The sequence below is a fragment of the Hordeum vulgare genome, chromosome 1H, assembly GCF_904849725.1.
Source record: "Hordeum vulgare subsp. vulgare chromosome 1H, MorexV3_pseudomolecules_assembly, whole genome shotgun sequence".
Taxonomy (NCBI): Eukaryota; Viridiplantae; Streptophyta; class Magnoliopsida; order Poales; family Poaceae; genus Hordeum; species Hordeum vulgare.
In genome coordinates, this window is record NC_058518.1 from 461,065,379 (window position 1) to 461,137,467 (window position 72,089).

Sequence of the window (72,089 nt, forward strand, 5' to 3'; positions counted from 1 at the left end):
GGTTCGACAACCTCGTCAAGTTCTATCTTCCTCCCACTCAATTCTCTCGAGAGAAACTCCTTCTCGAGAAAAGTTCCGTTCTTAGCAACAAACACTTTGCCCTCGGATTTGAGATAGAAGGTGTACCCAACTGTCTCTTTTGGGTAACCTATGAAGATGCATTTTTCCGCTTTGGGTTCCAGCTTTTCAGGCTGAAGCTTTTTGACATAAGCATCACATCCCCAAACTTTAAGAAACGACAACTTTGGTCTTTTGGCATACCACAGTTCGTATGGTGTCGTCTCAACGGACTTTGATGGTGCCCTATTTAAAGCGAATGCAGCTGTTTCTAATGCATAACCCCAAAATGATAACGGCAAATCAGTAAGAGACATCATAGATCGCACCATCTCTAACAAAGTACGATTACGACGTTCGGACACACCATTACGCTGTGGTGTTCCAGGCGGTGTTAACTGCGAAACAATTCCACATTGTCTTAAGTGAGCACCAAACTCGAAACTCAGATATTCACCCCCACGATCAGACCGTAGGAACTTGATCTTCTTGTTACGATGATTTTCCACTTCACTCTGAAATTGCTTGAACTTTTCAAATGTTTCAGACTTGTGCTTCATCAAGTAGACATAACCATATCTACTTAAATCGTCAGTGAAGGTGAGGAAATAACGATATCCGCCGCGTGCCTCTACGCTCATTGGACCACACACATCGGTATGTATGATTTCCAACAAGTCACTTGCACGCTCCATTGTTCCGGAGAACGGAGTTTTAGTCATCTTGCCCATGAGGCATGGTTCGCACGTGTCAAGTGAATCGAAGTCAAGTGACTCCAAAAGTCCATCAGCATGGAGTTTCTTCATGCGCTTTACACCAATATGACCTAAACGGCAGTGCCACAAAAATATGGCGCTATCATTGTTTACTCTAACTCTTTTGGTCTCAACGTTATGTATATGCGTATCGCTATCAAGATTCAATATGAACAATCCTCTCACATTCGGTGCATGACCATAAAAGATGTTACTCATAGAAATAGAACAACCATTATTCTCAGACTTAAAAGAGTAACCGTCTCGCAATAAACAAGATCCAGATATAATGTTCATGCTCAACGCAGGCACTAAGTAACAATGATTTAAGTTCATCACTAATCCCGATGGTAGCTGAAGTGACACTGTGCCGACGGCGATTGCATCAACCTTGGAACCATTTCCTACGCGCATCGTCACTTTGTCTTTCGCCAGCCTTCGCCTATTCCGCAGTTCCTGTTTCGAGTTGCAAATATGAGCAACAGAACCGGTATCAAATACCCAGGCACTACTACGAGAGCTAGTTAAGTACACATCAATAACATGTATATCAAATATACCTGATTTTTCTTTGCCCGCCTTCTTATCTGCCAGATACTTGGGGCAATTGCGCTTCCAGTGACCCATACCCTTGCAATAGAAGCACTCTGTTTCAGGCTTAGGCCCAGCCTTGGGTTTCTTCGGCGGATTGGCAACAGGCTTGCCGCTCTTCTTCGAATTGCCCTTCTTGCCTTTGCCGTTTCTCTTGAAACTAGTGGTCTTGGTCACCATCAACACTTGATGCTCTTTACGGAGTTCAGACTCTGCGACTTTCAGCATCGCAAACAACTCGCCGGGAGACTTGTTCATCCCTTGCATGTTGTAGTTCAACACAAAGCCTTTATATCTTGGCGGCAGTGATTGAAGGATTCTGTCAGTGATAGCTTCTTGCGGGAGTTCAATCCCCAGTTCAGCTAGACGGTTTGAGTACCCAGACATTTTGAGCACATGTTCACTGACAGACGAGTTTTCCTCCATCTTGCAAGCATAGAATTTATCGGAGGTCTCATACCTCTCGGTCCGGGCGTTCTTCTGAAAGATAAACTTCAACTCCTGGAACATTTCAAATGATCCATGACGCTCAAAGCGACGTTGAAGTCCCGGTTCTAAGCCATACAAGACTGCACATTGAACTATTGAGTAGTCCTCCTTACGCGCTAACCAAGCGTTCTTAACATCCTGATCAGCCGTAGCGGGTGGTTCATCTCCTAGCGCAGCATTAAGGACATAATCCTTTTTCCCAGCTTGTAAGATTAGCTTAAGATTACGAGCCCAGTCTACAAAGTTGCTTCCATCATCTTTCAACTTAGCTTTCTCTAGGAACGTATTAAAATTCAGGATGACACTTGCATGAGCCATGATCTACAACACAAATATATTCAAAGTGGACTTAGACTATGTTCAAGATAATTAGAGTTCAACTTAATCAAATTATATGCTAAACTCCCACTCAAAAAGTACATCTCTCTAGTCATTTGAGTGGTTCATGATCCACTTACACTATCCCAAGTCCGATCATCACGTGAGTTGAGTATAGTTTCAGTGGTAAGCATCCCTATGCTAATCATATCAACTATATGATTCATGATCGACCTTTCGGTCTCATGTGTTCCAAGGCCATGTCTGCACATGCTAGGCTCGTCAAGCTTAACCCGAGTGTTCCGCGTGCGCAACTGTTTTGCACCCGTTGTATGTGAACGTTGAGTCTATCACACCCGATCATCACGTGGTGTCTCGAAACGACGAACTGTAGCAACGGTGCACAGTCGGGGAGAACACAATTTCGTCTTGAAATTTTAGTGAGAGATCACCTCATAATGCTACCGTCGTTCTAAGCAAAATAAGGTGCAAAAAAAGGATTAACATCACATGCAATTCATAAGTGACATGATATGGCCATCATCACGTGCTTCTTGATCTCCATCACCAAAGCACCGGCACGATCTTCTTGTCACCGGCGCCACACCATGATCATCCATCAGCGTGTTGCCATCGGGGTTGTCATGCTACTTATGCTATTACTACCAAAGCTACATCCTAAGAAAATAGTAAACGCATCTGCAAGCACAAACGTTAGTATAAAGACAACCCTATGGCTCCTGCCGGTTGCCGTACCATCGACGTGCAAGTCGATATTTCTATTACAACATGATCATCTCATACATCCAATATATCACATCACATCATTGGCCATATCACATCACAATCATACCCTGCAAAAACAAGTTAGACGTCCTCTAATTTTGTTGTTGCATGTTTTACGTGGTGACCAAGGGTATCTAGTAGGATCGCATCTTACTTACGCAAACACCACAACGGAGATATATGAGTTGCTATTTAACTTCATCCAAGGACCTCCTCGGTCAAATCCGATTCAACTAAAGTTGGAGAAACCGTCACTTGCCAGTCAACTTTGAGCAAAGGGGGTTACTCGTAACGATGAAACCAGTCTCTCGTAAGCGTACGAGTAATGTCGGTCCAAGCCGCTTCAATCCAACAATACCGCGGAATCAAGAAAAGACTAAGGAGGGCAGCAAAACGCACATCACCGCCCACAGAAACTTTTGTGTTCTACTCGAGAAGACATCTACGCATGAACCTAGCTCATGATGCCACTGTTGGGGAACGTCGCATGGGAAACAAAAATTTTCCTACGCGCACGAAGACCTATCATGGTGATGTCCATCTACGAGAGGGGATGAGTGATCTACGTACCCTTGTAGATCGTACAGCAGAAGCATTATAGAACGCGGTTGATGTAGTGGAACGTCCTCACGTCCTTCGATCCGCCCCGCGAACAATCCCGCGATCAGTCCCACGATCTAGTACCGAACGGACGACACCTCCGCGTTCAGCACACGTACAGCTCGACGATGATCTCGGCCTTCTTGATCCAGCAAGAGAGACGGAGAGGTAGAAGAGTTCTCCGGCAGCTTGACGGTGCTCCGGAGGTTGGTGATGATCTTGTCTCAGCAGGGCTCCGCCCGAGCTCCGCAGAAACGCGATCTAGAGGAAAAACTATGGAGGTATGTGGTCGGGCAGCCGTGAGAAAGTCGTCTCAAATCTGCCCTAAAAGCTCCATATATATAGGAGGAGGGAGGGGGACCTTGCCTTGGGGTCCAAGGGACCCTCAAGGGGTCGGCCGAGCCAAGGGGGGGAGGACTCCCCCCCCAAACCGAGTTGGACTTGGTTTGGTGGGAGGAGTCCCCCTCCCTTCCCACTTCCTCCCTCTTTTTTTTTTCTTTTCCTTTGATTTCTTTTTCTTGGCGCATAGGCCCAGTTGGGGCTGTCCCACCAGCCCACTAAGGGATGGTGTGTCTCCCCAAAGCCTATGGGCTTCCCCGGGGTGGGTTGCCCCCCCCCCCCCCCGGTGAACTCCCGGAACCCATTCGTCATTCCCGGTACATTCCCGGTAACTCCGAAAACCTTCCGGTAATCAAATGAGGTCATCCTATATATCAATCTTCGTTTCTGGACCATTCCGGAAACCCTCGTGACGTCCGTGATCTCATCCGGGACTCCGAACAACATTCGGTAACCAACCATATAACTCAAATACGCATAAAACAACGTCGAACCTTAAGTGTGCAGACCCTGCGGGTTCGAGAACTATGTAGACATGAACCCGAGAGACTCCTCGGTCAATATCCAATAGCGGGACCTGGATGCCCATATTGGATCCTACATATTCTACGAAGATCTTATCGTCTGAACCTCAGTGCCAAGGATTCGTATAATCCCGTATGTCATTCCCTTTGTCCTTCGGTATGTTACTTGCCCGAGATTCGATCGTCAGTATCCGCATACCTATTTCAATCTCGTTTACCGGCAAGTCTCTTTACTCGTTCCGTAATACAAGATCCCGCAACTTACACTAAGTTACATTGCTTGCAAGGCTTATGTGTGATGTTGTATTACCGAGTGGGCCCCGAGATACCTCTCCGTCACACGGAGTGACAAATCCCAGTCTTGATCCATACTAACTCAACTAACACCTTCGGAGATACCTGTAGAGCATCTTTATAGTCACCCAGTTACGTTGCGACGTTTGATACACACAAAGCATTCCTCCGGTGTCAGTAAGTTATATGATCTCATGGTCATAGGAATAAATACTTGACACGCAGAAAACAGTAGCAACAAAATGACACGATCAACATGCTACGTCTATTAGTTTGGGTCTAGTCCATCACGTGATTCTCCCAATGACGTGATCCAGTTATCAAGCAACAACACCTTGTTCATAATCAGAAGACACTGACTATCATCGATCAACTGGCTAGCCAACTAGAGGCATGCTAGGGACGGTGTTTCGTCTATGTATCCACACATGTAAATGAGTCTTCATTCAATACAATTATAGCATGGATAATAAACTATTATCTTGATACAGGAATTATAATAATAACTATACATTTATTATTGCCTCTAGGGCATAATTCCAACACTGCTACACTCTGGTTGAAGTGACGGTTCAATAACCTCATCAAGTTCCACCACCCTCCCACTTAATTCTTTCAAGAGAAACCTTTCCTCGAGAAAGGATCCGTTTCTAGAAACAAACATTTTGCTTCCGGATCTGAGATAGGAGATGTATCCAACTGTTTTGGGTATACTATGAACACGCATTTATCAGCTTTGGGTTCGAGCTTATCAGACTCAAACCTTTTCACATAAGCGTCGCAGCCCCAAACTTTCAAGAAACGACAACTTAGGTTTCTCCAAACCGTAGTCTATACTGTATCATCTCAACGGAAATACGCGGTGCCCTATTCAAAGTGAATGCGGTTGTCTCTAATGCATAACCCATAAACGATAGTGGTAATTCGATAAGAGACATCATAGTATGCACCATATCAAATAGGTCGCGGTTATGACACCATCACACCATGGTTTTCTTGGTGGCATGAATTGCGAAACAACTTCCACATTGTCTTAACTGTGTACCAAAAGTCGCAACTCAGATATTCATCTCTATGATCATATCGTAGGCAGTTTATCATCTTGTTACGACGAACTTCACTCTGAATCAGAATTGAACTTTTTCAATATTTCAGACTTGTGATTCATTAAGTAAATACTCCTGTATCTACTCAAATCGTCATTGAAGTAAGAACATAATGATATCCACTGCGTGCCTCAGCACCCATTGGACTGCATACATCAAAATGTATTACTTCCAACAAGTTACTATCTTGTATCATCTCAATAAAAACAAGGCCTTGCTCATGTGGTATGATTTGCATGTCACAAGTGATTCAAAATCAAGTGAGTATAAAGATCCATCAGCATGGAGCCTCTTCATACAATTTATACCAACATGACTGAAGCGGCAGTGCCACAAGTAAGTGGTACTATCATCATTACCTTGTATCTTTTGGCACCAATATCATGAACATGTGCAACACTACGATCAAGATTCAATAAACCATTGAGGGTAATTATTCAAGCAAAAAGAATAACTATTATTCTCTTTAAATGAATAATCGTTTTGCAATAAACACGATCCGATCATGTTCATGCTCAACGCAAACACCAAATAACAATTATTTAGGTTTTACCACCAATCCCGATGATAGAGGGAGCGTGTGATGTTTGATCAAATCAACCTTGGAAACACTTCCAACACGTATCGTCACCTCGCGTTTAGCTAGTCTCCGTTTATACCGTAGCTTTCATTTCGTGTTACTAATCACTTAGCAACCGAACCGGTATCCAATACCCTCGCGCTACTAGGAGTACTAGTAAAGTACACATCAACATCATGTATATCGAATATACTTCTTTCGACTTTGCCAGCTTTCTTATCTACCAAGCATATAGGGTAGCTCCGCCTCAGTGACCATTCCCTTCATATAAGAAGCACTTAGTCTTGGATTTGGGTTCAATCTTGGGTTTCTTTATTAGAGCAGCAACTGGTTTGCCGTTTCATGAAGTATCCCTTCTAGCCCTTACCCTTCTTGAAACTAGTGGTTTTACTAACCATCAACAATTGATGCTCCTTCTTGATTTCTACTTTCGCAGTGTCAAACATTGCGAATCACTCAAGGATCATCATATCTATCCTTGATTTGTTATAGTTCATCACGAAGCTCTCACAGCTTGGTGGTAGTGACTTTGGAGAACCATCACTATCTCATCTGGAAGATTAACTCCCACTTGATTCAAGAGATTGTCGTACTCAGACAATTTGAGCACACGCTCAACGATTGAGCTTTTCTCCTTTACTTTGTGGACAAAGAAGCTTGTCGGAAGTCTCATACCTCTTAACAAGGGCACAAGCATGAAATCACAATTTCATCTCTTTAGAACATCTCTTATGTTCCGTGACGTTTCGAGACGTCTTCGGCGCCTTGCTTCTAAGCCATTAAGTATTTTGCACTAAACTATCGCGTAGTCATCAGAAACGTGTATGTCGGATGTTCACAACATCCACAGACGACGCTCGAGGTGCAGCACACCGAGTGGTGCATTAAGGACATAAGCCTTCTGCGCAGCAACGAGGACAATCCTTAGTTTTACAGACTTAGTCCACAAAGTTTGCTACTATCAACTTTCAACTAATTTTTCTCTAGGAACATATAAAAACAGTAGAGCTATAGCCCAAGCTACATCGTAATTCGCAAAGACCATTAGACTATGTTCATGATAATTAGTTCAATTAATCATATTACTTAAGAACTCCCACTCAAAAAGTACATCTCTCTAGTCATTTGAGTGGTACATGACCCAAATCCAGTATCTCAAGTCCGATCATCACGTGAGTCGAGAATATTTTCAGTGGTAAGCATCTCTATGCTAATCATATCAACTATATGATTCATGCCCGACCTTTCGGTCTCATGTGTTCCGAGGCCATGTGTGCACATGCTAGGCTCGTCAAGCTTAACCCGAGTGTTCCGCATGTGCAACTGTTTTGCACCCGTTGTATGTGAACGTTGAGTCTATCACACCCGATCATCACGTGGTGTCTCGAAATGACGAACTGTCGCAAGGGTGCACAGTCGGGGAGAACACAATTTCGTCTTGAAATTTTAGTGAGAGATCGCCTCATAATGCTACCGTCGTTGTAAGCAAGATAAGTTGCATAAAGGATTAACACCACATGCAATTCATAAGTGACATGATATGGCCATCATCAAGTGCTCCTTGATCTCCATCACCAAAGCACCGGTATGATCTTGTTGTCACCGGCGCCACACCATGATCTCCATCATCGTGCCGCCATCGAGGTTGTCGTGTATGCTATGCTATTACTACTAAAGTTACGTCCTAGCATTATAGTAAACTCATCTGCAAACACAAACGTTAGTTTAAAGACAACCCTATGGCTCCTGCCCGTTGCCGTAGCATCGACGTGCAAGTCGATATTAACTATTACAACATGATTATCTCATACATACAATATATCACATCACGTCGTTGGCCATATCACATCACAAGCATACCCTGCAAAAACAAGTTAGACGTCCTCTAATTGTTGTTGCATGTTTTACGTGGTTGCCATGGGTATCTAGTAGGATCACATCTTACTTACGCAAACACCACAACGGAGATGTATGAATTGCTATTTAACCTCTCTCCAAGGACCTCCTCGATCAAATCCGATTCAACTAAAGTTGGAGAAACCGACACTCGCCAGTCATCTTTGAGCAACGGGGTTGCTCGTAGCGATGAAACCAGTCTCTCGTAAGCGTACGAGTAATGTCGGTCCGAGGCGCTTCGATCCAACAATACCGCGAATCCAGAGAAGACTAAGGAGGGTAGCAAATCGCACATCACCGCCCACAAAAACTTTTGTGTTCTACTCGAGATAACATCTACGCATGAACCTAGCTCATGATGCCACTGTTGGGGAACGTAGCATGCGAAACAAAAAATTTCCTACGCACACGCAATTCCTATCATGGTGATGTTCATCTACCAGAGGAGATTCAGATATACATACCCTTGTAGATCGCACAACGGTAAGCATTAAGAAACGCGAACGATGTAGTGGAACAACTTGCGTGATTCAAATCACCGTAGTCCTACACTCCATCTCACGATCTCATCACGATCCGTCCCGCGATCTCATCATGATCCTTCCCGATCTAGTGCCGAACGGACGGCACCTCCGCGTTCAGCACACGTACAGCTCGATGACGATATCCACCTTCTTGATCCAGCAAGAGGGGGCGGAGAGGTAGAAGAGTTCTCCGGCAGCGTGACGGCGCTCCGGTGGTGGTGAAGAATCTACTCCTGCAGGGCTCTGCCCGAGCTCCGCAGAAATACGATCTAGAGGAAAAACTGTGTGGTATAGGGTCGAGCAGCACATGACAAAGTTGTATCTCAAAAACCCTCAATACCTCTAGCATATATAGGAGGGAGGGAGGGGAGGAGGCAGCCTCAAACCCTCAAGGTTTGGCCGAAATTGGAGGTGGAGGAGTCCTACTCCAATCCTACTTGGAGTAGGATTCCACCTTCCCACTTGGAAACTCTTTCCACCTTGTGTTTTTTCCTTCTCAAACCTTATGGGCCTTAGTGGGAACTTATTCCCACCCACTAGGGGCTGGTTTATCTCTTCCCATAGCCCATGAGACCCCTTGGGGCGTGACACCCCTCCTGATGGTCCCCGGCACCCCTCCCGGCACTCCCGGTACACTACCGATGAGCCCGAAACTTTTCCGATGACCAAAACAGGACTTCCTATATATCAATCTTTACCTCCGGACCATTCCGGAGCTCCTCGTGACGTCCTGGATATCATCCGGGACTCCGAACAACTTTCGGTTACCAACACCTATAACTCAACTATACCGAAACGTCACCGAACCTTAAGTGTGCAGACCCTGCGGGTTCGAGAACTATGCAGACATGACCCGAGACACTCCTCGGCCAATATCCAACAGTGGGACCTGGATGCCCATATTGGATCCTACATATTCTCCGAAGACCTTATCGGTTGAACCTCAGTGCCAAGGATTCATATAATCACGTATGTCATTCCCTTTGTCCTTCGGTATGTTACTTGCCCGAGATTCAATCGTCGGTATCCGCATACCTATTTCAATCTCGTTACCGGAAAGTCTCTTAACTCGTTCCGTAATACAAGATCCCGTGACTTACACTTAGTCACATTGCTTGCAAGGCTTGTGTGTGACGTTGGATTAGCGAGTGGGCCCCGAGATACCTCTCCTTCACATGGAGTGACAAATCCCATTCTTGATCCATACTAACTCAACGGACACCTTCGTAGATACCTGTAGAGCACCTTTATAGTCACCCTGTTACGTTGCAACGTTTGATGCACACAAGGTATTCCTCCGGTACCAGTGAGTTATATGATCTCATGGTCATAGGAACAAATACTTGACACGCGGAAAGCAATAGCAATAAAACGACACGATCAATATGCTGCGTTCATAGTTTGGGTCTTGTCCATCACATGATTATCCTAATGATGTGATCCCGTTATCAAGTGACAACACTTGCCTATGGACAGGAAACCTTGACCATCTTTGATCAACGAACTAGTCAACTAGAGGCTCACTAGGGACAGTGTGTTGTCTATGTATCCACACATGTATTTCAGTTTCCAATCAATACAATTCTAGCATGGATAATAAACGATTATTATGAACAAGGAAATATAATAATAACTAATTTATTATTGCCTCTAGGGCATATTTTCAACAGTTCCTGCTATAAAACCACATCTCCCCATCCTTTGAGAAACCTGTTGTCAAATCATTCAGCTAGTAGCTTATGCAACGAGACTGCTAGAGATCAGATAGATCCTTACTACCTTTGCTCTTGTGAGTTCATCCAGCTTCACGAGAAGGAGCCTTTGGTTCCCCTTAATCCGTGCTTATGATTCCGGTCGTTTTGTGTGGGTTAGTCCCGGTTTGTGGTTCTGCAATTGTTCGTACAACGGGTTGGAGTTCTTGTAGCTCCGATTAGCCATCCCCAATGTATGGGTTGCATACAACCATGGCGGTATAAAGCTGGTTATCCCTCACGATTCGATCCTACGACGTGAAAATCAGGCCACCCTCAGGTGTGAACTCATTCAACGGGTTTATGCCTATAATCTGCCATCACAGCCTTCGTTGACACGGTAGGATCTGTTATCCAAGTTCATCTTACTATCATCACATTAGATCAAGTGTTTTTCATTCTATATTTTTCGTCCAAGAAGTCCAAAGCCTCACCAAAAATAAATTCAAGCTTTGTTGGTGCTGAGATCTTGTTGTTGCATACCTTGCACGTTCTTCATCTTTTAGATCTGCACCATGTTCATTTTCATAGTTGCTTTCCGATTTGGTTGATGTGCTTTGGAAAACGACAAAAAAAGAGTGGCAAAAGAAACAAAGAAAGAAAATAGTGGTAGAAAACAAAAGTTAAGAGAGAAAAATAAATTGTTTTATAAGATGCAAAAGTTTTAGCTTGGTAGAAAAAAATCATAAGCTTGTGTGTTGTGTGCAAAGGTGCAGCAGATCTATCCATATATTTTTTTCTTGGTTTGCATCAACTTGATTTCAGCACAAGCCCCTTTTTTCTTACCCCAAAAACCGAAGCTAGTTCTTGACCCATGTATTTCAATCGCTTTGACACATTCCGAGGAAGCACAATCTAGTATGAACTCATAAGAACTTTGGTAAGTAAGAAGTGAGGTTGTGTGGTTCCACAAAAATTACCACATTCCACTTTTAGCCCCACTAATAAGGCAGGATCCGGAGCGAGTGTTCGAGGAGGAAATCTAGGCGAAGAAGACACCCCGGTCACACGTGCCGAGTTTCGGGAATTTCGAAACATGGTGCAAGAATTTTGAAGGAGGCTTAACGAGCGTCTTTGAGCAACTCGTGATGGGGTTCAACACCGACAATACCCTGTTTCTCATGAAGTTCAGCAAAGAAGACATGCTCGAGGGCATGATGTTGTTGCTCGTGGGCATGTCACCACTACTCAAGAAGTGCAAGAAGGAGGACATGCTCGAGGGCATGGTGTTATTGATGCACGTGGGTGTGTCGTATCTACTCCTAAAACGCGGCAAGGGCGTCATGCCCGACGACAAAATTATGGCACCCATCAGCACACCAACAACCCACAACAAAGCATGACCATGGTTGATGAACCAACTCCGGTGATTTATAGCCCATATTTACATGAGAAGCTCATTCCTAACATTGCCATCTTGACCACCACTATTGTCCCAACATCCAAGAAACATGTGCCACAAATTCCATGTGAAGAAGAGAGTCCAATCCAAAATTCCACAACTTGAGAGTGATAAGAAAAGCAAGCTGAGTGACTCCACCCAAAGTGAGGAGGAGTGTACATTTTCCACAATTCAATATATTGAGAGTGCTAAGAAAAGTGAGGTGAGTGAGTTCACAAAATGTGACGATCATATTGTTCATCGTGAGATTAGATAAATGAAAGATCTCCACCTAGATATACCTCGCATTCACGGAGTTAGGATTGATGAGTTGTGCGAGTCCACAAAACATGAAATTGAGATCATTCCGCACCACGTTATAGAGATAAGTGATCCACTACCCAATATACCACACAATGACAGTGAGAGGATAAGTGAGTTTGAGATTTTTCAAGAAGAGAATATCAAGATGAGTGATCCACCACCATGGAAAATTAGTAGTCCACCAAGTGAAAAGAGAGAGGAACATTCAATAACTAACCTTTCGCAAAAGAGAATTCCCTTTCTTTTCAATATGTGCAAATGCAAAAAATCATACCTTGCTTCCCTCTTTCAAAGATGGCAGGATGAGATCCAAGAACAAATACGAAGGACATGGAGTGGTACTACACAAGGTGCATGTGTGAAGATTGATTTTCACAAAGGCATCCAAGTACTCAATGAGGCAAAAAAAACGATCTTCCATATTGACGTACTCCGAGGTATGCACATATGAACTCGTGGAACATTGGCAAAACGGAATAAGAGAAAAATTCTTGGGTACATATTTTAGCATACCATCTATTCAACAATATAAATTTTTTAACATTGAAGACAAAACAAACGAGTTGTCAAATTTAAGATCCACGCATAATTGTTCAAATTCTATTTTCCCTAGTTATTTTGTATTGTACTCGTGCTATAATTTTGTATATCCAATGAAGTCGAGGATGACTTTTATCCAAGAGAGGGAGGACTATATAGACATGTTCATGGTTAGTTACAAGTTTGTACTTCGTCGACATGTTAGTTGTAAGGAATTACTCAGTCAACCTAAACATTTGAAGTTTACAAAGGTGAAAGCTAAACTTATGCATTTGATAGAATATTTTTGTTGCTTTTTTGTACTGGCTTACTTTGTTTTGTGTGGCGACCAGATAAAGTGAAGAACGACTCCCTTTGAAGATGGAGAGGATGATGAGGACATGAAAACCATTGAACCGTTAGAGTCAAGGACGACTCCTTTTCAAGAGAGGGGAGATGATGAGGACACCACAACCATCGACAATTCTTCAACAACCATAGGTCCAATCACAACAAATCGTGCTAAACTGATACATGACCAGGTATCATCTCGAAGAAATCCAACATCATATGAGCTCTTGAAGCAACCGGTTTGAAAAAACAAGTTTCAAGTGAAGCTGATGCTGACAGTTTTTACCTCTGATGTTTCATTGTTCCACACGCTTTTGGAGGAGAGACAGGCCATAGGGGTACATCACCAGAAGCTACATCAAATTTAATTTCCAATGCAAAAGCCCTCACATCATTTGGAGTTGCGAGTCAAAAGTTCTAGTCATTCTCGTGGAAGGTGTCTAGGCTGTTAAGGCTTCGTAACTCCGAGGAGCTCTCCAACAACTCTCATAGTTGAGTGCTTAGTCTCTCCTAAGGAAGCCATGCAAAGATGATTAATTTTGAAACATTTTCACACCTATCTAAGGGGGATTGTCTATGCTATAAAACCACATCTCCCCCGCTCTTTCAGAAACCTTTTGTCAAACTATTCAGCTACAAGCTTATCCAACAAGACTCGTAGAGATCCGAGAGATCCTTACTACATTTGCTCTTGTGAGTTCATCCGGATTCGCGAGAAGGAGCCTATGGTTCCCACTAAATCATGCTCTACGGTTCCGACCGTTTTGTGTGGGTTAGTCCCGGTTTGTGGTTCTGCGATTGTTCGGATAGCAGGTTTGAGTTCTTGTAGCTCCGGTCAGCCATCCCCAACATACGGGTTGCATCTATTGTTGACAGGTATAAAGCTAGTTATCCCTCCCGATTTGATCCTACGACGTGAAGATCGGGCCACCCTCGGGCGTGAACTCGTTCAACGGGTTTGTGCCTACCACGCACGTCATGTCGCGGATAATTTTTTGTAACAAATATCTTGTTACAAGTTTTTTTGGAGCAAATGTCTTGTTGCAGCTTAATTTCTTTTGGAATAGAAGTCTTGTTAGAATTTATTTGTTTTGCAACATAGGTCTTGTTATAGTTTTTTTTTGCAACAAAGATCTTGTTCCAGAAACTAGTTGTAGCAGACATCGAGCAACCAACAGCGAGCACATGGACCGAAAGAAACGCTGATGCTCCCTCGGGACGGCGACGCTACGGTGCAGGCAATTCCCCGCGGTGGACGCAAACGCTTGTGCTCCCTAGAGAGGCTGAACGTTTATGATGAATGGCGGTGGCTGCGGTAGCGCCCATGTCGGCGTCCAGCTGTCGTAGAGCATCGTTGGCGGCGGCGGAGCAGCGCGGCGATGCATCAACTTGACATAAAGTTCGGGAGAAGCACAAGTGACGAAACAACAAAACTGTAAATAATGATTCCACGATGAGCGCGGTGTCCTAGACAAACGGGAGCGAGAGATTGACTCTTCAATATCGGGTGGAGGGCCGACGAAATCGAAGAAGAACATGAGTATTTTTTTAGGGAAGGAAAGATGGATGGTCGGGGTCGACGTGCTCTTATATTTCTTTACGGAGCGAGTATTTCTTTAGGTGGAAGAACAAGGATTTTCCAAAAAGAAAAAGGTGGAAGAAGAAGAATGGATTTTGGTTGGATCTTAATCCAACGGCCGTCAGTGATCGATTGATACTTCAAAAAAAAAAATCAGCCCCTTCTGTCTCCACGCTACAGGAGCAAATAAATGAAGGAACCAAAATATTTTAGGAGCAACGCTGACGGTGAAATATCACCAGATGCACGATCAGAAGTTTGAAGAGTTTTAAACTCGCAAATAGCATCACACCTTACAGGCATGTCTTGAGCAAAAGAAAAGGGAAGCAAGCAAGACCTCAACCAGACTTGGTCGCTTGACCACACATACACAAACCACAGCGAAGCAGCACGCGCCACGGCCCTCCGGCACCAGCTGCAGCAAAAGCTTTGCCGTGCGCGCGACCCGGGCGAGAGCGCCGCCGAGCAAGCACGCACGTATTACGAACACCGTGCATGTGCGTGCCTCGAGCTGCGCCGGCCGTGCGCACCGGCGCCGCCGCCGCCGCTAATCTAGGCGCCGATCTTGTGGTTGTTGTTGTAGCCGCCGACGTCCTCCTTGATCATCTCGAGGTCCCTGGAGGAGGAGGCGACGGCCATGGATATGGCCCGCCGGTGGCGCCCCGCCGCGGGCCGCTGCTGCTGCTCGGCCGCGCCGCCGCCCGGCGACGACGCCTTCCGGTGCTCGTCGGACGCCGGCACGTCGTCCAGGGCGGCGAAGTTCTCCGGCAGCGCGAACACGCTCTGCGACGCCCGACGCTGGTGGCGCCCGAGCCGCTGCGACGACATGCTCTCCGAGCTTAGGTGCGTGAACGCACGGACGCGAGGCTTCGATCCGGCACTTGGGTCGCTCTGGGTGAATGTGGGTGATGGTGTTTGGGGGTGGGGAGAGAGCAGGGGAGGCGGAGGCTTTATATAAGGAGAGGTATGCTCAGTTTGGACGGTACGTTAAAAACCAGTGGCAAAGAGAAGAGTTAATTTCCCTTTTCTTCAACATAGGAACATCATCAACTAGTAGCATCTTCAACGTAAGGAGTACTTCCTCCGTTTCCAAAATAAATATCGCTGCTTTAGTATAAAATTTATACTAACTTAATACTAAATTTACATCATTTATTTTAAGACAGAGGAAGTACTATTTTGACCTCATCTGACACATGAATATTGAGAAATAATTAGATCACCACATGAGGTTATCTGTATTACCCGCATTTTTCTTTTACTAATTATCTGTCCATCTAACCACTGAAAACATAATTGGAATCGTTTGTTTTAGAAAACTCTCATTTTTTTCAAAAACATCAGATCTATTATAAAAGATTATTTTGAAAGTATAAAGTATCTCAAAGATTATTTTGGAAGAAAAATCTCAAACATAATAAAATTATATCAAGATGTCATGACCGTGGACAATCACTACAACCATTAGAACGAGCCATTGACACGTCATTGTTGTCGCTTCCTCATTGGAGTCAACTTTACCTTGTCGATGATAACTGATAAGTCTTAATGCATATGGCCCTAAAGACCAACGCCCTGTAACGACAGGTATCGATGTTCAATCCTTATATAAATCTGAAGCATATCTGACACCAAATTTCGTAACATGACAAGAAACCCTGTCCTCATTATCCTAAGGCTTTGTTCGGTTGCAACGGATTTGAAGGGGATTGAAGTGGATTGGGGAGTATTAAATCCTCTCTAAGTCAAAATCCACCTCAATCCCCTTCAATCCTCTTCAATCCCTTTATAATAGGGATTAACCGCTAAAGAGGTAGCAGGAAGTTATGTCAGAGCTCCGCCGACTACTTCTAGATGGAGAAATTTAAGAAGAACCGAAAGCCAAAAAACAAACTCAAATAAGAAGGTGCCGTCACCTATCCAGCATCACAACCACGGGGGCTAAAAACTCCTAACGTAAACTATTAAACGAAATGGAGGCACCGAGATTCCAATTTCTACCACCGGCAGCCCAAGCGATTGGCAGAGGAAAGATGAATCCACAAACTCGTGATGAAGCCTAGAATGAACAGTTTGTCCTATCCGTCTAGGAAGAAACATGAGTTCGAGGAGTACTTCTTTTGCTATCATACATTTGTCAGTGCAACAATGAACATTAAAAATAATAAAAAATACATCAAGTTTAATTACCAGGAATCTTAACAAAGATGAACATGAAAAAAGTAAATATAGACTAGCAAATGAGCCCGTGCGTTGCAACGGGTGAAAAAAGAAAACACTTCTAACCTAATAAGCATGACCCGAGATTTCAATAAGTCCATATCTTTGATTTCAACACATGCCATCCCATATGTGTTTTTATTTATCCTCCTTCCTACTCTCGTCGATGGTGGCCTTAGTGTTCATACCATCACAACACGTTTGAATGTTATCAATTTTAATACGTCTTCCTCTTGGTATAGGATGATAAATCTATTTTTTATAATATTTTGATACGGTGTGCATGCGTGGTTATAGATATATTTTTGTTCCTCGTCTTAGTTGTGCCGAAGTGTTCGTTGTTAATTCGGATCGACACCGGTATGAAAGAAAGACTGATCATACGCTGTTGATTAAGATTTCATTATATATATATATATATATATATATATATATATATATATATATATATATATATATATTCAAAGGTTAACGGGTTAAATAAAAAGTTCTCAAATACAGCAGCAGCTACTGTATGCTGCACATCTAAACAAATTTTTCGTCACTGGTGCGAAATCGTGCAGAGAAAAAATAATCGTGCACGAAGAGATATTGCAGCACGGATAGGGTGGCAGAACGGCCGCGTCCGTGCATGCATGCACTGACAGCGCCGTGCAGTGGAGACGAGCCATGTACAATGTTTTAATAAGCATTTTGGATCTCTGCTTCCGAGCAAGTTGATGCACTTGCGACTTGCGAGAGAGGGAGAGAGAGAGAGAGGGAGGGGTCAGTCCTTATCCCCTCGACTCCGGCCCGTCTGGTTCCTCTCGAATAAAACAGCGGAGGTTTCGATGTAAAGCCACGTTCGTCCTCTTTGATTAGTTTGGTTTCGCCCGATTTATTCATGCACTTGAGATGCTCCGTCCATTCCATATGATCTACTCCTACCTGCAGCGCTAACTTGGCAGTAGTTTGCTAAACTCCGATCGGTTGACGAGATTTTCCGCCAGATTCGTGCGAATGGCATGGCATGTTGTTTCCTGTGAAATTTCTGTGTCAGCCCATACCTAGAAGGCATTTTGTCAGTGCACGCCCCGGAACCTTCCATCGAATCGAAATTATCGAACCGAATCGACGAGCAGACAGATGGCCACATGGAAGCCGAGCCCGACCAGCCAGGGCACCGCGCACCGCGCGTCAACCAGCAGCGACGGCATCGACGGCGCCGGCGCGCACGCGGCACAGGGGATCGATGCGCGGGCGCGCACGTCCCGATCGAGCTGGGCGCGCACGGCCGAGGCGCGGTCAGGCGAGAGGAGGAGGGGGAACAGCCGCACGTTGATCGGGGTGGCGGCGTCACATGGGCACACATGGGTCGGCCGTGACGAGGCGGTCGTGCCCCCACCGGCGCCATTCATTTGGGCCTGTGTTGCGTCGCGGTGGTTGCGCGCGCGCGCGTACGTGTGCGGCTCGGTTTGGCCTGGCGGTGTAGAGCCCGCACCGGCGCGCGCCCACCGTACGTTCTTGATTGGCTTTCGTGCTTCTCCGGACACGTGTGTGTGCCATGGATATTTTTCCCGACCTAAGGCTCCCCGTAATGGTAGTTGTTAAGAATATAATAGTTGCTTATTAATTAAGCTAATTAGGATTAAGTTAATTGTTAGATAAATTACTTAGTTCTGAAGTAACTATGTACTTCCTTGGCTCTCAAGGCAACTATGTAATTCCTTGGCTCTCAAGTAACTATTGGTTATTTGAGTGTCAAGCAACAAGTATACTTCCGCCCGGGTATAAATACCTCATTTCTATCATCAATCTCCCCTAATAATAAAGCGCGCATCGCTTCTACAGTACGTCGCTGGCTTTTTTGCAAAAACACCCCTCGCTTTTCTAGTATTCAACCCGTTGTATGTTTTTAAGTTATAAAAAAAACGTTTCGTTTATATTTAATAACCCCCTCCCCGGCTTATCCATTGCCGTCCTGAGGAGGGGGCGCATCTCACCCTCATCTGGATCCTCCGCCGTCCCGCTTCCTCCGCCATGCCATCGTGTGTCGTCCCATCCCCCGTGTACCCCGACCGGCCTCGTCTCCGTGGCGCCCTTCTTCTCGCGCTGCCCGAGACCTTCGCGCGCGGTTCGCCGCCGCCGAGGCCCAGGGCGCGGCCCGATCGGAGGCGTCTAGGGCGTGGCCCGGTGACGCCGGATGTCGCTGTCGGCGATGTTCCTCCGAGAAGGGGCGAGCCAGTGGAGCCGGATGTCGCTGCCGGCGATGTTCCTCTGCGAGGGCACGGCCTGATGTCGCCGGATGTGGCTGCTGGCGTTGTTCCTTGACGAGGGTGCGACCCGGTGGCGCTGTTCCTCGGCGAGGGCGGGGCCCTATGGCACCGGATGTCGCTGCCGGCGATGCTCCTGGGCTAGGGCGTGGCTGTGCTAGGGCGCGGCGCAGCAGTGTTGGCGATTTGGATCGGAGCCGTGGCAATCTGGATCAGAGCTGTGGCGACGGCTGACCAAGGGCACAACTGGCTAATCGCTACATCAGTATGTGCGTGGCTATCTAAGCCATGGCTTCGGTGTGGCTCAGGTCCCCTGTGCTGCCCTTTCCTCTATTTTGGTCCATGGAGACGAGATGCAACAGCGGCCTGATCCTTCATCAGCCCTTGAGTGGCATCTAATTTGTCCTTTGCTTGATCAATGTAAACGTAAACAGAGAGATGGGATGACCCAATGGCTAATCAGCTCAGATATTGATCTGATTGATTGAAAGAAAGCTTGCCGGTCACGACGGGAGGCGCCGGCAGGCCGGCAACAACCTGAAAGTGATCAGGACAAGGCGTAAGTTAGGAACTAAATAAGACTAGCGTTATGTATTTTGCTTCTCCTTACCGATAGAGGCATGATTAGCTATTTCCATTAAGTTTTCTTCATACAATGATAAAACTTTCAATCAATACTTGCGTACAATGTACATACATAATCTTTTAATACTACTCCCTCCATTTCAAAATAAGTGTCTTACCCTTAGTATAACTTTATTTTAAAGCTAATACAAAGTTAAGACAATTATTTTGGGACGAAGAGAGTATTTTATTACATGTTCATATCTAAGAAAACCTGTTCTGACTTGACTAAATCAAGCAAACTAGCACAATACGGATATCAGCAAGAATGCGGAAATATGTTTGACTTGAATGAAACTGATGCATCTTGTATTCTAAAATGTCTACATGTGTTTACATAAAACCGTGGTTGAAGATGAAAGGCGCCAAGGATGCACAATGAAGGGCCCGGGGGAGGCAACAAAAGAGCTCGGGTGAGATAGCCGTGAGTGAGGCGCGTCTCGACTCAAAAGGGCAAGGTGATGGTAGGTGGAGCCGGAATAGTGCAAAGGTCTGCCAACCGAACCCATGGTACAGGAATTGGAGGTGGAGACTATTTCAACTCTGGTCCTACTTAAACTCGATATCGTTTTACATGGTCATTACTGTTTTCTCCCGTTGCAACGCACGGGCCCTTTTCCTAGTAAAGACTAATGAATCATTTTCCATTCATCTCTTTCGTTCTTTACTTTCTACTTCAAACACGTTATCACACACTTTTATTCTCCGTTGAGAAAAAGCCACACGAGATAAGAGAATTATTGTCGTCGCTGCAGATTCGATCAGTCTTGATTCCATTCACAGAAAGAATCCATCGACATGCATACATCCGTAAAAGAGGAAAACTGGATCAGAAGATTGTTAAATTTTTCTTTGTTTTCTTGCGATCAATCCAAGATTTAATAACTACTTGTATTTTGGGAATCTCAAACAAGAAGTATAAGAGGAGGAACTGCATATTTCTTCACCAAGTACACAGAAGAACCGAGAAGAACATGAACCAAGAAGCATAAATCGAATAAGAAATAAGGGAAGCCAAGTCACGAACTAGTAGCATCAAATCAGATTCCGTACTTCACACAAGAAGTACACATATCAAAACTCTTGGACCTTAATTGCACATCATGAGCGCAACCCATGGCCCTCGGCCTTCGTGGAGCGGCGAGCGACCATAGATACCTCCAGGCACGACCACGACGCGGCACGGCGCAGCGCGGAGCCCCCCCAGGCGGAGCACGACCACGGCGCGCAGCCCACCCTTAGGCGGAGCACGACCACGACGCGCAACCCTCTCTCAGGCTGGGGACACAGGCGGTGATCAGTCGTAACACGCGCTGTAGCATGGCCTGTCCCACTGGATATGTCAGCGCAATTCTGCAGGTATCGTTTGTAATTCCGGCCGGCGGCCCGACTAGCTAATCAGCACGGCAAACATTGATGTGGAATTATTTCCAATTGAATCACACGGTAGAAATGAAGGCCATGACCAACCTTGTCTCTTCGTTTGTTATTCAATTTAGCCATTGCACTTCTGTATAATAAATACATGTCCCTGCAGCTTCGTTGTACAGAACGTGGGTTGCTAGCATTTACTAAACCTACGGTTTAGTCCTCCAACATTTTAGAACTATGTTCTATACATAGCACTTGTAAAATATTTCAGAAGACTTACTTTTCTTCTGCAATTTAGCATGCGTACGTATTTTAAATAGTAGACTTGCCGGTTAACTATTTTGCAAGTTTGGATAGAAGACCCACTTTCCATATTGTATTTACATATTGTAAATGACAATTCTATCTAGAGAAATTAAATCAACATGTTCAATGTGCTTGCCTCAAGCATTCTCTATAACATGTAATTTTAGTGCAACAACTATATTATACAACTAAAACCGAATTTGGAATCACAAGGTATTTGATGGCATCTACTGCATATTTTGCAGATTATCCATCACTACCGTGAGATCTATATTTTGTCATTTTGGCAAGATGACTATCTTCAACGTGCTCTTCCGAATATTATGTGCATATAGCCTAAATATTATTTGCGAATCCCAAGCTATTGGTGACATCTACTGCACCATTTGCAGATTATTCACCATTACTTTAAGGTCTACATCTTGTCAATTTTACAAGATGATTACCCTTAAAGTGCTCTTCCAAATATTAATATTAGATGTGACTACCTCAAGATATCATAAGGTAATATTGGCATCTACTGTAAAATTTTGCAGACTATCCACTATTACTTTACAAGTACATGTACTAAAGAGATGAATATATGGAATTGGCTTACACTCGCCACAGGCTACATCAGAGTCACATCAATACAACAATATAAAATCATCATGAAGAAGAGCAGGGTCCGACTAGGGATGAAGACAAACGATAAAAGAACGACGTCCATCCTTGCTATCCCAGGCTGCCGACCTGGAGCCATCCTAGATCGAAGAAGAAGAAGAAGAAGAAGAAGAAGAAACTCCAAATAGCACAATCATCGCGCTCACATCTTAATCACTTTACCTGTACCCTCAACTGGTTTTGAAGTAATCTGTGAGCCACAGGGGACTCGACAATCTCATTTCTAAATGTATCACTACTAGCAAAGCATTTATTTGAGGTGTATAACTTACGAGTACAAGAATAATAGAGGGGGATGATCTACGCATAGCGGACGTGAACTACTAATGATCCTGAACACCTATTTATGTCAGACATAACCCCACCATGTCCTCGATCAGAGAAGTTCACTTCCAGTTATCTCGAACCGGATGTTAAACAAAGTTCCCATGTTGCCACATAACCGCGGGCACGGTTTTCCGAAAGATTTAGCCCTACAGGGGTGCTCCAACTAGTCCATCACGAACTACCACACGCTGCAACGAAATAACCTCGATCAGGGAAAACCCATGATCTCCTCACGTTCCTATTGGAAAACCTCAACCTCGAGATAGCCCGAAGTATCCATGGTATCCCTCGCACAAGAAGTTCGAGAAGAGTAAAACAAGTCCAGCAAGGCCACCCGGTGAGCCAGATCCGCATCTAGAGCCACGCGCTCTCTATCTATGGGCGTCAACTGTCTATGCAAAGTGGACGATAGCCAGACGTCTCGAGTTGACCCAAGGTGTCACCTCCGACTGCTAGGTGGGTGGACCAACACTCATGAGGAGCACTGACCCGAGGGTTGATTAAATTTTCTCGGGTTAATTAGTCCCTATGTGGTTGATTAGTTATTAGGCAAATGTAGTATCAAAGTTGGGCCTTGCCAGACGAGTTTTATCCCAAAACGAAAATCCAGGGGGTCCCCATAACAACCGCAAGTATGTTAGGAGCGCTCATTTATGGAACGTAACACGTAGCCAAAACTAAGGCGGCAAAGGTGGAACAAAACACCAGGCTAGAAGGCCGAGCCTTCCACCTTTTACCAAGTATATAGGTGCATTAAATTAAATAGCAATTAATATGGTGATATAACAAGGAACCCATGTTTTCACATGGAAGAAACTGCACCTGCAACTAGCAACACTAACACATGGTTAAGCAAGCGGTAACATAGCCAATCAGTGGTTTGCTAGGTTGTGAACATGTTGAACGTTTTCATGGCATTGTTAAGAGGTTGACATTTAAGTGGTAGGCAGCGAGACATATCGAAAAAAACGAGACAACTAGCATGATAATAATGGTACCTAGGGAAATGATCATCTTGCCTGAGATCCTGTTTGGAAGAAGAACGACTCCGTGAAGCAGACGAACCGACGTAGTCGAACGGGTCCTCACATTCCGACATGCTTGCGGAACTCTATCGGGACGAAGCAAACTGGAAACAAGAATAAACACACAATATTCACCACCACAGTGCACGATATCATGCACAACACATATGATGCATGATCGGTTTAATTATGCAAGGCATGGCATGGTAATTCATGACAATCAAACACTACACATTAAGTGAAGCTCAATATGCAACGAGTTGCATATTGACGAAACTCCACATACGAATTTATTTAGTTCACTCCCGTTTAGGTACTCGGCAATATTAAATGTTGTTAGACATGGCACGAGGTGAAGCTCAACTAAACTACCTATCTAGGCATTTTAAATGAGGTCGGAAACAACCTATAGCATCTCCGATATGACCCAACTTGTTAACTTTGCAATATTTCCAGTTCTGTCCTAAACACATTTTATGTTTGTTAAACGTCAAAATAAAGTGGTTCACCTGATTCTACTCGTCGTTCTAGTCCATTTACATATATGGCTCATCTCCAACGGAGCTATGGATCACTAGCTACAAATTAAACCGTTGTCACGCAAACCAATGCAAACATCACGACTAAGAGTTTTAAATATGCATCAGAGTTCGAAAATATTATTTTAAGCGAAATTCTACATGTTTTACATATATAATTTGTTGCGATCCGACGCACGGTTTAAAAACTACGCGCGTTTTAAAATATGCACATAATCTGTAATTTAAAACCCTCGATAATAGAAAACTCGTAGCCATAAAAAAACAGAGTTGGGCCGAATCTGGCTACACGCCAAAACAAGACATGGCCACGGAATAGCAATAACGCATCGGGTGCGGGGAATAGCACACCTCGCGGCCTCGGGCGGGTGGGGAGCCGAGATGGGCCCGTTTGGCCTCGGGCAACCGGGCCTCGTCTTGGGGCGGACATAGCGGGCGGGATGCGCCAGCTGGGTGGTGAGGTCGCGCTGGCGGCAGCCCACCTACGCGAGCGGTCAACAGCAGGGAGCGTCGAACTCCCGATCTGGATTTGGCTCCCGATCCAGATCGCGGGAGGAGGGAGGCATTGCGAAATCGGCGGGAGCTGGGGGCGTCGATCCGGGTCGTTGGCGGTGGTCGACGGTGCATGGCGGCAGGGCAGGGTGGCGCCGGCAAGCGGCGCACACTCGGCGTGTTGCTCGGGGCTGGTGTGGGGCAGAGAGCCGCGGGAGGAGGGAGCAAGCCGCTCGGGAGCTTCTCCCCTCGGGCACTCGGGGCAGGAGCTCGGGAGCTCGGGGTGAGCGGGGCGGTGACTGATTCGGGCTAGGAGGGCCTTCTGCGGGCTCGGGCGGGCCCTTGCCGGCTGGAGGTGGGAAGAGGAGCTTCGTGGGCTGGATCGGTGGTGGCTAGGGTTTGGGGTGGCACGGTAACCAAGACAGGGATTGGGTGTCTATTTATAGAAAATGGTTAGGGTTAGTAGTTTTGGGCTTCGATTTCGACCGTAGGATCGCAATCGGATGGTCTTGGTTGCGCCCTAGAGTTAGGTGGCTGTGTTAGAAAGGCTAGGTGGGGAAGAGAGGGAAAACGGGCACCCGACGACGGAGTTTTAAAACATCAAATGTCCGACAATTAAACCGGCTATAGTGCCGCTATATAATTAATGGTACACATATCAAACGAGCTCCGAGTGCGAAGAAAATTGGCACGCGGCCTACCTACATTAAAATGATACCACACGTCAAGTTTCAACCCAATCCGAGAATATTTTTTGAACACACTTAAAAACAAGATTTTAACGATGTCGCGGGCGCGTGCAAGTGTGGTCGGGCTCAAAATGGTCAACGACGAAACCAGAGAGAACCGACAACTAACAAAGGATGTAGTTTTGAAAACTAGCGGCAATGCGGGTGATGCGCATGATGCGATGATGAATGCGACAAACAATCTAATCGCACGGCGGCAACAGAAGAAAAGGGAAATCTTGTGCAGCGTCGGTATCGGGCTATCACATCTGTCCTTCATATTGTTTCTGTATGTATCCATATATGTTGGATTCATGCGGTTGTTTTCTTTATATCCTCTGTGTATATGTATTTATACACCTGATGTGGTTTCCTCGTCAATAAATGCATATGTGTTTACCCTTCAAAAAAATAGAAGAGCAAAGGCAGCGAAAAGAATTATCATAATCAGAACTCAACCTAGCACATGCTAAATCATATGTTTACCATATTTACAACAATAAATTCACGATTGTAAAAAAATATGGTAAAATCCGGTACCGTCGGCCATTTTTGGTAACCCAAATCATATTGTGAGCGTTTAAGTTACCCTGGTTCAAACTAATAATTAGTTGTTATTCCCATATGGATGCCCCTCCATTTTATTTCCCCATGGAGCCCCAATAGATTTTTCCCACCAAAAATTTCATTCTTGAAGCTCGATTTAGTTGGAAGTCAAAATATGATAAACTTCTCAATGATGGATATGCAACTTCTTGGTGAAACTTAACGAGGTAGATTTCGAGAGGTGGAACTGATTTTGGTGGACTCGAGTAGTCTCAAACATGCCCTCAATATCCCGAGGTGAGAGATGTGTGGCGGTGCAGAGATTGTGAAGACCGATGCCTCCCCTAAGCTATGTTCACAAAATATGTAAGTGATAGATGCTCGATCAACTTGGGAGTAGCGATTAATCGATGAATCAGCCTATTAATTGGATTAATCGATCGATCATTAATCATAGAGTAAATAGGAACTTGCCAACTTGTATCTAGATTTTTTTATGTATTACACCATACTTCCATGCACCAAGCTAGCAATATACCAAAAAATTCTATTGTAGTATGTTTAAGAAATCGGTAACCGGTGCTGCTCGGTCGGATTGGAAGTAGCAATTAATGCGTGAATTGGCCTATTAACTCGATTAACCGGTTGACCACTAATCGGCAGATTGAATAGAAACTTGCCAACTTATATCTAGATTTTTTTATGTATTATACCTTAATTCCACGTACCTAGCTATGTAATATACCAAAGTATTCTATTGTAGGCATACAAAATATAGACAAGAGGTAAACTTTATAATCATTATACATCCAAATATTTAAAATCTCAAAATTTAAATTATCAATTAAACATTGAAACGTATCCATATACTTGCTGTTGGGGAACGTCGCATGGGAAACAAAAAATTTCCTACGCACACGCAATACCTATCATGGTGATGTTCATCTACGAGAGGAGATTTCCGATCTACGTACCCTTGTAGATCGCACAGCAGAAGCGTTAAGAAACGCGGTTGATGTAGTGGAACGTCCTCACGTCCTTCGATCCGCCCCGTGAACCGTCCCACGAACCGTCCCACGAACCATCTCGCGATCCGTTGCACGAACTGTCTTGCGATCCATCTCACGATCCGTTCCGATCTAGTGCCGAACATACGGCGCCTCCGCGTTCAGCACACGTACAACTCAACGATGATCTGAGCCTTCTTGATCCAGCAAGAGAGACGGAGAGGTAGATGAGTTTTCCAGCAGTGTGACGGTGCTCCGGAGGTTGGTGGTGATCTATCTCAGCAGGGCTCCGCCCGAGCTCCGCAGAAATACGATCTAGAGGAAAAACCGTGGAGGTATGTGGTCGGGCTGCCGTGGCAAAGTTGTGTCTCAAAAACCCCCAATACCTCTAGTATATATAGGAGGGAGGGAGGGGAGGAGGCAGCCTCAAACCCTCAAGGTTTGGCCGAAATTGGATGTGCAGGAGTCCTACTCCAATCCTACTTGGAGTAGGATCCCACCTTCCCACTTGGAAACTCTTTCCACCTTGTGTTTTTCCTTCTCAAACCTTATGGGACTTAGTGGGAACTTATTCCAGCCCACTAGGGGCTGGTTTATCTCTTCCCATAGCCCATGAGACCCCTTGGGGCGTTACACCTCTCCCGATGGTCCCCGGCACCCCTCCCGGCACTCCCGTACATTACCGATAAGCCCTAAACTTTTCCGGTGACCAAAACAGGACTTCCTATATATCAATCTTTACCTCCGGACCATTCCAGAGCTCCTCGTGATGTCCTGGATCTCATACGGGACTCCGATCAACTTTCGGTAACCAACCATATAACTCAAATACGCATAAAACAACGCTGAACCTTAAGTGTGCAGACCCTGCGGGTTCGAGAACTATGTAGACATGCCCCGAGGGACTCCTCGGTCAATATCCAATAGCGGGACCTAGATGCCCATATTGGATCCTACATATTCTCCAAAGATCTTATCGGTTGATCCTCAGTGTCAAGGATTCATATAATCCCGTATGTCATTCCCTTTGTCCTTCGGTATGTTACTTGCCCGAGATTCGATCGTCAGTATCTGCATACCTATTTCAATCTCGTTTACCGGCAAGTCTCTTTACTTGTTCCGTAATACAAGATCCCATGACTTACATTAAGTCACACTGCTTGCAAGGCTTGTGTGTGATGTTGTATTACCGAGTGGGCCCCGAGATACCTCTCCGTCACATGGAGTGACAAATCCCAGTCTTGATCCATACTAACTCAACAGGCACCTTCGGAGATACCTGTAGAGCATCTTTATAGTCACCCAGTTACGTTGTGACGTTTGATACACACAAAGAATTCCTTCGGTGCTTGTGAGTTATATGATCTCATGGTCATAGGAATAAATACTTGACACACAGAAAAACAGTAGCAACAAAATGACACGGTCAACATGCTACGTTCATTAGTTTGGGTCTAGTCCATCACATGATTCTCCTAATGATGTGATCCCGTTATCAAGTAACAACACTTGCCTATGGCCAGGAAACCTTGACCATCTTTGATCAACGAGCTAGTCAACTAGAGGCTTACTAGGGAGAGTGTTTTGTCTATATATCCACACAAGTATTGTGTTTCCAATCAATACAATTATAGCATGGATAATAAACGATTATCACGAAAAAAGAAATATAATAATAAATAATTTATTATTGCCTGTAGGGCATATTTGCAACAGTCTCCCACTTGCACTAGGGTCAATAATCTAGTTCACATCACCATGTGATTCTAACGAATCTAACACCCATATAGTTATGGGGTCTGATCACGTTTTGCTCATGAGAGAGGTTTTAGTCAACGGTTCTGAAACTTTCAGATCCGTGTGTTCTTTATAAATCTTTATGTCATCTTATAAATGCTGCTACTACGTGCTATTCGGAAATACTCCAAATATCTACTCTACTATACGAATCCGTTTCACTACTCATAGTTATTCGGATTAGTGTCAAAGCTTGCATCGACATAACCCTTTACGACAAACTCTTTAACCACCTCCATGATCGAGAAAAATTCCTTAGTCCATTTAGTTACTAAGGATAACTTTGACCTGCTGATCAATGATTCAGTCCTGGATCACTCTCTGTACCTCTTAACAGACTTGCTGCAAGGCACACATCACGTGCGGTATTCATCATGGCATACTTTAGAGTCTACTGCCAAGGCATAGAAGACGACCTTCGTCTATTCTCTTTATTCTTCCGTGCTGAGTTTTGAGTCTTACTCAAATTCACACCTTACAACACAATCAAGAACTCCTTCTTTGCTGATCTATTTTGAACTCCTTCAAAAACTTGTCAAGGCATGCATCTTGTTGAAACTTCTACTAAGTGTTTCGATCTATCTCCATAGATCTTGATGCTCAACGTTCAAGTAGCTCAATCCAGGTATTCCTTTGAAAAACTCCGTTCAAACAACCTTTTATGCTTCACATAAATTCTACATTACTTCTGATCAACAATATGTCAACCACATATACTTATCAGAAATTCTATAGTGCCCCCACTCACTTCTTTGGAAATGCAAGTTTCTCATAAACCTTGTACAAACCCAAAATCTTTGATCATCTCATCAAAGTGTATATTCCAACTCCGAGATGCTTGAACCAGTCCATTGAAGGATCTCTGGAGCTTGCATACTTGTTAGTATCCTTAGGATCGACAAAACATTCTGATTGTATCACATACAATCTTTCCTCAAGGAAACCGTCGAGGAAACAATGTTTTGACTTCCTATGTGCAATATTTCACAAATAATGCAGCAACTACTAACATAATTCCAACAGACTTTTAGCATCGCTACGAGTGAGAAAGTCACATCATAGTCAACTCTTTGATCTTGTCGAAAACATCTTTGCGACAAGTCGAGCTTTTATTAATAGTGACTTATCACCATTATCGTCTGTCTTCCTTTTAAAGATCCATCTTTTCTTAATAGTCTTACTACCATCAAGTAGTTCTTCCAAAGTCAACACTTTGTTTTATACATGGATCCTCCCTCGGATTTCATGGCCTCCAGCCATTTGTCGAAATCCAGGCCCACCATTGCTTCTCCATAACTCGTAGGTTTATTGTTGTTCAACAACATGACCTCCAAGACAGGGTTACCGTACCACTCTGTAGTAGTACGCGACCTTGTCGACCTACGAGGTCTGTAGTAACTTGATCTAAAGCTCTAATGATCACCATCATCAGCTTCCACTTCGATTGGTGTAGGCGCCACATGAACATCTTCCTGCGCCCTGCTACACACTGGTTGAAGTGATGGTTCACTAACCTCATCAAGTTCCACCACCCTCCCACTCAATTCTTTCGAGAGAAACCTTTCCTCGAGAAAGGACCCGTTTCTATAAACAAACACTTTGCTTTCGGATCAGAGATAGTAGATGTATCCAACTGTTTTGGATATCCTATGAAGATGCATTTATCCGCTTTGGGTTCGAGCTTTATCAGCCTGAAACTTTTTCACATAAGCATCGCAGCCCCAAACTTTCAAGAAACGACAACTTAGACTTCTCCAAACCATAGTATATACTGTGTCATCTCAACGGAAATACGCGGTGCCCTATTTAAAGTGAATGCGGCTGTCTCTAATGTATAACCCATAAACGATAGTGGTAATTCGATAAGAGACATCATAGCATACACTATATCAAATAGGTCGCGGCTATGACACCATCACACCATGGTGTTCTTGGTGGCATGAATTGCGAAACAACTTCCACATTGTCTTAACTGTGTACCAAAACTCGCAATTCAGATATTCATCTCTATGATCATATGGTAGACAATTTATCCTCTTGTTACGACGAACTTCACTCTGAAACAGAATTGAACTTTTTCAATATTTCAGACTTTGTGATTCATTAAGTAAATACTCCTGTATATACTCAAATCGTCATTGAAGTAAGAACATAATGATATCCACTGCGTGCCTCAGCACCCATTGGACTGCATACATCAAAATGTATTACTTCCAACAAGTTACTATCTTGCCTCATCTCAATGAAAACAAGGCCTTGCTCATGTGGTATGATTTGCATGTCACAAGTGATTCAAAATCAAGTGAGTATAAAGATCCATCAGTATAGAGCCTCTTCATGCAATTTATACCACCACGACTCAAGCGGCAGTGCCACAAGTAAGTGGTACTATCATCATTACCTTGGATCTTTTGGCACCAATATCATGAACATGTGTAACACTACGGTCGAGATTCAATAAACCATTGAAGGTGATTATTCAAGCAAATAAAGTAACCATTATTCCTTTTAAATGAATAATCGTATTGCAATAAACACGATCCAATCATGTTCATGCTTAAAGCAAGCACCAAATAAAAATTATTTAGGTTTAACACCAATCCCGATGGTAGAGGGAGCGTGCGACGTTTGATCATATCAACCTTGGAAACACTTCCAACACGTATCGTCACCTCGCCTTTAGCTAGTCTCATGTTTATTCTGTAGCTTTCATTTCGTGTTACTAATCACTTAGCAACCGAACTGGTATCCAATACCCTCGCGCTACTAGTAGTACTAGTAAAGTACACATCAACATCATGTATATCAAATATACTTCTTTCGACTTTGCCAGCCTTCTTATGTACCAAGCATCTAGGGTAGCTGCGCCTCAGTGACCGTTCCCCTCATAACAGAAGCACTTAGTCTCGGGTTTGGGTTTAATCTTGGGTCTCTTCATTAGTGCAACAACTGTTTTGCCGTTTCACGAAGTATCCCTTCTAGCCCTTGCCTTTCTTGAAACTTAGTGGTTTTACTAACCATCAACTATTGATGCTCCTTCTTGATTTCTACTTCGCAGTGTCAAACATCGCGAATCGCTCAAGGATCATTGTATCTATCCTTGATATGTTTATAGTTCATCACGAAGCTCTCACAGCTTGGTGGCAGTGACTTTGATCAACGATCTAGTCAACTAGAGGCTTACCAGGGACAGTGTTTTGTCTATATATCCACACAAGTATTGTGTTTCCAATCAATACAATTATAGCATGGATAATAAACGATTATCACGAACAAAGAAATATAATAATAACTAATTTATTATTGCCTCTAGGGCATATTTCCAACACTTGCTAACATACATCACGCAATATACTAGAGATAACAACCAAAACCATGAGTTCCATCCACCCGTCTACAAAATTATAATTCATAATCTACTAATATATGAATGCTGGATTCTCCACTAAGGTAGAGGGGAAAGATGTTAGTAACTTGCCTGTTGTTGATGCCATTGAGGAAGAGATAGGGGAGCATCCCATGGGAGAGGATGTGGAGTGGCCAAGGGCGGTGGGGTCCAGGCAAGCGACCAGAATGGCGGAGCAACTAGATCTTGCACGTGTAGTGTGGTGACTGGCACCGGTGAGGACACGGCTAGCCACTAGCCAGGTTAGGAATGGATGAAAAGAGCACGAGGAAGCGGGAGGAGGGCCAAACCTTAGGTATTTATTAGCAAGAGGGGTGGGAGGGGTTATGTGCCAAAAATTTGGGATTCGTTTGCCCACCAGTTAATGAGTCAGTAGTGATTAATCGGTCTGGCAACTGATTAATCGGTATGACAACTGATTAGTCAGTCTAACTGGTCAATTAATCGGCATGGCAAGTTAACATGATAAATAGGTCTTATTCGATTCGGTCATCCAAAGAGTAATGATTAAATCGCAAGTTAACTGGTTAATGAGACGAATTCTTGAACAATAATTGTAGGCATTTAAAAAATAGACAAGAGGTAAAATCAGTATTTATGCATCCAAACCTACAAAATCTCAAAATTGAAATTATCAATTAAACAATTAAACTCGTCCATATACTTGCTAACATCCACCACACATTATACTACAAATAACAACCAAAACCAATAGTTTCTTCCACTAATCTACAAAATTGTAATCTATAATCTTCTAAAATATGAATTGTGGATTCTCCACTAAGATAAGGGAAGAAGATGATAGTACCTTGCCTACTGGTGACGCCATGGAGGATGAGACTAGGAGCATCCCACGGGTTAGGCAATAGGGAGCAACCCATGGGATAGGATGGGGAGTAGCCAATGGGAGGGGGATGGGGTATAGGCAGGCGACCAGAGTGGCGGAACAACTGGATCTTGGAGGTGTAGTGACGTGGCTCACGCCGGTGAGGACCTGGCTAGCCAACAACTAGGCCAGGAGGCGATGAAAGGAGAACAAGGAGGACCAAAACCTATCTATTTAGTAGCAATAGGGGGTGTGAGGGGTTATTGGCCAAAAGTTTGGGATTTGTTTCCCCACCAATTAGCGAGCGAGTAGGGATTAATTGGTCTTTTAACTGATTAATCGATATGATAATTGATTAATCAGTCTAACATGCTGTAACACCTCTGGTTGTCAGCTACAGTAACCTAGGTGATCAAGCTATAATGATCATAATATTAAGCTAACCCATTGTTGCTAAACATTTCTTGATCACTTTTGAAATCATACCTCTTTTCAAATTCCACCACCAAAAGGGATTTAAAATTAAGGCGATAAAGCAATTCTTAAACATAATGGGAAAATTGTTGAACACTTAGCAAAAATTTGAAAGAAAATAATGTTAAGGAAAACAACATCACGATCATGGTGGTGTGGACTCTAGCATTTGAAAAGAGAGCGATAAACATTCTTAAATGCCCTTTAAATTTATGGAAATTACAAACTTCTTCAAATAAGTCCCAAACTTTTTGGGGCAGTGCTGGATATTGCAATATGAATAATGGACTAGGTCACATATTTTACAAAAGCTAAATAGCGCTGCAATTAAGATAGAGCAGAAAGAAGAAATGCTAGAAAAAGGAAAAGAAAAGGGGGGGAGCTAACCTACTGTGCCTTCAGGCCTTAAGTGCCAATAGGGAGGCCCAGCCCACCATGACTGGCCTTTCCTTAACCTCTCGCGGGAGGCAAGGAGACCGAGCATGCCGCACCATGTGCGCGTGGATGAGCTCGCTGTCGAGCATCCTGCCGCCCCATCATGGATAAGGGCATCCTCACGACACTCTCTCACGCCCCCGGAACCCTAGCCCCCTCTCACCCTCCCTATCCCACGTTGTTCCCCATCTTACCCGAGTGCCATCGACGCCATGGATCCGGTGTAACCTCGGCCACCGGCCTCCGTACGTCGTCCCACTACGCCCACGAGCTCCACCAGCCTCGACTACGTCTTCTGCATTGAACCATTGGAGACGACAGGCTGCGCAGCGACTCCTGTGTCGTATTCTTTCTCCTCGGCCACCGCATCTTCATCACAAACTTCTCCACCGACACTGCATCGTCGCCTCCCTCAGGCCTTCTCTGCAACGTTGTGAGCATCACCTCGGGCTCCCCTCTCTCTTTGTGCCCCTGCGAGCTCGCTAGCTAGCCGCCATCGTTGCCATAGTCCCACAATCGCGGTTGAGCTCGTCGATGTGGTCCATGTGGCCGCATCCCGTTCTTCAGCTCACCGTCGAGCTCCTAGGGTTTCCAGGAGCCCAATGCCACAGTTGCTCGTCCTCCTGTGCCCCACAGCCCTGGATCCGTCCATGCCCGAACTCCGGTGCTACCCGTGGTGGTCCCCGTCGACGTTGAAGCCCTCCCCGACGTCTCCGAGTGCCACCAATGGACGCGTCTCCTACCCAGCATCCCGTAGATCCCAAGCACGCGCCGATCCGCGCCTTATAGACGTTTTACGACGAACTCCGGCGAGGCCTGAGGCCCTCCGCCGCGGAGGTTGGTCACCGAGGATACCCGTGTCGCTCCTAGTGGGCCAGGACCCAAGTTGACCAAGTTGACCACGGTCAGCTGGCTGACTGGACAGCCCCGCACACTGTTAGTGGGCCACACCCCCTCGGACTATGACAACTATAATTGACTTGTGTTACACCCTCTGCCTCCCACTGCCCACCTACACACAAGGCCACGCCCTCAGCAGCCACCAACGGTGATGGGCCGGAGCGGCCCTGATGCCAGATCAAGCCCAGCGGCAGATACTCGGCCCAAGATTGGGACACGCGACGCTAGGTTAAAATGTCTCGTCCCCCTCATGCACGAGGTGTGGAAGAAGTTATCAGTGACGGCGGCTGCTTTCTCTCTCGAATCCCCCTTCCATCTCTCTCGCCGAACCCCAATCCAGCTGAACCTTGTATGAACATGTGCTCGAGAGTGTTTTATCTACTGGGATCCTAACAATTGGTATTCAGAGCCCTCAGATCCACCCAACCACCACCGCATCCGCTGTGAGATCTTTTGACCCACCAATTTTTTTCTTCCACCACAATTCTGGCAGGCCATTTCCCCTTCATCATCCAAACCCGAAAAGGGAAAGCTATCGTCATGGAGGAGACCAACAAGGCGTTAGCTGATCTGAGGACGGCGATAAGTGCCATGTCCGCCCAGATCAGTGAGATTCACCCCATCGTCCTCGAGCTCCAAGTGTGGAGGTCGGCGATCGAGCGCTTGGTGGACGATTTTTGCACTGAAGTCAAGGAGCTGCGCCAAAGCATCCATGCACACATCTACCGCCCGTGCTCCCTAGGGTAGCCGACGCACCAGTGCGTCGACCAGGCGAGCAGTTTCTAGCTCGTGGTGACGGCGGTCACGGGCCCATCGGCCACGGTATTGCAACTCAACTTCGGGGGAAATCGATGGGGGAGATCCACACCCCACAGTTGCCTCCGACCACTGGTGTGGCCGATTTTCCTTGCCACGCATATTCGTTGTTTGGGGGTCAGGGTTACCACTGATTCCCACCACCACCACGGTTTGATTTTCCTATGTTTGATGGGACAAACCCGAAGGCTTGGCGTCTCAAATGCAAAGCCTATTTTTGTGTCTGCACCCTTAGTCCAGATACTTGGGTTAGTTGCGCCGCTATGTACTTCATGGATGGAAACCAAGCATGGCTTCAGTCCTCCCAAGCCCATTTACATTACCAAGATTGGGGTGATTTTTCTACTGCTATTTGTTCCCAGTTCGGGCGAGAGGAGTTTCAAAATTTACTTAGGAAATTCAACCGACTGAGTCAAACATGCACCATAGCTGAATATGCTGAGCAGTTTACACAAACCATGCACCACTTGCTTGCACATCACCCCTCTTTGGACCCTGCCTTCTTTGCCACACAATTTATGGAGGGTTTACAACGAGATATTCGTGTTGCTGTAGTTTTACACCGACCCCAAACTCTGGATACTCTTGTGGATCTTGTATGTTGGCAGGAAGAAGTGGTGGACACATTCCGATAGGATGACACGCGACACTCCTTTCCGCCTGTTGGAAATATGCGCTAGAAGCAATACTAAAATAGTTATTATTATATTTCCTATTTCAAGATAATCGTTTACTATCCATGCTAGAATTGTATTGAATGGAAATGCAAATACGTGTGTGGATATATAGACAAACAATGTCCCTAGTGAGCCTCTAGTTGACTAGCTCGCTGATCAAAGTGTGGGAAATATGCCCTAGAGGCAATAATAAATTGGTTATTATTATATTTCCTTGTTCATGATAATCGTTTATTATCCATGCTAGAATTGTATTGATTGGAAACTCAAATACATGTGTGGATACATAGACAATAGACTGTCCCTAATGAGCCTCTAGTTGACTAGCTTGTTGATCAAAGATGGTCAAGGTTTCCTAGCCATAGACAAGTGTTGTCACTTGATAACGAGATCACATCATTAGGAGAATGATGTGATGGACAAGACCCAAACTATAAACGTAGCATATGATCGTGTCATTTTGTTGCTATTATTTTCTGCATGTCAAGTATACATTCAAATGACCATGAGATCATGTAACTCACTGACACCAGAGGAATGCCTTGTGTGTATCAAACGTCGCAACGTTATTGGGTGACTATAAAGGTACTCTACAGGCATCTCTGAAGGTGTTCGTTGAGTAAGCATGGATCAAAATGGGATTTGTCACTCCGTGTGACGGAGAGGTATCTCGGGGCCTACTCGGTAATACAACATCACAAACATGCCTTGCAAGCAATGTGAGTAAAGAGTTAGTCGCAGGATCTTGTATTACGGAACAAGTAAAGAGACCTGTCAGTAACGGGATTGAAATAGGTATGGAGATACCAACGATCGAAACTCGGGTAAGTAACATACCGAAGGATAAATGGAATGATATACGGGATTGTGTGAATCCTTGACATAGAGGTTAAATCGATAAGATCTTCGTAGAATATGTAGGATCCAATGGGAATGTCCAGGTCCCGCTATTGGATATTGACCGGAGATTGTCTCGGTCATGTCTACATAGTTCTCGAACCCGCAGGGTGTGCACACTTAAGGTTCAGTGACGTTTTCGGTATAGTTGAATTATTGATGTTGGTAACCGAATGTTGTTCGTAGTCCCAGATGAGATCCAGGACGTCACGGAGTTTCGGAATGGTTCGGAAACAAAGATTGATATATAGGAAGTTGGTATTTGGATTCCGGAAAAGTTTCGGGCATTCCCGACAGTGTGCCGGGAGTGACGAATGGGTTCTCGGGGTCCACCTAGCGGGCCCACCACTCGCTAAGGGGGGCACATGGACTTTTGGGTGACGCAATAGCCCCTGGTGGGCTGGCCAATCAACCAAAGAAGGCCCATGAGGAAAAAGGTGGAAAATCCAAACGAGGTGGACAAGTGGGAGAGGAGACCTCCTCCAAGTGGAATTGGCGGAGGACTCTTCCGTCCTTGCTTCGGCCAAGCCAAGGGAGGCTTCCCTTGGTGGGAAAGCCTCCTCCCTCCTTCCTCCTATATATACTAGAGTTCTTGAGGGTTTTTGCACATAATTTTCAGCCACGTGCTACCCTCTTCTCTAGATCATAGTTCTTCCTCTAGATCAGTTTTCAGCAGCGCTTAGGCAAATCCCTAATGGAATAGATCCACCACCATCGCCGTGATGCCGTCACGCTGCCAGAGAATTCAATTACTTCCCCATATCTCTTGCTGGATCAAGAAGGCGGGGATCGTCATCGAGCTGTGCGTGTGTTGAATGCGGAGGTGCCGCCCATTCGACACTAGATCGGGATGGATCGTGATGGGATCGCGGGATGGATCATAATGAGATCGCGGGACGGGCTGCTATTTGGATCGCGAAGATGTTCCACTACATAACCGCGTTATATAAACTTCTTCTTAGCGATCTACAAGGGTATGTAGATTCACTATCCCTCTCGTAGATGATCATCACCATGGATAGGTATTACGTGTGTGTAGGAAAAACATTTCCCATGGAACATTCCCCAACACTGGTATCAGAGCTAGGTTCATGCGTAGATGATATCTCGAGTATGAAACAAAAGAGTTTGTGGGTGTTGATATTCAATTTGCTGCCCTCCTTAGTCTTTTCTTTATTCTATGGTATTGTTGGATTGAAGCGGCCCAGACCAACTTTACTCGTACCCTTACGAGAGACCAGTTTCATAAACTGACATGCAACTTGTTGCATAAAAATGACCGGCGGGTGTGTGTTTCTTTAACTTTAGTTGAATCGGATTTGACCATGGCGGTCTTGGACAAGGTTAAATTGCAAATTGCATATCACCGTCGTGGCTTAGCGTAAGTAAGATGCGATCATACTAGATACCCATAGCAGCCACGTAAAACATGCATAAAAAAATTAGAGGACGTCTAACTTGTTTTTGCAGGGTATGCATGTGATGTGATATGGCCAAAGAAATGATATGATATATTGGATGTATGAGATGATCATGTTGTAATAGTTAAATATCGACTTGCACGTCGATGGTATGGCAACCGGCAGGAGCCATAAGGTTGTCTTTAAACTAAAGTTTGTGCTTGCAGATGCTTTTACTATATCGCTAGGTTGTAGCTTTAGTAGTAATAGCATAGATAGCGCGACAACCTCGATGGCGACACGATGATGGAGATCATGGTGTGGCGCTAGTGACGATGGAAATCATGCCGGTGCTTTGGTGATGGAGATCAAGAAGCACAAGTTCATGGCCATATCATGTCATTTATGATTTGCATGTGATGTTAATCCTTTTATGCACCTTATTTTGCTTAGAACGACGGTAGCATTATAAGGTGACCCCTCACTAAAATTTCAATATAAAATTGTGTTCTTCCCGACTGTCACTGTTGCGACAGTTCGTCGTTTTGACACACCACATGATGATCGGGTGTGATAGACTCAACGTTCACATACAACGGGTGCAAAACTGTTGCACACGCGAAACACTCGGGTTAAACTTGACGAACCTAGCATGTACAGACATGGCCTCGGAACACAACAGACCGAAAGGTCGAGCATGAATCATATAGTTGATATGATGAACATGGATATGTTCACCATTGAAACTAAACTCAACTCACGTGATGATCGGACTTGAGTTAGTGAATTTGGATGATGCGACACTCGAATGACTAGAGGGATGTCAATTGGAGTGGGAGTTATTAAGTAATATGATTAATTGAACTCATTATTATGAACATAGTCAAAAGGTATTTGCAAATTATGTTGTAGCTTGCATAGTAGCTCTGTTGTTTCTGATATGTTCCTAGAGAAAATTTAGTTGAAAGATGATAGTAGCAATCATGTGGACTGGGTACGGAAACCGCGGATTGTCCTCATTGCTGCGCAAAAAAGCTTATGTCCTTAATGCACTGCTCGGTGTGCTGAACCTTGAGAGTCGTCTGTGGATGTTGCGAACATCTAACATACATGTTTTTTATGACTACATGATAGTTCAGTGTGTAATGCTTAACGACTTAGAATTGAGGCGCCGAAGATGTCACAAAACATATGAGATGTTCCAAGATATGAAATTGGGATTTCATGCACGTGCCCTTATTGAGAGGTATGAGACCTCTGACAATATTCTTTTTGTCTACAAAGTAAGGGAGAAAAGCTCAATTGTTGAGCATGTGCTCAGATTGTCTGAGTGCTAGAATCGCTTGAATCGAGTGGGAGTTGATCTTCCAGATGATATAGTGATGGTTCTCCAAAGTCATTGCCACCAAGCTACTAGAGCTTCGTGATGAACTATAACATATAAAGGATAGATATGATGATCCTTGAACTATTCGTGATGTTTGACACCTCGAAAATAGAAATCAAGTAGGAGCATCAATTGTTGATGGTTAGTAAAACCACTAGTTTCAAGAAGGGCAAGGGCAAGAAGGGATACTTCATGAAATGGCAAACCAGTTGCTGCTCTAGTGAAGAAACCCAAGGTTGAACCCAAACCCGAGACTAAGTGATTTTGTTATGAGGGGAACGGTCACCGAGGCGGAACTACACTAGATACTTGGTAGATGAGAAGGCTGGCAAAGTCGACAAAAGTATATTGGATATACGTGATATTGATGTGTACCTTACTAGTACTCCTAGTAGCACCAAGGTATTTGATACCGGTTGAGTTGCTAAGTATTACTAACTCGAAATTATAGCTACGGATTAAACGGATACTAGCAAGGGTGAGGTGACGATGTGTGTTGGAAGTAATTCCAAGGTTGATGTGATCAACATTGCACGCTCCCTCTACCATCGGGATTAGTGTCAAACCTAAATAATAATTATTTGGTGTTTGCGTTGAGCATAGACATGATTAGATTGTGTTGATCGCAATACGGTTATTCATTTAAAGAGAATAATGGTTACTCTATTTATTTGAATAATACCTTCAATGGTCTTGCACCTAAAATGAATGGTTTATTGAATTTCGATCATAGTGATACACATGTTCATAATATTGATGCCAAAAGATACAAAGTAGTTATGATAGTACCACTTACTTGTGGCACTGCCGCTTGAGTCATATTGGTATAAAATGCATGAAGAAGCTCCATGCTGATGGATCTTTGTACTCACTCATTTTTGAAACGTTTGGGACATGCAAATAATGCCTATTGGTATAAACGCATGAAGAAACTCCATGCAGATGGATCGTTGGGACTCACTTGATTATGAATCACTTGAGACATGCAAATCATACCACATGGGCAAGATGACTGAAGGTCTCGTTTTCCAGTGAGATGGAACAAGAAAGCAACTTATTGGAAGTAATACATTTTGATGTGTGTAGTCGAATGAGCACCGAGGCACGCAGTGGATATCGTTGTGTTCTTACTTCACAGATGATTTGAGTAGATACTGGTATATTTACTTGATCAAACACAAGTCTGAATTATTGAAAGGTTCAAGTAATTTTAGAGTGAAGTTTAAAATCATCGTGACAAGAAGATAAAATGTCTACGATATGATCGTAGAGATGAATATCTGAGTTGCGAGTTTGGTACACAATTAAGACATTGTGGAAATTGTTTCACAACTAATGCCACATGGAACACCATAGCGATGGTGTGTCCGAATGTCGTAACCACGCCCTATTTGATATGGTGGATGCTGTGATGTTTCTTATCAAATTACCACTATCATTTTTGGGTTAGGCATTAGAGACAACCGCATTCATTTTAATTAGGGAGCCACGTATTTCCGTTGAGATGACACTTTGTGAACTATGGTTTGGAGAAACCTAAGCTGTCGTTTCTTGAAAGTTTGGGTCTGCGACGCTTATGTGAAAAAGTTTCAGCATGATAAGCTCGAACCCAAAGCGGATAAATGCATCTTCATAGGACACCCAAAATAGTTGGGTATACCTCCTATCTCAGATCCAAAAGAAAAATGTTTGTTTCTAGAAACACGTCCTTTCTCGAGAAAAAGTTTCTCTCGAAATAATTGAGCAGGAGGATGGTGGAAACTTGATGAGGTTATTGAACCGTCATTTCAACCAGTGTGTAGCAGGGCGCAGGAAGTTGTTCCTTTGGCGCCTACACCAATTGAAGTGGAAGCTAATGATAGTGATCATGAAACTTCAGATCAAGTTACTACGAACCTCATAGGTCGACAAGGTCACATACTGCTACAGAGTGGTACGGTAACCCTGTCTTGGAGTTCATGTTTTTGGACAACAATGAACCTACGAGCTATGGAGAAGCGATGGTGGGCCCGGATTCCGGCAAATGCCTGGAAGCCATGAAATCCGAGAGAGGATCCATGTATGAAAACAAAGTGTAGACTTTGGAAGAACTACTTGATAGTCGTAAGACTGTTTAGTACACATGGATCTTTAAAAGGAATACAAACGATGATCGTGAAAAGTCACCATTAAGAAAGCTCGGCTTGTCGCAAAGATGTTTTCGATAAGTTCAAGGAATTGACTACGATGAGAATTTGTCACTCATGGCGATGTTAAGAGTCTCCTGGAATTATGTTAGCAGTTGCTGTATTATTTATAAAATCTTGCAGATAGGATGTAAAAACATTGTTTCCTCGACGGTTTCCTTGAGGAAAGGTTGTATGTGACACAACCAAAGGTTTTGTCAATCCTAAGGATGCTAACAAGTGTGCAAACTCCAACGATCCTTCTATGGACTGGAGCAAGCATCTCAGAGTTGGAATATATGCTTTCATGAGATGATCAAAGTTTTTGGTTTTATACATAGTTTATGAGAAACTTGTATTTCCAAGGAAGGAGTGGGAGCACTACAGAATTTCTAATAAGTCTATGTGGTTGACATGTTGTTGATCAGAAATAATGTAGAATTTTTGGAAGCATAAAGGGTTGTTTTAAAGGAGTCTTTCAAAGGAAAACATGGATTGAGCTACTTGAATATTGAGCATCAAGATCTATAGAGATAGATTAATACGGTTAATACAACTTTCAATGAAATGCATGCCTTGACAAGGTTTTGAAGGAGTTCAAAATAGATCGACAAAGAAGGAGTTCTTGGTTGTGTTGTAAGGTGTGAATTTGAGTAAGACTCAAAAGCTCGACCACAGCAGAAGAAAGAGAAAGGACAAAGGTCGACCCCTATGCTTTAGCCATAGGCTCTAAAGTATGCTATGTTGTGTACCGCACCTGATGTGTGCCTTACCATGAATCTGTCAAGGGGTACACAAGTGATCGAGCAATGGATTACTGGACAGCGGTCAAAAGTTATCCTTAGTAACTAGTGTACTAAGGAATTTTTCTCGATTATGGAGGTGATAAAAGAGTTCGTCTTAAAGGGTTACGTTGATGCAAGCTTTGAAACTAATCCGCATGACTCTGAGTAGTAAATTGGATCCGTATAGTGTAGCAGTCATTTCGAATAGTTCCAAATGGCGTGTCGTAGCAGCATCTATGGGATAACATAGAGATTTGTAAAGCACATCCGAATCTGAAAGCTTCAGACCCATTGACTAAAAACCTCTCTCACGAGCAAGACATAATCAAACCCCGGAACTGTATGGGTCTTAGATTCATTACAATCACATAGTGATGTGAACTAGATTAATGACTCTAGTGCAAGTGGGCTACTGTTGGAAATATACCCTAGAGATAATAATAAATTGATTATTATTACATTTCCTTGTTCATGATAATCGTTTATTATCATTGCTAGAATTGTATTCATTGGAAACTCAAATACATGTGTGGATACATAGACAACACACTGTCCCTAGCGAGCCTCTAGTTGACTAGCTTGTTGATCAAAGATAGTCAAGGTTTCCTGGCCATAGACAAGTGTTGTCACTTGATAAAGGGATCACATCATTAGGAGAATGATTTGATGGAAAAGACACAAACTATGAACGTAGCATATGATCGTGTCAGTTTATTGCTACCGTTTTTTGCATGTCAATGTATCTGTTCCTATGACCATGAGATCAAGCAACTCCCGGACACCGGAGGAATACCTTCTGTGTTATCAAATGTCGCAACGTAACTGGGTGACTATAAAGGTGCTCTACAGGTATCTCCAAAGGTGTCTGTTGGGTTCGCATGGATCAAGACTCGGATTTGTCACTCCGTGTAACGGAGAGGTATCTCGGGGCCCACTCGGTAATACAACATCATGTACAAGCCTTGCAAGCAATGTGACTTAAGAGATAGGCACGAGATCTTGTGTTACGGAACGAGTAAAGATACTTGCCGGTAACGAGATTGAAATAGGTATGGAGATACCGACGATCGAATCTCGGGCAAGTAACATACCGAAGGACAAAGGGAATGGTATACGAGATTATATGAATCCTTGGCATAGAGGTTCAGCCGCTAAGATCTTCATATAATATGTAGGATCCAATATGGACATCCAGGTCCCGCTATTGGATATTGACCGGGGAGTGTCTCAGGTCATGTCTGCATAGTTCTCGAACCCGCAGGGTCTGCACACTTAAGGTTCGGTGACGTTTCGGTATAGTTGAGTTATAGGTGCTAGTGACCAATGTTTTGTTCGGAGTCCCGGATGAGATGTCGGACGCCACGAGGGTTTCTGGAATGGACTAGAAATGAAGATTGATATATAGGAAGTTGTTATTTGGATTCCAGAAAAGTTTCGGGAATTGCTGGTAGTGTGCGAGGAGTGACAAGTGGTTCCGGGGGTCCACCTAGTGGGCCCACCACTCCCTGAGAGGGCCACATGGAATTTGGGGTGGTGCAATAGCCCTTGGTGGTCTGTCCAATCAACCAAATAAGACCGATGAGGAAAAATGTGGAAAATCCAAAAGAGGTGGACAAGTGGGAGAGGAGTCCTCCTCCAAGTGGAATTGGAGGAGGAATCTTCCATCCTTGCTTCGGCTGAGCCAAGGGAGGCTTCCCTTGGTAGGAAATCCTCCTCCCTCCTTCCTCCTATATATATTAGAGTTTTCGAGGGTTTTTGCGCAGAATTTTCAGCCACGTGCTACCCTCTCCTCTAGATCGTAGTTCTTCCTCTAGATCAGTTTTCAGCAGCGCTTAGGCGAAGCCGTGCTGGAATAGATCCACCACCATCGCTGGCACGCCATCATGCTACCGGAGAATTCATCCAGTTCCTCGTCTCTCTTGCTGGATCAAGAAGGCGGAGATCGTCGTCGAGTTGTACGTGTGCTGAACGCGGAGGTGCCGTCCGTTCGACACTAGATCGGGATGGAACATGATGGGATCGCGGGATGGATCGTGATGAGATCACGGGACGGGCTGTGATTTAGACCGCAAAGATGTTCCACTACATCAACCGTGTTATATATGCTTCCGCTTAGCAATCTACAAGGGTATGTAGATTCACTCTCCCTCTTGTAGATGATCTTCACCATGGATAGGTATGGCATTTGCGTACGAAAATTTGTGTTTCCCATGCAATTTTCCTCAACACAAAGATGGTTAAGGTTTCCTAGCCATAGACAAGTGTTGTCACTTGATAACATGATCACATCATTAGGAGAATGATGTGATGGACAAGTCCCAAACTAAAAATGTAGCATGTGATCGTGTTATTCATTACAATCACATAGTGATGTGAACTAGATTATTGACTCTAGTGCAAGTGGGCGAGTGTTGGAAATATGCCATAGAGGCAATAATAAATTGGTTATTATTATATTTCCTTGTTCATGATAACCATTTATTATCCATGCTAGAATTGTATTGATTGGAAACTCAAATACATCTGTGGATACATAGACAACACACTGTCCCTAGTGAGCCTCTAGTTGACTAGCTCGTTGATCAAAGATGGTCAATGTTTCCTGGCCATAGACAAGTGTTATCACTTTATAACGGGATCACATCATTACGAGAATGATTTGATGGACAAGACACAAACTATGAACGTAGTATATGATCGTGTCAGTTTATTGCTACTATTTTTTGCATGTCAATGTATCTGTTCCTATGACCATGAGATCAAGCAACTCCCGGACACCGGAGGAATACCTTGTGTGTTATCAAACATCACAATGTAGCTGGGTGACTATAAAGGTGCTCTACAGGTATCTCCAAAGGTGTCTGTTGGGTTGGCGTGGATCAAGACTCGGATTTGTCACTCCGTGTGACGGAGAGGTATCTTGGGGCCCACTCGGTAATACAGCATCACGTACAAGCCTTGCAAGCAATGTGACTTAAGAGATAGTCACGGGATCTTGTGTTTCAGAATGAGTAAAGATACTTGTCGGTAACGAGATTGAAATAGCTATGGAGATACCGACGATCGAATCTCAGGCAAGTAACTTACCGAAGGACAAATGGAGTGGTATACGAGATTATATGAATCCTTGGCATAGAGGTTCAACCGATAAGATCTTCATAGAATATGTAGGATCCAATATGGACATCCACGTCCCGCTATTGGATGTTGACCGGTGAGTGTCTCAGGTCATGTATGCATAGTTCTCGACCCGCAGGGTCTGCACACTTAAGGTTCGTTGACGTTTCAATATAGTTGAGTTATAGGTGCTGGTGACCAAAGTTTTGTTTGGAGTCCCGGATGAGATCCCGGACGTCAAGAGGGTTTCCGGAATGGTTTGGAAACGAAGATTGATATATAGGAAGTTGGTATTTGGATTCTGGAAAAGTTTCGCGCATTGCCGGGAGTGTGCGAGGAGTGACAAATGGTTCAGGGGGTCCACCTAGTGGCCCATCACTCCCTGAGAGGGCCACATGGACTTTGGGGTGGCACAATAGCCCCTGGTGGGCTGGCTAATCAACCAAATAAGGCCCATGAGGAAAAAGGTGGAAAATCCAAAACAGGTGGACAAGTGGGAGGAGTCCTCCTCCAAGTGGAATTGGCGGAGGACTCTTCCATCCTTGCTTCGGCTGAGCCAAGGGAGGCTTCCCTTGGTGGTAAAGCCTCCTCCCTCCTTCCTCCTATATATTATAGAGTTTTTGAGGGTTTTTGCACAGAATTTTCAGCCACGTGTTACCCTCTCCTCTAGATCGTAGTTCTTCCTCTAGATCAGTTTTCAGCAGCGCTTGGGCGAAGCCCTGCTGGAATAGATCCACCACCATCACCGGCACGCTGTCACACTATCAGAGAATTCATCTAGTTCCTCGTATGTCTTGCTGGATCAAGAAGGCGGAGATCGTCATCGAGCTGTACGTGTGCTGAACGCGGAGGTGCCGTCCGTTTGGCACTAGATAGGGATGGATCTTGATGGGATCGCGGGACGGATCATGATGAGATCATGGGACGGGCTGTGATTTGGACTGCGAAGATGTTCCACTACATCAACCGTGTTTTATACGCCTACGCTTAGCGATCTACAAGGGTATGTAGATTCACTCTCCCTCTCGTAGATGATCTTCACCATGGATAGGTATTGCGTGTGCGTAGGAAAATTTGTGTTTCCCATGCAACTTTCCTCAACACAAAGATGGTTAAGGTATCCTAACCATAGACAAGTGTTGTCACTTGATAACGGTATCACACCATTAGGAGAATGATGTGATGGACAAGTCCCAAACTAAAAACATAGCATGTGATCTTGTTATTTTATTGCTATTGTTTTCTGCATGTCAACTATACATTCCTACGACCATGATATCATGTAACTCACTCACAACGGAGGAATGCCTTGTGTGTATCAAACGTCGCAATGTAACTGGGTGACTATAAAGGTGCTCTACAGGTATCTCCGACGGTGTACATTGATTTAGCATGGATCAAGACTGGGATTTGTCACTCCGTATGACGGAGAGGTATCTCGGGGCCCACTCCATAATACAACATAACAAACAAGCGTTGCAAGCAAAGTGACTAAAGAGTTAGCCACGGGATCTTGTATTACGGGACGAGTAAATAGACTTGCCGGTAACGAGATTGAAATAGGTATGGATATACCGACGATCGAATCTTGGGCAAGTAACATACCGAAGGACAAAGGGAATGTTATACGAGATTGACTGAATCCTTGACATAGAGGTTCAACAGGTAAGATCTTCGTGAATATGTAGGATCCAATATGGGTATCCAGGTCCTGTTATTGGATATTGACCGGAGAGTGTCTCGGTCATGTCCACATAGTTCTCGAACCCGCAGGGTCTGCACACTTAAAGTTCGGTGACGTTTCTGTAGTATTGAGTTATGTATGTTGGTGACCGAAAGTTGTTCAGAGTCCCGGATGAGATCCGGACGTCACGAGGAGCTCCAGAATAGTCCAGAGGTACAGACTGATATATAGGAATGTTGCATTTCGCTTCCGGAAGGATTTCAGGCATTACCGGTAAAGTACGGGGAGTGACGAATGGGTTCGGAGGTTTTACCGGGAGGGGCCACTCACCCGGGAGAGGACCTAATAGGCCTAGAGGTGGCGCACCAGCCCTTAGTGGGCTAGTGCGGCCAGCCCAATAACCTATTTTCGGCCAAGAGTGCAAAAGTAAAAAAGAAAAGGAAAAAAAGGAAGGAGGTGGCCAAGTAGGAAGAGAGTCCTCCACCAAACCGAATTGGAGGAGGACTCTCCTCCTCTTGGCTCAGCCGAACCCCTCTCCTTGGAGTAGGAGGCAAGTCAGCTCTCCATCTTGTTCCACCTATATATAGTAGAGATTGTGAGGGCAAAGCACATTTGAAAAAGCCACGAGCTGCCCTCTTCTCCACAAATCGTCTTCCTCGTTTAGATTAGTCCGACATAGCTTGGCGAAGTCCTGTTGGATTAGTTCATCACGACCACCATGCCGTTGTGCTACCGGGGAACTCATCTACCTCTCCGCCCTTCTTGCTGGATCAAGAAGGTGGAGATCGTCATCAAGTTGTATGTGTGATCAACGCGGAGGTGTCGTCCATTCGGTGCTAGATCAAGATGGAGTTCGTGGGACTCCTGCGATTCGGATCGCAAAGACGTTCAACTACAGCAACCGTGTTACTTGACGCTTCCCGCTTAGCGATCTACAATGGTATGTGGATCCGATCTCCCCTCTCGTAGATGATCATCACAATGGATAGGTCTTGCGTGTGCGTAGGAACTTTTTTTCCCATGCAATATTCCCCAACATAGGTATCAGAGCCAGGTTCATGCGTAGGTGATATCTCGAGTAGAACACAAAGGAGTTTGTGTGCGTTCATGTTCAATTTGCTGCCCTCCTTAGTCATTTCTTGATTCATTGGTATTGTTGGATTGAAGCGGCTGATATGTCCCAAATGTATCTATAATTTCTGCTTGTTCCATGATCTTTTTGGGTAACATTGTTATATGTTTTGCTACACTTTTATATCTTTTTACACATATTTGGACTAACCTACTAACTCAGTGCACCCAGTGCCAGTTCCTGTCTATTGATGTTTTTTTCAAGGGACTTTTACCCAAATTTACAAAGTCCCAAAAATCCCGAGAAAAATATATAAAATTAGCATGACGGAAGCTTCCAGATCACCAAAGATGGGGCTGAGGGGAGCCTGAGTGGGCCCCACCTCCTCTGGTGCCGTACCTTGGCTCCTATTTTTACCCAAGTGGAGGTAACGCTGATTCTGAAACCCTTTTCTCCAAAAGCAATTCCGATCTCCCCCGCCATCGCCAACAAGTTTCGGGGACCAGAATTCCTGTGCCGGCACCGTGCCGGGACAGCGAAGTGCCCCCGGATTCATCTCCATCGATGTTGCTTCCTCCCTCCATGAAGCGGGAGTAGTTCCTCCTCGGGGCTGAGGTCTTCTACAGTAGCTATGTGGTTAATTCTCTCTCTCATGATGTGATCTTGATTGTGATCATGGGCTATGTTAATCTAGGGTGATCCCATGATGTTTCCCCTTCTTCTATGTATTGGATTGATGTACTCACTTGATCTTATGTGGTATAATCCTCGAGACCATGGTGACAACGGTCTATTGGACATGGATTAGAAGAATATTTTCATGAGTGATTTCCTCTTTTGTGAATTGATTGAAGATTGAGAGTCTCTTGGTGCTTGTCTTTGACTATCCTTGAGATACGTTGTGGTGATTGTGGTACTCTCTTTGGATGGCCGCAGTGACATTGGGAAATCCATAGAGAGAACTACGAACTCTGAGGTGTGCTTTTGTAGCCCTACGTAATCCTCGTCCTCTCTTGATCACAAAGGAATGATCTCCGAGTACGTCTCCATTGCATGTTTTAGTGGAAATATCATGTGATTGGATTATTTTATTGTTGTTGGGAGTTGCCACTAGTGAAAGTATGAATCCTAGTCCCTATTTCTCACCATTGTTACGCCGTTTATGCTCACTTTTGTCACTTTCTACCTTGCTGCCATTTTTATTTCAGATTTATATTACCTTGATTTGCCACACCTATCACCCATATTTTACCATCTCTTCACCGAACTAGTGCACTTATAGAATTTACCATTGTATTAGGTGTGTTGGGGACACAAGAGACTTCTTGTTTCTTAATTGCAGGGTTGCTTGAGAGAGACCATCTTCAACCTCTACTTTCCTGAGTTCGATAAACCTTAAGTCATCTACTTGAGGGAAATTGTTGCTGTCCTACAAACCTCTGCGCTTGGAGGCCCAACATAGTCTACAAGAATAGAAGCGTGCGTAGTGATCAAGCTATTTCTGGCGCCGTTGCCCGGGAGGTGAGTGCTTAAAGGTATATCTTTAGATCTTGCAATTAAATCTTTTAGTTTCTTGTTTTTATTTTCACTAGTCAGGGTTAATGGAAAACAACAAAAATATGAGAGAGCTTTATAAAATTAACTTGAACTAGGACATGAAGTGTTTGAGGAGAAAATTTAAAAACCTATGAAACTTTATTATTTGCATAACAATTATGGTGGTGTCAATGTTATTAGTATGCTTCCTTTGAATACCAATATTGCTAATGACATGGAAAGCTCTAATCTTGGGGATGAAGGGTTTAATGAACATGATATTTTTAGTCCCCCAACTTTTGAGGAGAAAATTTGCTATGATGATTACCATGATGATAATGATAGTCCTACTCCCACTATTACCAATGAGAAAGAATATGCTTATGTGGAGAGTAACAGTACTGATAACCCACAAGTATACGGGATCACAACAGGTTTCGAGGATAGAGTATTCAACCCAAATTTGTTGATTCGACACAAGGGGAAGCCAAAGAATATTCTCGAGTATTAGCAGTTGAGTTCTCAATTCAACCACACCTGAAAGACTTAGTATCTGCAGCAAAGTTTCAGTAGCAAAGTAGTGTGATAGTAACGTTAGCAGCGGTAACAGTAGCATTAGTGACTTGTATAGCAATTGTGACAGCAGTAGCGTTAAAGTAACTTAGCAAGGACCAGTAGGAAAAACTCATAGGCATTGGATCGGTGATGGATAATTATGTCGGATGACATTCATCATGTAATAGTTATAACATGGGGAGATATGTAACTAGCTCTAGTTCGTCATTGTAATGCATGCATGTATTCCGTATTTAGTCATACGTGCTGATGGAAAAAAACTTGCATGACATCTATTGTACATCCCTCCCGTGGAAGCGGGGTCCTAATGGAAACTAAGGGATATTAAGGTCTCCATTTAATAGAGAACCGGAACAAAGCATTAGCACATAGTGAATACATGAACTCCTCATACTATGATCATCTCCGGGAGTGGTTCCGGTTATTGTCACTCCGGGGTTGCCGGGCCATAACACATAGTAGGTGACTACAACTTGCAAGATAGGATCAAGAACACACATATATTGATGAAAACATAATAGGTTCAGATCTGAAATTATGGCACTCAGGCCCTAGTGACAAGCATTAAGAAGAGCAAAGTAGTAGCAACATAAATCTTAGAACATAGTGGGTACAAGGGATCAAACCCATCAAAACTAACTAGATTACATGATAGATCTCATCCAACCCATCACCGTCCAGCAAGCCTACGATGAGATTACTCACAAACGATGAAGAGCATCATGGAATTGGCGATGAAGGATGGTTGATGATGACGACAACATCGATTTCCCCTCTCCATAGCCCAGAACGGACTCCAGATCTGCCCTCCAGAGGAAGAACAGGTGGTGGCGGCGGCTCCGTGTCGTGAAACGCGATGAACTCTTCTCTCCTAATTTTTTCCAAGCGAGAGAGAATATATAGAGCTGGATTTGGAGGCTGCGGAGCCACGAGGGCCTCACAAGCCTGCCAGGCCCGACCAGGAGGGGGGGGGGCGGGCCTCCTGGGCTTGTGGGCTCGTGTCTCCGTGTCTCCAGGTGATTCTTGCGCCAGTATTTTATATATATTTCACAAAAAATCCTCGTAAATTTCCAGGTCATTCCGAGAACTTTTATTTCTAGGCAAAAACAACACCATGGCAATTCTGCTGAAAACAGAGTTAGTCCGGGTTAGTTCCATTCAAATCATGCAAATTATAGTCCAAAACAAGGGCAAAAGATTTTGGAAAAGTAGATACGATGAAGACGTATCAACTCCCCCAAGCTTAAGGCCTTGCTTGTCCTCAAGCAATTTAGTTGACAAACTGAAAGATACAAAATAAAAACTTTTACGAACTCTCTTTGACCTTGCTGTTGTAATTATGTCTAACTCATATTCAGATTTTCAGCAAGATCATAAACTAACCACATAAGCAATGACATTTAGGTCTCAAGATGTACTCATATCAATGACATAATCAACTAGCAAGCAATAATAATAAGTTTCAAACGTCAACACTTCAATCAAAACAATCATGAAGCAATATGAATAGATGATATCTCGCTAGCCCTTTCTGAGACCGCAAAACATAAATGCAGAGCACCTTCAAAGACCAAGGGCTGACTGAACATTGTAATTCATGTTCCCCCGGATTCATCTCGCTAGCCCCCGCGAAGTGCCCCCGGATTCATCTCCATCGATGTTGCTTCCTCCCTCCATGAAGCGGGAGTAGTTCCTCCTCGGGGCTGAGGTCTTCTAGAGTAGCTATATGGTTAATTCTCTCTCTCATGATGTGATCTTGATTGTGATCATGGGCTATATTAATCTAGGGTGATCCCATGATGTTTCCCCTTCTTCTATGTATTGGATTGATGTACTCACTTGATCTTATCTAGTATAATCCCGGAGGCCATGGTGACAACGGTCTATTGGACATGGATTAGAAGAATATTTTAATGAGTGATTTCCTCTTTTGTCAATTGATTGAAGCTTGAGAGTCTCTTGGTGCTTGTCTTTGACTATAGTTGAGATACATTGTGGTAATTGTGGTACTCTCTTTGGATGGCCGCGGTGACACTGGGAAATCCATAAAGAGAACTACGAACTCTCATGTGTGCTTTTGTAGCCCTACATAATTCTCATCCTCTCTTGATCACAAAGGAATGACCTACGAGTACGTCTCCATTGCATGTTTTTGTGGAAATATCATGTGATTAGATTATTTTAATGTTGTTGGGAGTTCCCACTAGTGAAAGTATGAAGCCTAGGCGCAATTTCTCACCATTGTTATACCGTTTATGCTCACTTTTTTCACTTGCTACCTTGCTGCCATTTTTATTTCAGATTTATATTACCTTGCTTTGCCACACCTATCACCCATATTTTACCATCTCTTCGCCAAACTAGTGCACCTATACAATTTACCATTGTATTAGGTGTGTTGGGGACACAAGAGACTTCTCATTTCTTAATTGCAGGGTTGCTTGAGAGAGACCATCTTCAACCTCTACTTCACTGAGTTCGATAAACCTTAGGTCATCCACTTGAGGGAAATTGTTGCTGTCCTACAAACCTCTGTGCTTGGACGCCCAAGATAGTCTACAAGAATAGAAGCGTGCTTAGACATCAGTGGCCTGGACCAACATTACTCGTACGCTTACGAGAGACCGATTTCATCGACTAACATGCAGCTTGTTGCATAAAGATGACTCGCGGGTGCCTGCTTTTTCAACATTAGTTGAATTGGATTTGACTGAGTTGGTCCTTGCATATCACCGTTGTGGCTTTGCGTAAGTAAGATGCGATCATACTAGATACCCATAGCAGTCACGTAAAATTTGCAACAAAAAATTAGAGGACGTCTAACTTGTTTTTTATCGGTATGCATGTGATGTGATATGGCCAAAGACATGATATGATATATTGGATGTATGAGATGATAATTTTGTAATATTTAAATATCAACTTGCACGTCGATGCTACGGCAACCGGCAGGAGCCATAGGGTTGTCTTTAATCATTTTGCGCTTGGTGATGCTTTGCTGTTTCGCTAGTAGTAGCTTTAGTAGTAACAACATAGTTAGCACGACAACCTCGATGGAAACACAATCATGGAGATCATGATGATGGAGATCATGGTGTGGTGCCGGTGACGATAGAGATCATGCCGGTGCTTTCGTGATGGATATCAAGAAGCACAAGTTCATGGCCATATCATATCACTTAGGATTTGCATGTGATGTTAATCCTTTTATGCACCTTATTTTGCTTAGGACGACGATAGCATTATAAGGTGATCCCTCACTAAAATTTCACGACAAAATTGTGTTCTCGCCGACTGTGCACCATTCCAACAGTTCGTCGTTTGGAGACACCACATGATGATCGGGTGTGATAGACTCTACATTCACATACAACGGGCGCAAACAGTTGCACACGCGGAACACTCGAGGTAAACTTGACGAGCCTAGCATGTACACACATGGCCTCGGAACACAGGAGACCAAAAGGTCAAGCATGAGTCATATAGTGGATATGATCAACATGGATATGTTCACCATTGAAGTTAATCGCAACTCACGTGATGATCGGACTTGAGTTAGTGAATTTGGATCATGTGACATTCAAATGACTAGAGGGATGTCAATTTTAGAGGGAGTTTATTAGTAATATGATTAGCTAAACTCAATTATCTTGAACATAGTCTAAGTAATCTTTGCAAAAATTTATGTTGTAGATCAATGGCTCACGTAGTAGCAACCCTGAATTTTAATGCGTTCCTAGAGAAAGCTAAGCTGAAAGATGATGGAAGCAACTTTGTTGACTGGGCCCATAGTCTGAGGCTTATCCTCACGGCTGCCCAAAAGCAATATGTCCTTGATGCAGCGCTAGGTGATGCACCGCCCGGAACGACGTTGGTAGAAGTTATGAACGTCTGGCAGACGCGCAAGGATGACTACTCATTAGTTCAATGTGCAGTTTTGTATGGCTTAGAACCGAGACTTCAAATATGTTTTGAACGTCATGGACCATATGAGATGTTCTAGGGGTTGAATTTTATCTTTGAGAAGAATGCCCGGATCAAGAGGTATGAGACCTCCGATAAGTTCTATGCTTGCAAAATGGAGGAGAACGGGTCTGTCAGTGAACATGTGCTTGGAATGTGTGGGTACTCTAACCGTTCGACTGAGCTGGGAGTTGCTCTCCATCCAGAGGCTATCACTGACAGAGTTCTTCAATCACTGCCACCTAGCAACAAAGGCTTTGTGTTGAACTATAACATGTAAGGGATGAATAAGTCACTCGTCGACTTGTTTGCGATGCTGAAAGTCGCAGAGTCAGAAATATAGAAAGAACATTGTTGTGGTTTTGTCACGGGAGATGTCCTCGTGAAAGGACTTAGTGATGTAGCCATCGCACCTTGGCGGCGACTCAAAGGGGTTGAGCGGAAGCGAGACTCAGGTTTACCCATGTTCAGCACCAGATGTAATCCTTGCCATTTTGGGATCCTTTCTTTTGTGGAACCATAATTTGAATATTATTAGTCATCATTTCATGTGGATCATTGCTTGTCCTCATCTTTGCATCATGCCATCATCCATCTCATTTGTTTTGCTTTCACTCTGGTTTTGCTAGTTGTTCCATCTTGTTTGATGGCTTGCTGGTAGACATGTGATGCTGTGATGTTTTCAAACCATTGGTTTGAAACAATGCTTCTCAACTATACTTTTCAAACAAGGCAAAGCCCCTTTTGATATTTCTAAACTTGTGTGTCAAACCTTGAGTGGATCTGTTTTAAAAATGTTATATTTGCAGAGAATCAACTTGTGGTTGAGGGGGTATTGTCTTGTGGTTTTTAAGCTCTAAATCAATGGGAGTTTTAAATAAAATAGCATATCAAATCCCTGTTTTGGAATATAATTTAGTTGTCTTAAAAATCAGATTTGTATTTTATTTAAATAGGGCATAATTCCCTCATGCCCCAGGTGTTCTTCTTTCAAAACCATGTGATGCCATGAGTATTTTGCTTTTGTTTGGTTTATTGAAAAATAGGAAAACCTTTTTTCTATTTCTTCTCTGTTTTATCACGCGCCCAGGTGGGCTGGCTCCCTCCTCTCCCACCTGGGCCTCGTCCCCTTCTTTCCTGATTCGCTAGCACTTGGCCCGCTCGGCGTCCCTTTCTTCTTCTCTGACGCTGTTCCCTTCCTCCTCCCTGCTTTCCATCAGGTTCAGAGAGAGACCGCGCGCGTTCGTCGTCTCACGGACGTCGAGGCCGTCCCATCCGCCTCTATTTAGTGCCTCCCCCCTCGGCAGTGTGTCTAGGGTTCCTCTCCCCGCCGCCACCTCGGTCCCATCAATCTCCCTCTCCCTATGAAGGTAAGCTCCAGAGAGATTCAGAGAGCCGCCGTCGTCGATCCCGCGTCCTCTTCGTCACCGGCAGCCTCCCCTGCGGCGTTCGAGGCGTCCGCGAGGATGGGGGTCCTCCCCCCGTTCCATTCCCGCCGCTAGCGAGGCTGCTCCCCCTCCCTGGCGCCTCCTCCACGACGACTTTGCCGGAGCGGAGCTTCGGGTCGTCGCCGGCTTCTTCCCCTTCTTCCTCTTCTCGGTTGCGTGCGCTTCTCCGAGCACACTAGGGTGAGCTCCTCCTCCCCCTCCTTCCTCTTTCCCTCGCTGTAGAACCCCCGGTCACGCGTAGCCGTCGCTGTAGCCCTCTCTTGTCGCCACGGTCGCCGTAGTTAGGTGTGTCATGGCGACGCCGTCGTGGGCCTCCTCCGGTTGCGTTTGGCACGGGAATGGAGTCCCCAAGTCTCCCGCGTCCCGCGCCGTAGCTTGCCGTCCCTATTAGATCGCCGGGTAGTCGCCGTCGTCCTCCCCTGTTTCGGCCGCCGGCGTGGTAGAATAGGGCTGAGGGGCTGCTCAAAAGAGTATGCTCCCCCTATTTGTTGAGTATCTCCCCCGTAGCGCAGTGGTAACAGAGCCTGGGCACGCGCAACACGTCGTGGGTTCGATTCCCCGCAGACCCCTTTTTCTTATTTGCGTTTTTCGCTAATAGCAGAGCAGCGCAGAGAAGTTAGCCTTCTTTCTGTTGGAATTATGCCCTAGAGGCAATAATAAATATAGTTATTATTATAATTCCTGTATCAAGATAATCATTTATTATCCATGCTATAATTGTATTGAATGAAGACTTATATACATGTGGGGATACATAGACAAAACACTGTCCCTAGCAAGCCTCTAGTTGGCCAGCCAGTTGATCAAAGATAGTCAGGGTCTTCTGACTATGTACAAGGTGTTGTTCCTTGATAACTGGATCACGTCATTAGGAGAATCACGTGATGGACTAGACCCAAACTAATAGACGTAGCATGTAGATCGTGTCATTTTGTTGCTACTGTTTTCTGCGTGTCAAGTATTTATTCCTATGACCATGAGATCATATAACTCACTGACACCGGAGGAATGCTTTGTGTGTATCAAACATCGCAACATAACTGGATGACGATAAAGATGCTCCACAGGTATCTCTGAAGGTGTTCGTTGAGTTAGTATGGATCGAGACTGGGATTTGTCACTCCATATGACGGAGAGGTATCTCGGGGCCCATTCGGTAATACAACATCACACACAAGCCTTGCAAGCAATGTAACTTAGTGTAAGTTGCGGGATCTTGTATTACGGAACGAGTAAAGAGACTTGCCGGTAAACGAGATTGAAATAGGTATGCGGATACTAACGATCGAATCTCGGGCAAGTAACATACCGAAGGACAAAGGGAATGACATACATGATTATATGAATCCGTGGCACTGAGGTTCAAACGATAAGATCTTCGTAGAATATGTGGGATCCAATATGGGCATCCAGGTCCCGCTATTGGATATTGACCGAGGAGTCACTCGGGTCATGTCTACATAGTTCTCGAGCCCGCAGGGTCTGCACACTTAAGGTTCGACGTTATTTTATGCGTATTTGAGTTATATGGTTGGTTACCGAATGTTGTTCGGAGTCCCGGATGAGATCACAGACGTCACAAGGGTTTCCGAAATGGTCCGGAAACAAAGATTTATATATAGGATGACCTCATTTGATTACGGGAAGGTTTTCCGAGTTACCGGGAATGTACCGGGAATGACGAATGGGTTCCGTGTGTTCACCGGGGGGGGGGGGGGCGCCCACCCCGGGGAAGCCCATAGGCCTTGGGGGTGGCGCAGCAGGCCTTGGTGGGCTGGTGGGACAGACCAAGAAGGCCCTATGCGCCATAGATAGAAAATCAAAGAGAAAAAAGGAGGTGGGAAAGAAGAGAAGGACTCCACCTTCCAATCCTAGTTGGACTAGGATTGGAGGAGGACTCCTCCTCCCTTGGTGGCGCAGCCCTTGGGGATCCTTGAGCCTCAAGGCAAGACTCCCCTCCCCTACTCCTATATATATGGAGCTATTAGGGCTGATTTGAGACGACTTTTGCCACGGCAGCCCAACCACATACCTCCACGGTTTTACCTCTAGATCGCGTTTCTGCGGAGCTCGTGCGGAGCCGTGCTGAGATTAGATCACCACCAACCTCCGGAGCGCTGTCACGCTGCCGGAGAACTCATCTACCTCTCCGTATCTCTTTCTGGATCAAGAAGGCCGAGATCATCGTCGAGCTGTACGTGTGCTGAACGCGGAGGTGCCGTCCGTTCGGCACTAGATCGCGGGATGGATCGCGGGACGGTTCGCGGGGCGGATCGAGGGACGTGACGACGTTCCACTACATCAACCGCATTTCTTAACGCTTCTGATGTGCGATCTACAAGGGTACGTAGATCGGAAATCCCCTCTCGTAGATGGACATCACCATGATAGGTCTTCGTGCACGTAGGAATTTTTTTGTTTCCCATGCGACGTTCCCCAACAGTGGCATCATGAGCTAGGTTCATGCGTAGATGTCTTCTCGAGTAGAACACAAAAGTTTTTGTGGGCGGTGATGTGCGTTTTGCTGCCCTCCTTAGTCTTTTCTTCATCCCGCGGTATTGTTGGATCGAAGCGGCTCGGACCGACATTACTCGTACGCTTACGAGAGACTGGTTTCATCGCTACGAGTAACTCCGTTGCTCAAAGATAACCCGCGAGTGTCGGTTTCTCCAACTTTAGTTGAATCGGGTTTGACCGAGAGGTCCTTGGATAAGGTTAAATAGCAATTCATATATCTCCGTTGTGGTGTTTGAGTAAGTAAGATGCGATCCTACTAGATACCCATGGTCACCACGTAAAACATGCAACAACAAATTAGAGGACGTCTAACTTGTTTTTGCAGGGTATGCTTATGATGTGAGATGGCCAACGATGTGATGTGATATATTGGATGTATGAGATGATCATGTTGTAATAGATAATATCGACTTGCACGTCGATGGTACGACAACCGGCAAGAGCCATAGGGTTGTCTTTAAACTAACGTTTGTGCTTGCAGATGCGTTTACTGTTTTGCTAGGATGTAGCTTTAGTAGTAATAGCATGAGTAGCACGACAACCCCGATGGTGACACGTTGATGGAGATCATGGTGTGGCGCCGGTGACAAGAAGATCGTGCCGGTGCTTTGGTGATGGAGATCAAGGAGCACATGATGATGGCCTTATCATGTCACTTATGAATTGCATGTGATGTTAATCCTTTTATGCACCTTATTTTGCTTAGAACGACGGTAGCATTATGAGGTGATCTCTCACTAAAATTTCAAGACGAAATTGTGTTCTCCCCGACCGTGCACCGTTGCTACAGTTCGTCGTTTTGAGACACCACGTGATGATCGGGTGTGATAGACTCAACGTTCACATACAACCGGTGCAAAACAGTTGCACACGCGGAACACTCGGGTTAAGCTTGACGAGCCTAGCATGTGCAGACATGGCCTCGGAACACATGAGACCGAAAGGTCGATCATGAATCATATAGTTGATATGATTAGCATAGGGAATATATTTGTGTTGTAGATCATGGCTCACGCGACAGTCACCCTGAATTTTAATACGTTCCTAGAGAAAGCTAAGTTGAAAGATGATGGAAGCAACTTTGTAGACTTGGCTCGTAATCTTAAGTTGATCCTACAAATTGGGAAGAAGGATTATGTCCTTAATGCTGCGCTAGGAGATGAACCACCCGCTACGGCTGACCAAGATGTTAAGAACGCTTGGTTAACACGTAAGGAGGACTACTCAGTAGTTCAATGTGCAGTCTTGTATGGCTTAGAGACGGGACTTCAACGTCGCCTTGAGCGTCATGGAGCATATGAGATGTTCCAGGAGTTGAAGTTTATCTTTCAGAAGAACGCCTGGATCGAGAGGTATGAGACCTCCGATAAATTCTATGCTTGCAAGATGGAGGAGAATTCGTCTGTCAGTGAACATGTGCTCAAAATGTTTGGGTACTCAAACCGTCTAGCTGAGCTGGGGATTGAACTCCCGCAAGAGGCTATCACTGACAGAATTCTTCAATCACTGCCGCCAAGCTATAAGGGCTTTGTGTTGAACTACAACATGCAAGGGATGAACAAGTCACCCGGCGAGTTGTTTGTGATGCTGAAAGTCGCAGAGTCTGAACTCCGTAAAGAGCATCAAGTGTTGATGGTGAATAAGACCACTAGTTTCAAGAGAAACGACAAAGGGAAGAAGGGTAATTCAAAGAAGAGCGGCAAGCTTGTTGCCAATCCGACGAAGAAACCCAAAGCTGGACCTAAGCCTGAAACAGGGTGCTACTATTGCAAGGGTATGGGTCACTGGAAGTGCAACTGCCCCAAGTATCTGGCTGATAAGAAGGCGGCCAAAGAAAAATCAGGTATATTTGATATACATGTTATTGATGTGTACTTAACCGGCTCTCGTAGTAGAGCCTGGGTATTCGATATTGGTTCTGTTGCTCATATTTGCAACTCGAAGCAGGAACTGCGGAATAGGCGAAGGCTGGCGAAAGATGAAGTGACGATGCGCGTAGGAAATGGTTCCAAGGTTGATGCAATCGCCGTCGGCACAGTTTCACTTCAGTTGCCATCAGGATTAGTTATGAACTTGAATAATTGTTATTTAGTGCATGCGTTGAGCATGAACATTATATCTGGATCTTGTTTATTGCGAGACGGTTACTCTTTTAAGTCAGAGAATAATGGTTGTTCTATTTCTATGAGTAACATCTTTTAGGGTCATGCACCCAATGTGAGAGGATTGTTCATATTGAATCTTGATAGTACTAATACACATATACATAACATTGAGACCAAAAGAGTTAGAGTTAACAATGATATCACCATGTTTTTGTGGCACTGCCGCTTAGGTCATATTGGTGTAAAGCGCTTGAAGAAACTCCATACCGATGGACTTTTGGAGTCACTTGACTTTGATTCACTTGACACGTGCGAACCATGCCTCATGGGCAAGATGACTAAAACTCCGTTCTCCGGAACAATGGAGCATGCCAGTGACTTGTTGGAAATCATACATACCGATGTGTGCGGTCCGATGAGCGTGGAAGCACGCGGCGGATATCGTTATTTTCTCACCTTCACTGATGATTTGAGTAGATATGGTTATGTCTACTTAATGAAGCACAAGTCTGAAACATTTGAAAAGTTCAAGCAATTTCAGAGTGAAGTTGAAAATCATCATAACAAGAAGATCAAGTTCCTACGGTCTGATCATGGGGGTGAATATCTGAGTTTCGAGTTTGGTGCTCACTTAAGACAATGTGGAATTGTTTCATAGTTGACACCGCCTGGAACACCACAGTGTAATGGTGTGTCCGAATGTCGTAATCGTACTTTATTAGAGATGGTGCGATCTATGATGTCTCTTACCGATTTGCCGTTATCGTTTTCGGGTTATGCATTAGACACAGCTGCATTCACTTTAAATAGGGCACCATCAAAATCCGTTGAGATGACACCATACGAACTGTGGTATGGCAAAATGCCAAAGTTGTCGTTTCTTAAAGTTTGGGGATGTGATGCTTATGTCAAAAAGCTTCAGCCTGAAAAGCTGGAACCCAAAGCGGAAAAGTGCATCTTCATAGGTTACCCAAAAGAGACAGTTGGGTACACCTTCTATCTCAAATCCGAGGGCAAAGTGTTTGTTGCTAAAAACAGAGCTTTTCTCGAGAAGGAGTTTCTCTCGAGAGAATTGAGTGGGAGGAAGATAGAACTTGATGAGGTTGTCGAACCTCTCATCCCTCTGGATGGTGGCGCAGGGCAAGGGGAAACCCCTGTCGTTGCGACGCCGGTTGAGGAGGAAGTTAATGATGATGATCATGAAACTCCGGTTCAAGTTCCTATCGAACCGCGCAGGTCGACGAGACCACGTGCTGCTCCAGAGTGGTACGGTAATCCCGTTTTATAAATCATGTTGTTAGACAACAATGAACCTGCAAATTATGAAGAAGCAATGGTGGGCCCAGATTCCAACAAATGGCTGGAGGCCATGAAGTCCGAGATAGGATCCATGTACGAAAACAAGGTGTGGACTTTGGAAGTACTATCTGAGGGCCGCAAGGCTATTCAGAACAAATGGATCTTTAAGAAGACGGACGCTGACGGCAATGTGACCGTTTATAAAGCTCGACTTGTGGAAAAGGGTTTTTCACAAGTTCAAGGAGTTGACTACGATGAGACATTCTCACTCGTAGCGATGCTTAAGTCCGTCAGAACCATGTTAGCAATAGCTGCATTTTTCGATTATGAAATGTGGCAGATGGATGTCAAAACGGCGTTCCTTAACGGTTTCCTTAAGGAAGAGTTGTATATGATGCAACCCGAAGGTTTTGTCGATCCTAAAAATGCTAACAAGGTATGCAAGCTCCAGCGATCCATTTATGGACTGGTGCAAGCATCTCAGAGTTGGAATAAACGCTTTGATGAGGTTATCAAAGCATTTGGGTTTATACAAGTGGTTGGAGAATCTTGTATTTACAAGAAAGTGAGTGGGAGCTCTGTGGCGTTTCTAATATTATATGTGGATGACATATTACTGATTGGAAACAACGTAGAGTTTTTGGAGAGCATAAAGGATTACTTGAATAAAAGTTTCTCTATGAAGGACCTAGGAGAAGCTGCTTACATTCTAGGTATTAAGATCTACAGGGATAGATCGAAATGCCTGATAGGACTTTCACAAAGCACATACCTTGATAAAGTTTTGAAGAGGTTCAAAATGGCACAGTCCAAGAAAGGGTTCTTGCCAGTTTTACAAGGTACGAGATTGAGTAAGACTCAGTGCCCAGCAACTGATAAAGATAGAGAGCATATGAGCACCGTCCCCTATGCTTCAGCCAAAGGATCTATCATGTATGCAATGCTGTGCACTAGACCGGACGTTAGCCTGGCCATAATTATGGCAGGCAGGTTCCAGAGTAATCCAGGAGTGGATCACTGGACGGCGGTCAAGAATATCCTGAAGTACCTGAAAAGGACTAAGGAGATGTTTCTCGTGTATGGAGGTGACGAAGAGCTCGCCGTAAAGGGTTACGTCGATGCAAGCTTTGACACAGATCCGAACGACTCTAAGTCGCAGACCGGATACGCATTTATTCTTAATGGGGGTGCGGTAAGCTGGTGCAGTTCCAAGCAAAGCATCATAGCTGATTCTACATGTGAAGCGGAGTACATGGCTTCCTCGGAGGCGGCTAAGGAGGGTGTCTGGATGAAGCAGTTCATGACGGATCTTGGAGTGGTGCCAATCGCACTGAATCCAATAACCTTGTTCTGTGACAACACGGGTGGCTTTGCCTTAGCAAAGGAACCACGGTTTCATAAGAAGACCATACACATCAAACGACGCTTCAACCTCATCCGCGACTACGTCGAAGGGGAGGACGTAAATATATGCAAAGTGCACACGGATCTGAGTGTAGCAGACCCGCTGACTAAACCTCTTTCACGAGCAAAGCATGGTCAACACTAGAACTAAATGGGTTTTAGATTTATTACAATGTAATTCGCATGGTGATGTGAGGGCTAGATTATTGACTCTAGTGCAAGTGGGAGACTGTTGGAATTATGCCCTAGAGGCAATAATAAATATAGTTATTATTATAATTCCTGTATCAAGATAATCGTTTATTATCCATGCTATAATTGTATTGAATGAAGACTTATATACATGTGTGGATACATAGACAAACCACTGTCCCTAGCAAGCCTCTAGTTGGCTAGCCAGTTGATCAAAGATAGTCAGGGTCTTCTGACTATGTACAAGGTGTTGTTGCTTGATAACTGGATCACGTCATTAGGAGAATCACGTGATGGACTAGACCCAAACTAATAGACGTAGCATGTAGATCGTGTCATTTTGTTGCTACTGTTTTCTGCGTGTCAAGTATTTGTTCCTATGACCATGAGATCATATAACTCCCTGACACCGGAGGAATGCTTTGTGTGTATCAAACATTGCAACGTAACTGGATGACTATAATGATGCTCTACAGGTATCTCCGAAGGTGTTCGTTGAGTTAGTATGGATCGAGACTGGGATTTGTCACTGCGTATGAGAGAGAGGTATCTTGGGGCCCACTCGGTAATACAACATCACACACAAGCCTTGCAAGCAACGTAACTTAGTGTTAGTTGCGGGATCTTGTATTACAGAACGAGTAAAGAGACTTGCCGGTAAATGAGATTGAAATAGGTATGCGGATACTAACTATCGATTCTCGGGCAAGTAACATACCGAAGGACAAAGGGAATGACATACGGGATTATATGAATCCCTGGCACTAAGGTTCAAATGATAAGATCTTCGTAGAATATGTGGAATCCAATATGGGCATCCAGGTCCCGCTATTGGATATTGACCGAGGAGTCACTCGGGTCATGTCTACATAGTTCTCGAACCCGCAGGGTCTGCACACTTAAGGTTCGACGCTGTTTTATGCGTATTTGAGTTATATGGTTGGTTACCGAATGTTGTTCGGAGTCCCGGATGAGATCAAGGACGTCACGAGGGCTTCTGGAATGGTCCGGAAATGAAGATTGATATATAGGATGACCTCATTTGATTACCGGAAGGTTTTCGGAGTTACCGGGAATGTACCGGGAATGACGAATGGGTTCCGGGTGTTCACCGGGGGGGGGGCAGCCCACCCCAGGGAAGCCCATAGGCATTGGGGGTGGTGCACCAGCCCTTGATGGGCTGGTGGGACATCCCAAGAAGGCCCTATGCGCCATAGATAGAAAATCAAAGAGAAAAGAAAAAAAAGGAGGTGGGAAAGAAGAGAAGGACTCCACCTTCCAATCCTAGTTGGACTAGGATTGGAGGAGGACTCCTCCTCCCTTGGTGGCGCAGCCCTTGGGGCTCCTTGAGCCTCAAGGCAAGCCTCCCCTCCCCTCCTCCTATATATATGGAGCTATTATGGCTAATTTGAGACGACTTTTGCCACGGCAGCCCGACCACATACCTCCACGGTTTTACCTCTAGATCGTGTTTCTGCGGAGCTCGGGCGAAGCCCTGCTGAGATTAGATCACCACCAACCTCCGGAGCGCTGTCACGCTGCCGGAGAACTCATCTACCTCTCCGTCTCTCTTGCTGGATCAAGAAGGCCGAGATCATCGTCGAGCTGTACGTGTGCTGAACATGGAGGTGCCGTCCGTTCGGCACTAGATCGTGGGACGGATCGCGGGACGGTTCGCGGGGCGGATCGAGGGACGTGAGGACGTTCCACTGCATCAACCGCGTTTCTTAATGCTTCTGCTGTGCGATCTACAAGGGTACGTAGATCGGAAATCCCCTCTCGTAGATGGACATCACCATGATAGGTCTTCGTGCGCGTAGGATTTTTTTTTGTTTCCCATGCGACGTTCCCCAACACTTTCCCCTTCTATGTCAAGCTTTGAAACAGTAGCAGAGTGGTGTGGGTGCATGTGTTGTAACCAGGGGGTGTGGATTCGATTCCCACAGCCTCCTCTTTTGTGTTTCTTGCTTGTTTTCTTTTTTCCCTTTTCCTTTTGTTGCCTAGTATTTTTTTGAGTTGTTTTCCTTTTAAAAACCAGGGTGTTGTGTTGATGGTTTTATTTCTTTTGAGGCCTAGTGTGTATGTGTATCTGTGTGCACATGAGTGCATATGCGTGTGTATGTGTGTGTGCATATGAGTGTATGTGTGTGCCCATGTGAGTGTGTGTGTGTGCATGAGTGCGCACATGCACATGTGCAAGAGGATCTAGCCCTCATGTTGCAGCTAGCCATGTAGTGTATGTTTGAGTGTATGCACTTGTGTGTGTGTGTGCTCATGTATGTGAGTGTGTGTGCATGGGTGCATATGCACTTGTGCATGAGGGCCTAACCCCTCATGCTTGCCACTATGCAAGTGGTGTTGTTGTGAATAGTGCTTTTGTGTGTGCATGTGTAGATGTAGATGATGCAATATGTGCTAAGTTTACATGTGATGATAGTCATTTGTAGTTATAGGATTCTATGGGTTATTTTCGAACTAGCTTTGTGCCTTGATGTTACATGCAAGTACCCATGTATTATATATGATTTTGGGGTAGAATCATCCCAGGAATCCATTGGTGCAATAAGATGCCATGTTTAGAGCAACTTCATAAAACTGCTATTTTCTGTCATGATGCCATGTTTAGTGCTTTGTATTAGACCCTTTGAGGATGATTCTTTGATGGAGTGGTAGTGCGTGAACCCCTCTACAACATGGGGTGTTTGTTTTGTTCTTAGGAATTTGGTTGCACCTATTGTGACCTGTCAAAGTTGACACTTGTCTGAAACTGACAGATTTGTGAAACCTTGTGATTTTCACTAAGTCTGGGAATCTCATGTTATTTTCTTCCCCCGTTGTCTTGGATGAATTAGCTCACGTGTTCGGAATCAGCCCATGCAACAAACTAAAGTTTGTGAGATTTTATGTTTGTTTAGCTCCCTGTTAAATTTCATGCTTATAAACTTCCTGTAGATATCATTTTGGAGGCTGCCAAAATGCTTCAGAGCATAAGCAGGTGGTGAAAATCTGTGATTTTCACTACGTCCCAGAATTTGTGATATTTTGTCCAAGTTAGTGCGTGTAGATCTGCTCATGGGTGATTCCTTTGCATTAGCTTCTTGTTCAAGATTGTAGAGATTTTGGATGGCTTCTGTCTCATATCTTGTTTGAATAATTTAGATGGCTGTAGCTACTTTAAATATTGTAGACAAACTGCTATGTGGCTGTTACAAACAGATTGCATGTTTGTGTTGGTTTGAAGCTTGTGTGGGCATTGTTGATGGTGTGGTGTGTTCCCATGTACCACCCACTTATATTTTGTTGCTTGATCATGTGGCAACCTGGTAACACCAGGGGAGTGCTATTGGAGTGTGTTTGTGGCTGATTTGAACCGTAGGTCTCCATAACTTGCTTCGTAGTTTTCCGTTGATCCGTGACTCCGTTCTCTACGTTCTTTATATGTTTTTGCATCTTTTTCTCATGATGCAAATGTTCATGCCATCTTCATGCATGCCAAGATAACTTAAAATGAGGTTCTGTCCAAAATTCAATTAACTCAACTAATGCATATGAAAGTGACTAGAATATTGATGCATGCTTCCTTCTTCACACATGCATCATATTGCTTGTTCCATTTTGTTGTGTTGGTGTTCATTGGCTGTTATCTTATATTGGGTAGCATCGGGATCATAGAGCGAGTACGTGGATTCTGGAGAGTACGTGCAGGAACATCAAGAGCACTTCCAAGCTGAAGAAATCACAGGCAAGATAACCGTGACCTTGACACCGTATATAGCTTTGTTATGCTTAGAATCACGTTTCCTTCGTTACGTGCTCGCTGCCTACCTCTTGATATAATGCCACCTGTCTTTGCCATGAACCCAAACACTTTCCTCTCCTAGCAAATGTTGTTTGGCTAAGTAGGCTTGCTCAAACTCTAATGAGTAGCTTTGCTAGATGCAGGTGCCACCTGTGTCATGTGATAACATGAGTATTTTGATATCATTATGTTTTAAACTGTTATTTAATTAATGCACCTATACACTTGGTAAATAACGGAAGGCCTAGTCTTTTGCCGGGTGGTTTGTTCCGTTGTTTCCGCCTTAGTTTCAGTTACCGGTGTTTGATTCCATAACTGATCGCTCCTAACACGTTCGGGGTTGTTATGGGGACCCCTTGATAAATTGTGCAGTGTTAAGGCTTGTCCGGCAGGACCCAACCTTGGTTTTAATCTGCTAATCACCTAATAATAATTTGCATAGGGAATAGCTACCCCGAGGAATTAATCAACAACCCAGGCCAGTGCTCCTTATGAGTGTTGGTCCAACCCAGAGCAGCTTATTACGCTCCCCCGGGCAACTCGGTGTTTTGGCGTGGTAACCATCGCTCATCCGTCGTGTCGTGAGACTGAGATACACGCCTCTTATCGGGGTCGTCGACACGACGGGAGGTCCTGCTAGATTTGTCTTACCTTAGCGATATATCTTGCGTATAGGAATCCCGGTGAAACTTTGGGTCTCCTCAAAGTTGAGGTTTTCCTCTAAGGAATCCGACGAGATCACGAGTTTCGTGATAGAGGATTACTTTGCAGCCCGTGGCAGTTTGGGATGGACTAGTTGGAGCACCCCTGCAGGGTTTAATCTTTCGGAAAGCCGTGCCCGCGGTTATGTGGCTAATGTGGATATTTTGTTAACATCCGGTTACAGATAACTTGAAGTAACTCTAATAAAAAACTGCCAACTGTGTGCGTAACCGTGACTGTCTCCTTCGGAGATCGTTCTCCGGTCGAGAACACAGTGGGGTTATGTTTGACGTAGGTAGGTGTTCAGGATCACTTAGTGATCAATCTAGTCTTCGACCGCTCGCGTAGACCACCATATGATTACTCTGATCATCATAAGTTAGCCACCATATATGCTTAGGTTGCTGCATTCAGTACCAAGGTCATTAGATTGCTGAGTCCCCGTGGCTCACAGATTACTACAAACCCCAACAGGTACAGGTACGCCCGACGCAGGAGATCCTGATGACAACCAGCTGAAGTGGGAGTGCGATGAGGACTCTGGCCATCTGTATGTGAACTATCCGGAAAATTGAGGACGTGATCGTGATCGTGGGCTAGCATACGAGATGTCTTTAATTCATCTGTTTTCTGTTTAAGTTCGTAGCCGGACCTTCTGCTACTTTGAATAATGCGTGTCTATAAGCTATAAGCTATATTCTTAACATATGGCAGGTGTATGCCCTACTTGTTACTCTTTAAATTATGTACTGTGATGATTATCACGTTTGCGAAACGCATAGATGCGCCCCTTTCCCCTTTTGAGGCCTCGCCCCCAAATAAGGAAAGGGTCGTGATACGTCTCCAACATATCTATAATTTTTGATAGTTCCATGCTATTATCTTGTCAAATTTGGATGTTTTGTATGCATTTTATATCTTTTTGGGACTAATCTATTAACTTAGTGCCAAATGCCAGTTCCTATTTTTTCCGTGTTTTTGACCTTTTTCAAAGGAGAATATTAAACAGAGTCCAAAATGTATTAAACCTACGGAATGATTTTTTCCATAACAGAAGACACGCAGGAGACTTGAGAACCAAGGCAGGGGACCTCGGAGGAGGTCACAAGCCCACCAGGCCCGACCTAGGGGGGGGCGGATCTAGTAGGCTTGTGAGCTCCCCGTGGCTCCCCTGCCCTAGTTCTTCCGCCTATAAATTCCCTAAAAATCTAAAACCATGGAGGAGAGCCACGAAAATACTTTTCCGCCGCCGCAAGCTTCTGTCTCCGCAAGATCCCATCTGGGGCACGTTCTGGTGCCCTGCCGAAGGGGGATTCGAACATGGAGGGCTTCTTCATCAACACCATTGCCTCTCCAATGATGCGTGAGTAGTTCACCATAGACCTTAGGGTCCATAGCTAGTAGCGAGATGGCTTCTTCTCTCTCTCTTGGATCTTCAATACAAAGTTCTCCATGATCTTCATGGAGATCTATCCGATGTAATCTTCTTTTGCGGTGTGTTTGTCGAGATTCGATGAATTGTGGATTTATGATCAAATTATGTATGAATCTTATTTGAGTTTCTTCTGATCTCTTATATGCATGATTTCATATCCTTGTAATTCTCTTCGAGTTGTGGGTTTCATTTGGCCAACTTGATCTATAATTCTTGCAATGGGAGAAGTGCTTGGTTTTGGGTTCATACCGTGCGGTGACCTCACCCAGTGACAGAAGGGGTAGCAAGGCACCCATCATGTTGTTGCCATCAAGGGTAAAAAGATGGGGTTTATATCTATTGCATGAATTTATCCCTCTACATCATGTCATCTTGCTTAAGGCGTTACTCTGTTTGTTATAAACTTAATACACTAAATGCATGCTGGATAGCGGTCGATGTGTGGAGTAATAGTAGTAGATGCAGAAAGTATCGGTCTACTTGTCTCGGACATGATGCCTATATGTATGATCATTGCCTTAGATATCGTCATGACTTTGCGCGGTTTTATCAATTGCTCGACAGTAATTCGTTCACCCACCGTAATATTTGCTATCATGAGAGAAGCGTCTAGTGAACACTATGGCCCCCGGGTCTACTTCACATCATATTTTCAGCTCTACACTTTCACTTTTTTGCACTTTCCACCTTCAGATCTCACCTTGCAATCAATCGTGAAGGGATTGACAACCCCTTTGTAGCGTTGGGTGCAAGTTTGCTGTTTTTGCGCAGGTACTTTGGAGACTTGCCTTGATACTCCTACTGGATTGATACCTTGGTTCTCAAACTGAGGGAAATACTTACTGCTACTGTGCTGCATCACCCTTTCCTCTTCAAGGGAAATACCAACGCAAGCTCAAGAGGTAGCAAGAAGAATTTCTGGCGCCGTTGCTGGGGAGTATCAAGTCAAGAATAGTCTCCCGTCAACATGCCAACTTCTGGCGCCGTTGCCGGGAGTATCAAGTCAAGAATAGTCTTCCTCCAACGTGTCAATGTCTGGCACCCGGGACTATTCTAAGTGAAGCTTATCCAAGTAACTATCACAAACTCATCTCTTGCATTTACTTTTTTCCCTTTTGCCTCTCGTTTTCCTCTCCCCCACTTCTGAAAAACAAAATTTTAAAAAAATATTTGCTTTTTTCGTTTGCCTTTCCTTTGCTTATGTGCTATGTGCCTTCAATATGCTTGCATCTTCGCTTGCTGAAAATCTATTGATATGGATCCTCATCCACTTGCTAATCTCTTTAGGAGATCCAATTATGTTGATCCAATTGCTAGTGAGTTGAGTGCACTTTACTATCTTTATGAACATTTGCTTGAGATGCGTGAATCTGAAAATTGTGATGAAGAAATTTATGAAGTGATTCACGAGGGCTCCTTGCATGGAAAGCATGATTGCAATGGTTTGACTATAAATTCTATTAGTCATGCTAAAAATATGCAAAACCCTAAGCTTGGGGATGCTAGTTTTGCTATGTCCACTACTTGTTACAATGATCATGATTGGGGTAATGATTTTTCTTATGATCTTGAAAATTTGTTTAAGCCTCATGATGAATATGATATTTGCAATAGTATTGAAAGTGGGTTTGGAGATGTCATAACTTTAGTTGATGATAATCCCACTATTTTTGAAGAGCGTCAACTTTGCATGCATGTGGATCATGAAAAGATATCCTATGTGATAGCTATATTGTTGAATTTGATTATGATCCCACATGCAATTGTTATGAGGGAGGAAAATATTGTGGTAGAAACTTTCATGTTACTAAATTACCTCTCGTTTTGTTGAGATTGATATTGTCTCTTTCTTCTTCCTTGCATATGGTAGTTATTGCTTGTCTTGATAATTTGTTTCCCTATAAAATGCCTATGCATAGGAAGTATGTTAGAATTAGATGTGATTTTCACATGCTTTATGATGCTCTCGTTGTGCTTCAACTCTTGTCTTTTGTTTGAGCATCATTGAATTATCAAAGCCTAGCTAAGGGTGTTAAAAAATAGCGCTTGTTGGGAGGCAGCCCAATGAATTTATCTTTGCTTTTTTGCTTTCTGTTTTGTTGTGTCCACACCATCATAATTCTGTTATGATTGTGTTTTTTGTGTTTCTTTTTGTGTTTGAGCCAAGTGGAACCTTTATGACTAGTTTTGGTGATGGTTGTTTGATCTTGCTGAAAAAGACAGAAACTTTGTGCTCACGAAATTATTTTTCATTCTTATCTAGAAGGAGCTTTTGAGTTGATTATTTTTGCTGCTGGTTGATATGCCAATTTCCCTAATTTTCATAATTGTTCAGAATTTTGGAGATACCAGAAGTATACGAAGTATACAGATTGCTACAGACTGGTCTGTTTTTGACATATTTTGTTTTT

At 44.3% G+C, this 72,089-nt stretch overlaps 1 protein-coding gene and 1 pseudogene across 1 annotated transcript; one reads left to right on the plus strand and one right to left on the minus strand.

Annotated features, from left to right (window-relative positions):
- Positions 1 to 15,017: 15,017 nt before the first annotated feature.
- Positions 15,018 to 15,705, minus strand: LOC123414861. The gene has a single exon (XM_045106685.1). It carries the CDS (start codon positions 15,590 to 15,592, stop codon positions 15,317 to 15,319), a length of 276 nt encoding a protein of 91 aa, XP_044962620.1. The 5' UTR covers positions 15,593 to 15,705; the 3' UTR covers positions 15,018 to 15,316.
- A 19,537-nt stretch (positions 15,706 to 35,242) lies between these two features.
- On the plus strand, positions 35,243 to 36,153 carry LOC123400736 (annotated as a pseudogene).
- The last annotated feature ends 35,936 nt before the right edge of the window (positions 36,154 to 72,089 follow it).

Coding starts and splice junctions, on each gene's coding strand:
- LOC123414861 (XM_045106685.1), bottom strand. CDS start 15,592: ATGTCGTCGCAGCGGCTCGGGCGCCACCAGCGTCGGGCGTCGCAGAGC.